Consider the following 72,089-nt stretch of genomic DNA (forward strand, 5'->3'; position numbering starts at 1 on the left):
CAAACAGGAAGTGTACCTGTGACACCAACGGCTCCGTTGAGAAATGGTCATCAGAATCAGAGATAATGCTACAGGACTGCTTTGCTAGCGCTGATTGGAATATGTTCCGATTCTCAGCCGATAACATTTACGAGCTTCTTTAGGAAATGCATTGGCGATGTTGTACCCACAGTGAAGGTTCGCTGCTTCTCCAATCAAAAGCCATGGATTAACACTGAGGTTGGCGCTAAGCTAAAGGACAGGGCTGCCGCACACGGGGCTATCGCAGACAACCTTGAGGGCTACGGCTGAGGACAGGAACAAATACAAGAAGTCCCGTTACGAACTTCGCAGAGTTATCAACCGAGCAAAAGGACAATTTAGGAATAAGGTGGAATCATATTACATAGGCTCCGACGCCCGCCAGATGTGGTAGGGGCTACAGTCCATTACGGATTACAAAGGAAGACCCAGCCGTGATCTGCCCAACGATGCCTCTCTACCAGATGAACTCAATGCATTTTATGCACACTTCGACAATAACAACACCGTGCAGTGTGTGAGGGCCCCACCAACCCAGAGGACTGGGTGATCTCGCTCTCCGAGGCTGACGTGAGTAAGGTCTTTAATCAGGTCAACACTCGCAAAGCCGCGGGGCCAGACGGTATACCAGGGCACGTTCTAGGAGCATGGAGTGAACAGCTGGCAGGCATATTCACTGTCCTTTTCAACCTCTCCTTGTCCCAGTTGGTAATCCCCACATGTCTTAAATTGACCACCATCATTCCTGTGACTACACTACCATTGAAAAGTTTGGGGTCACTTAGAAATGTCCTTGTTTTTGAAAGAAAAGCACACATTTTTTGTCCATTAAAATAACATCAAATTGATCAGAAATACAGTGTAGACATTGTTAATGTTGTAAATGAATTTCTTTTTAAAAAAACTGAAGATCTCGTACAACGCTATGTACTACGGCTGTACTACTCCCACAGAACAGCGCAAACTGGCTCTAACCAGAATAGAAAGAGGAGCGGGAGGCCCCAGTACAAAACGGAGCACGAGGACAAGTACATTAGTGTGTCTATTTTGAGAAACAGATGCCTCACAAGTCCGTAACTGGCAGCTTCTTTAAACAGTATCGACAAAACACCAGCCTCAACGTCAACAGTAAAGAGGCGACTCCGGGATGCTGGCCTTCAGTTTCTTGGCAATTTCTCGCATGGAATAGCCTTCATTTCTCAGAACAAGAATAGACTGACGAGTTTCAGAAGAAAGGTCTTTGTTTCTGGCCATTTTGAGCCTGTAATCGAACCCACAAATGCTGATGCTCCAGACTCAACTAGTCTAAAGTTTTATTGCTTCTTTAATCAGAACAACAGTTTCCAGCTGTGCTAACATAATTTCAAAAGGGTTTTCTAATGATCAATTAGGCTTTTAAAATTATAAACTTGGATTAGCTAACACAACGTGCCATTGGAACACAGGAATGATGGTTGCTGATAATGGGCCTCTGTATGCCTATGTAGATATTCCATAAAGAATCTGCCATTTCCAGCTACAATAGTTCATTTACAACATTTACAATGTCTACACTGTATTTCTGATCAATTTGATGTTATTTTAATGGACAAAAAATATACTTTTCTTTTTTTTAAATTACATTTCTAAGGGACCCCAAACTTTTGAACGGTAGTGTAATCATTTTTTTAATCCTCATCAATCTACACACAATGTCCCATAATTATTATTATAATTTTTTTTTAACTGACATATCATATTTACATAAGTATTCAGACCCTTTACAGTCTTGAGTCTTCTTGGGTATGACGCTACAAGCTTGGCACACCTGACTTTCTCCCATTCTTTTCTGCAGATCCTCTCAAGCTCTATCAGGTTGGATTGGGAGCATCGCTGCACAGCTATTTTCAGGTCTCTCCGGAGATGTTCGATCGGGTTCAAGTCCGGGGTCTGGCTTGGCCACTCAAGGACATTCAGAGACTTGTCTCGATGCCATTCCTGCATTGTCTTGGCTGTGTGCTTAGGGTTGTTGTCCTGTTGGAAGGTGAACCACTACCACATATCTACAGTACAAAATCCATATGTACTTGTGTATATAGTGCGTATGTTATCATGTGTGTGTATGCATGTGTCTATGTTTGTGTTGCTTCACAGTCCCCGCTGTTCCATAAGGTGTATTTTTATCTGTTTTTTAAAATCTAATTCTACTGCTTGCATTAGTTACTTCATGTGGAATAGAGTTCCATGTAGTCATGGCTCTATGTAGTACTGTGCGCCTCCCATAGTCTGTTTTGGCATGTCTTGTGGGGTATGCATGGGGGTCCGAGCTGTGCGCCAGTAGTTAAAACGCACAGCTCCGTGCATTCAACATGTCAATACCTCTCATAAATACAAGTAGTGATGAAGTCAATCTCTACTCCACTTTGAGCCAGAAGGGAATGACATGCATATTATTATTATTAGCTCTGTGTACATCCAAGGGCCAGCCGTGCTGCCCTGTTCTGAACCAATTGCAATTTTCGTAAGCCCCTTTTTGTGGCACCTGACCACATGACTGAACAGTAGTCCAGGTGGGACAAAACTAGGGCCTGTAGGACCTGCCTTGTTGATAGTGCTGTTAAGAAGGTAGATTATGGACAGGTGCTTTATTATGGACAGACTTCTTATTTTAGCTACTGTTGTATCAATATGTTTTGACCATGGCAGTTTACCATCAAGGGTTACTCCAAGCAGTTTAGTCACCTCGACTTGCTCAAGTTCCACATTATTTATTACAATATTTAGTTGAGGTTTAGGGTTTAGTAAAGGATTTGTCCCAAATACAATGCTTTAAGATTCAGAAATATTTAGGTTTAACTTATTCCTTGCCACCCACTCTGAAACTAACTGCAGCTCACCCTTCCATCACCAAACTTTTGGCAGAGATATGACTTCATGTCATTGCATCATTTGGTATGTCCTTCAATAGCCAGAGAAAAACGGAATAAAGCCTTTTTACACATGAGTAAAATCCTAAAATAAGGTTCTAGAAATATTATTTCATAATTTACTATTTTAATCTGCTAATACTTTGTCATAATGTATTATTATTAATAATAATAATGTATTAATAATGTCATAATATCAATGTCTTGTCATGTCATGTACAGTAATGTGTATAATGAAACTATCACATTTAACAATAACATAAAAACTAAGAAGCAAGCATGTCACATTGAAATGCAATTTGGCAGTGGTGTAAAGTACTTAAGTAAAAAATACTTTAAAGGATTACTTAAGTAGTTTTTTGGGGTATCTGTACTTTACTATTTATATGTTTGACTACTTTTACTTTTACTTCACTACATTCCTAAAGAAAATAATGTACTTTCCCTCCATACATTTTCCCTGACATCCAAAAATACTCGTTAAATTTTGAATGCTTACATTTTGAATGCTTAGCAGGACAGGAAAATTGTCCAAATTCACACTATTTATCAAGAGAACATCCCAGGTCATCCCTACTGCCTCTCATCTGGCGGACTCGCTAAATTTGTACATTTTGTCGGAGTTTTGGAGAGTGCCCCTGGCTATCCGTAAATTAAAAAAAACAAGAACATTGTGCCATCTGGTTTGCTTAATATATGGAATTTGAAATTACTTATACTTTTAGTTTTACTTTGATACTCAAGTATATTTAAAACCAAATACTTTTAGACTTTTACTCAAGTTCTATTTTACTGGGTAACTTACTTGAGTCATTTTCTACGAAGGTATCTTTTACTCAAGTATGACATTTGGGTACTTTTCCCACCACTGGTATTTGGGTAGTCAATTGTCACAGCCTTCATTGAACGGCCCTTCTAGTCTCTCGTCAACTGAAATGATTTCCATCAGGGAGGCGGGGCCAACGGGCACAGCCGAAAGGGCGGTATATGGTCATTTACAAATGGGCTGCAGCCAGCTGTTGCTGCTGGAAATGTGCGCGGTTGAAAGGAGCGCTCCTGAATCATTATCATCTAGCATCAGGTGGACATTTCTAGCCACGGCACCGCGTATTCTCTTCAACGACAACGAATAGTTCTTGAATTATTTAAAGACATTCCAAAAAATTGTAATATAGACACTGCTGTCCTATTTATCAGTCAATACCGGCTCAAACACAGAGTAACCTACAGTTAAGAACAGGGCCGAACGTGACACCGGAGAGATATCGAAGAACAGGTGAGCTGGGAGCAGTCATTGTTTTCTTCTTATCAAAACAATATACATTTTGCCTCCACTCAGAGTTTCCTTAAAATTATCTGTGCTACTCTGAGAAAACTGTAAATTATGGCATAGGCTACTAATATGCTATTACTGTTTAACTAATTTATAGTAGATACTTAGGAATGCGGAACTCTGGGACCTAAATACTATTATTAACCGAGTATTTTTGCATCAGAAATGCAGTAATTATTTGGGAGTCTTATGTATTATTAACAACGACACATGCAGGCCTCACAGCTGTATTTATAGTGCTGTTGCCCAGTTGTATAATTTACTAAAGACTGTCATGTGCCTGGTTCTGCTATATTTGACACGGTATTCCACTTGATAGTCTACATTCAAAGGGTCAATCATCGGGAGGCCTGTTTTTATTGATGGGTTCCTCTTGGTCAAAAGAGATAGGATCAATCAAAGATGTTTCTAATGTTAGCAAGAAGCTAGTTGTGTTGTTCAGGCAGATGAAACGTGAGACTTCATCCAATAGAGAAAGTAATGGGAAAAGTAAGCCTAACCCTTGCATGACAAATAATACATTTGCATTCTTTGGCTCTATCCCACTATGAGTCATCTCTAAGTCAGATCATATTTGTGTCATAATTGAAGATGAAAGGAAATGGATGGCGAGATTCTTACATATTTACAGTAGTGGATCAATAATGCCACAAGTGTACCTATCAAGACATAACACTTTCAACTAATTTATGTATCTACACATCATAGTAATGACTGACAAGTACTGTGCCTATCATAAGTATTCACCCCCTTGGAGTTCTTCACAGTTTATTGTGTTACAACGTGGGATTAAAATGTATTTAATTGTAATTTCTGCCAACAGTGTACACAGACTATTCTGTAATGCCAACGTGGAATTAATTAAATAAAATAAAACATGTAAATGTTCTAAAAATAAAACACTAATATATCTTGCTTAGACAAGTATTCACCCCCCGGAGTCAATACATGTTAGAATCACCATTGGCAGTGATTACAGCTTTGAGTCTTTTTGAGTAAGTCTCTAAGAGTTTGCACACCTAGACTGTGCAATATTTGCCAATTATTATTTTCAAAATTCTTCAAGCTCTGTCAAGTTGTTGTTGATCATTGCTAGACAGACATTTTCAAGTCTTGCCATATATTTTCAAGCAGATTTAAGTCAAAACTGTAAGTAGGCCACTCAGGAACATTCACTTCCTTCTTGGTAAGCAACTCCAGTGTACCTTTGGCCTTGTGTTTTAGGTTATTGTCTTGTTGAAAGATTAGTCTCCCTCCCGGAGTCTGATGGAAAACAGACTGAATCAGGTTTTCCTCTAGGATTTTGCCTGTGCTTAGCTCCATTACGTTTGTTTTTATCCTGAAAAGCTCACCAGTCCTTGCCGATGACAAGCATACCCATATCATGATGCAGCCCCCACCATGCTGAAAAATATGAAGAGTGGTACTCAGTGTTGTGTTGTGTTGGATTTGCCCCAAACATATTTTTTTTTATTCAGGACAAAAAGTAGATTTATTTGCCACCTTTTTGGAGCATTACTTTACTGCCTTGTTGCAAACAGGATGCATGTTATGGAATATTTTTTATTCTGTACAGGCTTCCTTCTTTTCACTCTGTCATTTATGTTAGTATTGTGGATCCTTCCTCAGTTCTCTCCTATCACAGCCATAAAACTTCATAACTGTTTTAAAATCACCATTGGCCTTATGCTGAAATCCCTGAGCGGTTTCCTTCTTCTCTGGCAACTCAGTTAGGAAGGACGTTTGTATCTTTGTGGTGACTGGGTCTATTGATTCACCATCCAAAGCCTAGTTAATTACTTCACCATGCTCAAAGGGATATGCAGTGTCTGCTTTTAATTTTTTTAAATGAACTACAGTGCATTCTGATAGTATTCAGACCTCTTGACTTTTTACACATTTTGTTACGTTACAGCCTTGTTCTAAAATTAAAAATTAAAAAATCCTGATCAATCTACACACAATACCCCATAATGACAAAGCAAAAACAGGTTTTGAAATCTTTGCAAATACATTACAAATTAACAACTGAAATATAATATTTACTCAGTACTTTGTTGAAGCACCTTTCGCAGCGATTACAGCCTTTGAGTCTTCTTGGGTATGACGCTACAAGCTTGGGACACCTGTATTTGGGGAGTTTCTCCCATTCTGCTCTGCAGATCCTCTCAAACTTTGTCAGGTTGGATAAGGAGCATTGCTGCACAGCTATTTTCAGGTCTCTCCAGAGATGTTCGATCGGGTTCAAGTCCAGGCTCTGGCTGGGCCACTGAAGGACATTCAGAGACTTGTCCCAAAGCCACTCCTGCATTGTCTTGGCTGTGTGCTTAGGGTCGTTGTCCTGTTGGAAGGTGATCCTTCGCCCCAGTCTGAGGTCCTGAGTACTCTAGAGCAGGTTTTCATCAAGGATCTCTCTGTACTTTGCTCAGTTCATCTTTCCCTCAATCCTGACTAGTCTCCCAGTCCCTGCCGCTGAAAAACATCCCCACAGCATGATGCTGCCACCACCGTGCTTCACCTTAAGGATGGTGCTAGGTTTCCTCCAGACGTGACACTTGGCATTCAGGCCAAATAGTTCAATCTTGGTTTTGTCAGACCAGAGAATCTTGTTTCTCATGGTCTGAGAGTTCTCTAGGTGACTTTGGGCAAACTCCAGCGGGCTGTCATATGCCTTTTACTGAGGAGTGGCTTCCGTCTGGCCACTCTATCATAAAGACCTGATTGGTGGAGTGCTGCAGAAATGGATGTCCTTCTGGAAGGTTCTCCCATCCCATCTCCACAGAGGAACTCTGGAGCTCTCTCAGAATGACCATCAGGTTCTTGGTCACCTCCCTGACCAAGGCCCTTCTCCCCCGATTTCTCAGTTTGGCCAGGCAGCCAGCTCTAGGAAGAGACTTTGTGGTTCCAAACTTCTTCCATTTAAGAATGATTTAGGCCACTGTGTTCTTGGGGACCTTCAATGCTGCAGACATTTTTTGGTACCCTTCCCCAGATCTGTGCTTCGACACAATCCTGTCTCAGAGCTCCACGGACAATTCCTTCGACCTCATGGCTTGGTTTTTGCTCTGACATGCATTGTTAACTGTGGGACCTTATGTAGACAGGTGTGTGCCTTTCCAAATCAGGTCCAATCATTTGAATTTACCACAGTGGACTTCAATCAAGTTGTAGAAACATCCCAAGGATGAACATTGGAAACAGGATGCACCTGAGCTCAACTTCTAGTCTCATAGCAAAGACTCTAAATAAAATACCTTATTTACATAAGTACTCAATCTTTTTTTATTATTAGCAAAAAATAAATAAAAATAAACGGATTTTGATTTGTCATTATAGGGTATTGTGTAGATTGATGAGGAAAAATATTAAATTAATCATTTTTAGAATAAGGCTGTAACGTAACAAAATGTGAAAAGGGAAGGGGTCTGAATACTTTCCAAATGCGCTGTGGCTACCAATTGGTGCCCTTCTTTTCAAGACATTGAAAAGCTTCCTGGTTTTGTGATTGAATCTGTGCTAGAAATGTACTACTGGACTGAGGGACCTTACATATAATTGTGTGTGGGGTTCAGAGATGGGGTAGTCATAAAAAAATCTTGTTAACCTCTATTATTGAACACAGAGTCCATGCAACTTATTATGTGATTTGTTTAGCAAATCTTTACCCAGGAACTTATTTAGGCTTGCCATAACAAAGGGGGTGAAGACTTATATAACCAAGAGATTCTAGTTATTTATTTTTTATTTATTTGTAAAAAAATTATATATATTTTCTCTTTGACATTATGGAATATTTTGTGTAGATAAATGACAAATAAAAATCACAATTTCTTACTCACCAACATTTGAAGAAATCCAAGGGGGTGAATACTTATGATAGGCACTGTATAGTCTTTATATGGTGGGTAAATAATGTATATTTGGGTGGTGTATTGTGTGTGTCCTTCAGGCCTATATACAGGTACAGTAGTTCATTCCCATTGCATGTACACTTCCTTTTTAAATGATGCATATTTTTATGGAGCATTTTGTAAATGCTAGAGAATATTGAAACACTATTTGTATGGACTAAATTCATTTTAGATGATGCCAGTGGCTTAGTGGGTGTACATTATACTGTCACAATAGGGACGCAGGATTTTCTATCATGAAGGAAAGATTTGCCGTGGAGCAAATATGTAAAGTGGAATCTGATCCAGCGGCTGCTTTAAATGCATTTTATTTATGCTTCCATTTTTATCCTTTCATTCAGCTCTGCAAAAATCTTAACTTGGAGCAAAGCATAGCCAACAGAGAATGTGCAAGAATCAACAGGAAGGCACAAATTATATGGTTAGGATACATAAAGAAAAACTTATTTTCAAAGTAGAATATTTAACACTCAACAATTTCCAGTAAAACACTGAAATACTGTATTTCCAATGCTTACAACAAATATTTGTTCATCGTGAACTGAAAGTTTAAATTCTTTGCATGACTTGACAACATCTGTGTTTGTTATTCTTGTTCTCAAGTTGCTTTTCCATGGACAGCAATATGTTTGTTTCTGAAAGAGAGCATCTTTGACCTTTTGGTTTTATAATAAAACCACTAAACTTGGGCACTCAGTATTGAACCTGTTGCCCCTGGTGCAGTCATGACTACATCTCTGTCTCTCTCTGTCTCTGTCTCTAAGCTGAGGCATGACACTATGGTCTTGACATGTCTCTGTGGTTCACAAAAATCCTAAAGCTCTTCCAGAAAGATCAGGTGTCCTGCCCATAGTGTGTGTCTATTCTGACTCAATCCAAAATATACAGGCAATTTAATTATCTCCTGTTAAAATTAGCCAGATATTTCCTCACCTCTGCTTTACAAATGTCCAGCCAGGGAGTCATTGCAAATAACAAAGCGCATAAACTGTCTGACCCTGCTGTGTCACATTCGAGTTTTAAATAAACATGGGGTGAAATATAGATTTTTTTAACCATAAATCAGTCTTGCAAATTGATACTGCATTGCTTTTAGAAGATTTCACACAAACCTTAATCTGTGATCAATTCAGCGATGAATGAAGTGTTAACTTTTTTTATAATAATCTGCATTTTATGTCAAGGTTTGTTGAGTCAATAAGCGTTCGTGTCGGCATGTTTGCCTTGGCTTGGGGGGGGGCTTTATGTATTGGGTTATGCAAATAGGATTCCTGCTTTCTATTTTGGGGCCTGGTTTCTCATCTTGCCATTGAACTGAAATGACTGGAGCATCAACAACTAATACTGAAAACACTCTGCTTTTATGCTTTTTCCCAGCTAATATTGTATGGTAGCATTCATATAAGAGTTTGGTTCTCTGTTCACAGTTATAGGCCTTAAAGGGGAAATGTATGCTTTCTCCTTCTGCAAGGGGTGAACATTAGCAAGTTTCCATTTAATTGATTTAATGGAATATGCAATGACACAGTTGTTATTGTCATGTACATATACAGCAATGATCCGTGTTCACGAGTAAGTTCCCATTTAACGTTTACTGGAATTGCTATAATTAAAGCCAGTGTGTTAGTGAGAAGTATCACACCTCTGTATCAAGTCCTTCACTCACTCATATGAAGTAGTGCTACAGCGTTGACTGGTAATGACAAAACTGTTTGTTGTCGGTGTTGTTCACCCTGTGGTGTCCCTGGGGACAGCCAGGGTGTCTTTGGGAGAGAGTGCCTGACTGTGCTAGAGGCCTGCTCTGTTAGTGTGTATGGTCTCGTTTCCACTGTCTGGTCTCTGGGAAGGTGTCAGAGGAAGCTGCACTCTGTCCCTAGGAGCTCGAGACCCTGGGGTAACTGTGTGTGAGTGCAATTATTGCACTATTACAGGACACAAAATACTTGTGTTATTTTCTACTCCACTTACTGTATACAGTATATCATCTATAGCTTACCACAGGCATTTTCCTGGTCTTGAATACCATGGTCTCTTGAGTGGCAAAAAGTAATTGGATTCCATCTTATAGTATGTGAACAAGATCATTGGAAATTAAAACCGTAACATTTGCTCTACCCCCCAAGGCAGCCAAATGTACATTCTCAACAACACTCCAATGGTTTTTACAGAGAGTGAAACTCAGGTACATTTCTCTCTAACTTGACTTTTATGAGACTGTTTGAGACCTCAAGTGGCGGTTGTCATATGGACTGCGTTATCCAGAATTAGCTGACATTAGGCTTGTGCAGGTTTACTGGCTTCGTCGTTGGGGGTTTGAGAAACCAACAAAACAACGGTGAGAGGGCCAAGTCCTCACTGTTTAGAGGGGAGGTAAATGCTATATTTGCCTGATGTGTGTGTGTGTGTGGGGGGGAGGTGTGGTGTGGTGTGTAATTCTGAGAGAAAGGAACTTTCTGTAAACCCCAATGTGATAAAGATCTCTCTGGCCTCTCTGTAGCTCGGGTCTTCCACTTCCCTCTACTGTCTTCATTTACATTTGAGGCGAGATGCTCTCTTCTGCAGAACTGTACATGCTAGTCATGTAGAGTTCTCCTCTCAGTTGCAGAAAACGATAGTATTTTTTATTCAGTACAATGCAAGATGATGCAATCATAATTGGTGCAGTCATTTGGTGTGTTCTTGGTGGACCTCTTGTTTGTGCAATCCAATAGCTGAGCAGTTACAACTATTTTGCCCCAGTATCTGTTACTAGTTCGCTGTACTATAGATTTAGGAGACTTGTCTACTTTCTAATTCTGTCAGTCTTAATAAAGCACAATTATTCAGAGAAGTTTCAGTAATCGAAAATGGAGTACCAATGATGGATATTTTTCTACACATTGATTGATTCTGTTCTATTTTACAGTTTGAGGTGTAAGTGTCTTGCCTTAGAGGCTGAGTCCAGTGGATACTTTATAAGGTAATGATAGGGGCACAGAGGTGGATTCCTCAGAAATGCCCTGAATGCCTGTGCCAAGCGTGGGCAAGGGGGCAGTGGGCACTCTGGGGGTCGTGGGAACACCGGCACCATATCCGCTCACTCACCATTTGGATGTGGCTTCTAAATATAGAGGTCATACGTGTCCAATATGAGAAGGGAAAACTCCTCTGGGCTTTGCATCAGTAGAGACAGTGCAGTCAGTTACTGCCAGCTGAGGACAGGGACGCAGAGAGTTGTACTAGACCTAATTTTCTGATCTCAACCATGTACTTATCTTACGTGTAAAGTTTTTTATGATATATTGTGGATACTATTGTTATGCTCAATGTCATTTATAAATGTGACGTTCTTGATCTTGATTTGTATATTGCTGTGTTTACAATGCAATCATATACAGTGCCTTCAGAAAGTATTCACACCCCTTGACTTTTTCCACATTTTAAATTTGTTAAAGCCTGAATTTAAAATGGATTAAATGGAGATGTTGTGTCACTGGCCTAAAAACAATACCCCATAATATCAAAGTGTAATTTTGTTTCTAGAAATGTTTACTTATTAATTAAAAATGAAAAGCTGAAATGTCTTGAGTCAATAAGTATTCAACCTATTGTTATGGCAAGGCAAAGTTGTTAGTTAAGGAGAACAAATGTGCTTATTAAGTCCCATAATAAGTTGCATGGACTCACTCTGTGTGCAATAATAGTGTTTAACATGATTTTTGAATGACTACCTCATCTCTCTACCCCACACATACAATTATCTGTAAGGTCCCTCAGTCAGGCAGTGAATTTCAAAGAGATTAAATCACAAAGACCAGGGAGGATTTCCAATGCCTCACAAAGAAGGGCACCTATTGGTAAATTAAGAAAAAAAAACAGACATTGAATATCCCTTTTGAACATGGTGAAGTTATTAATTACACTTTGGACGGTGTATCAATACACCCAGTCACTACAAAGATACAGGTGTCCTTCCTAACTCAGTTGCCGGAGAGGAAGGAAACCGCTCAGGGATTTCACCATGAGGCCAATGGTGATTTTGAAATGGTTACAGAGTTTAATAGTTGTGATAAGAGAAAACTGAGGATGGATCAACAACATTGTAGTTACTCCACAATTGTAGTTACAACACCATAGTGCCTTCAAAGCTCATCAATAAACTCAGGACCCTGGGACTAAACACCTCCCTCTGCAACTGGATCCTGGACTTCCTGACGGGCCGACCCCAGTTGTTCAGGGTAGGTAACAACACATCCGCCATGCTGATCCTCAACACAGGTGCACCTCAGGGGTGCGTGCTCAGCCCCCTCCTGTTCTCCCTGTTCACTCATGACTGCACGGCCAGGCACGACTCCAAAACCATCATTAAATTTGCCGATGACACAACAGTGGTAGGCCTGATCACCGACAACAACGAGACAGCCTATAGGGAGGAGGTCAGAGACCTGGCCGTGTGGTGCCAGGACAACAACCTCTCCCTAAGCGTGATCAAGACAAAGGAGATGATTGTGGACTACAGGAAAAAGAGGACCAAGCATGCCCCCATTCTCATCGACAGGGCTGCAGTGGAGCAGGTTGAGAGCTTCAAGTTCCTTGGTGTCCACATCACCAACAAACTATCATAATCCAAGCACCCCATGACAGTCGTGAAGCAGGCACGACAAACCTATTCCCCCTCAGGAGACTGAAAAGATTTGGCATGGGTCCTCAGATCCTCAAAAGGTTCTACAGCTGCACCATCGAGAGCATTCTGACTGGTTGCATCACTGCCTGGTATGGCAACTGCTCGGCCTCCGACAGCAAGGCACTAGAGAGGGTAGTGCGTATGGACTAGTACATCACTGGGGCCAAGCTTCCTGCCATCCAGGACCTCTATACCAGGCAGTGTTAGAGGAAGGCCCTGAAAATTGTCAAAGACTCCAGCCACCCTAGTCATAGACTGTTCTCTCTTCTACCACATGGCAAGCGTTACCGGAGCACCAAGTCTAGGTCCAAGAGGCTTCTAAACAGATTCTACCCCCAAGCCATAAGTCTCCTGAACATCTAGTCAAATGGCTACCCAGACTATTCACATTGTCCCCCACCTCCCCTCTCCACACCACTGCCACTCTCTCTTGTCATCTATGCATAGTCACTTTAATTAACTCTACCTACATGTACATACTACCTCAACTAACCGGTGCCCCCGCACATTGACTCTGTACCGGCACCCCCCTGTATATATTGTTATTTTTTACTGCTCCTCTTTAATTACTTGTTACTTTTATCTCTTATCCATATTTTTTGGAACTGCACTGTCGGTTAGGGGCTCGTAAGTTACCATTTCACTGTAAGGTCTACACCTGTTGTATTCTGCGCATGTGGCTAATACAATTTGATTTGATTTGATTTGACAATACTAACCTAAATGAATAGTAGGAAGCTTGTACAGAATACAAATATTCCAAAGCATGCATCCTGTTTGCAATAAGGCACAAAAGTAAAACTACAAAACCGTTGGCAAAGAAAATATCTTTATGTCCTGAATACAAAGTGTTATGTTTGGGGCATATCCAACAAAACACATCTTTGAATACCACTCTTCATATTTTCAAGCATGGGGGTGGCTGCATCATGTTATGGGTGCTTGTTATCATCAAGGACTAGGGAGTTTTTTAGGATAAAAAGAAACCGAATAGAGCTCAGCACAGGCAAAATCCAATAGGAAAACCTGACTCTTTCGAACAGACACTGGGAGACAAATTCCCCTTTCAGCAGGATAATAACCTAAAACAAAAGGCCAAATATAAACTGGAGTTGCTTACCAAGACAACACTGAATGTTCCTGAGTGACCTAGCTAGAGTTTTGACTTAAATCTGCTTTAAAAATCTATGGCAAGACTTGAAAATGGCTGTCTAGCAATGATGAACAACCAACTTGACAGAGTTTGAAGAATTACAAAAATAATAAGCAGATATTGTGCAATCCAGGTGTGTAAAGGTCTTAGAGACTTACCCAGAAAGATTCACAGCTGTAATCGCTGTCAAATGTGACTCTAAGATATATATATATTGAAGTCGGAAGTTTACATACACTTAGGTTGGAGTCATTAAAACTCATTTTTCAACCACTCCACAAATTTCTTGTCAACAAACTATAGTTTTGGCAAGTTGGTTAGGACATCTACTTTGTGCATGACACAAGTAATTTTTCCAACAATTGTTTACAGACAGATTATTTCACTTATAATTCACTGTATCACAATTCCATTGGATCAGAAGTTTACATACACTAAGTTGATTGTACCTTTAAACAGCTTGGAAAATTCCAGAAAATGACATCATGGTTTTAGAAGCTTCTGATTAGGCTAATTGACATACTTTGAGTCAATTGGAGGTGTACCTGTGGATGTATTTCAAGGCCTGCCTTCAAACTCAGTGCCTCTTTGTTTGACATCATGGGAAAATTAAAAGAAATCAGCCAAGACCTCAGAAAAATAACTGTAGACCTCCACGAGTCTGGTTCATCCTTGGGAGCAATTTCCAAATGCCTGAAGGTACCACATTCATCTGTACAAACAATAGTACGCAAGTATAAACACCATGGGACCACGCAGCCGTCATACCGCTCAGGAAGGAGACGCGTTCTGTCTCCTAGAGATGAATGTATTTTGGTGCGAAAAGTTCAAATCAATCCCAGAACAGCAGCAAAGGACCTTGTGAAGATGCTGGAGGAAACAGGTACAAAAGTTTCTATATCCACAGTAAAACGAGTCCTATATCGACATAACCTGAAAGGCCGCTCACCAAGGAGAAGCCACTGCTCCAAAACCGCATAAAAAAGTCAGACTACGGTTTGCAACTGCACATGGGGACAAAGATCGTACTTTTTGGAGAAATGTTGTCTGGTCTGATGAAACAAAAATAGAACTGTTTGGCCATAATGACCATCATTATGTTAGGAGGAAAAAGGGGGATGCTTGCAAGCCGAAGAACACCATCCCAACCATGAAGCACGGGGGTGGCAGCATCATGTTGTGGGGGTGCATTGCTGCAGGAGAGACTGGTGCACTTCACAAAATAGATGGCATCATGAGGCAGGAAAATGATGTGGATATATTGAAGCAACATCTCAAGACATCAGTCAAGAAGTTTTAGCTTGGTTGCAAATGGGTCTTCCAAATGGACAATGACCCCAAGCATACTTCCAAAGTTGTGGTAAAGTGGCTTAAGAACAACAAAGTCAAGTTATTGGTGTGGCCATCACAAAGCTCTGACCTCAATCCCATAGAAAATTTGTGGGCAGAACTGAAAAAACGTGTGCGAGCAAGGAGGCCTACAAATCTGACTCAGTTACACCAGCTCTGTCAGGAGGAATGGGACAAAATTTACCCAACTTATTGTGGGAAGCTTGTGGAAGGCTACCCGGAACGTTTGACCCAAGTTAAACAATTTAAAGGCAATGCTACCAAATACTAATTGAGTGTATGTATACTTCTGACCCACTGGGAATGTGATGAAAGAAATATTTAATTTCACATTCTTAAAATAAAGTGGTGATCCTAACTGACCTAAGACATGACCAGGCCTGCCCGTATGTCTCTACCATCTTTTTTTCTGAACCTGAACATGGGAGAAGAGGGGGTGGTGTAGAACTTTCCCTTTTCGAAAACACACTGTTTTTCTTCCGCTGGTTTCACCAGGGCCTGTTGTACCTTACAAGCTGACTGGTTTATATTTGTAACCCTGCTAGCTCTGGTCCCGGGTTAACCCAGACCGAGGGGGTGTCAGACTGCTCTAACTTTATCCCCCATCGCCTCATCAGAGTATAAATAAACAGGCTGCATGACAAGGGGGAAGGGTGGGACTTACGTCGCTTAAACAAAACACATGCCATTTTCCCATCAGAATTGTCTGAAGGTTAAGACCCATACTGTATGGTGGTTGGTGCTCTTATTTCGATAAGGTTGAGTGGCACCACTGTGTATGAGCCTACCTGTAACCCTTTATGAAGCGGCCCGAGGTCTCAACCATATGGTTTGCATTTTGAAAGTTAGCTAGGTTTGATTGTGTAATGGGCTGTTGATGTTGCCTTGAGATCTACAAAAGACTATATATCTCAATGGCATATCCTGATGAAATAAAGTTAACTTAAATCAACTTTTTTGTTACTAGGATGACATTTACATGCTGTGCTGAACAGGGGATGAGTTAAAATGACTGATTTTTTTATATATATCTATTTTCACAGTGTTAAGCCATCTGTCAGACACGCAGACCGTAAACACAATGGGAAGGAAAAAAATACAAATCTCTCGTATCCTGGACCAGCGGAATCGACAGGTACAACTCTTTAATTATTCTATCACTTTTGATTGATTATTACATTTAACATGGTATAGTTAAACAGCCACAGACCAAATAATACATGGACCAATATATTTCTGTTCCCAGGTGACATTCACCAAGCGTAAGTTTGGCCTGATGAAGAAGGCGTATGAGCTGAGTGTACTGTGTGACTGTGAGATCGCCCTCATCATCTTCAACAGCACCAACCGTCTGTTCCAGTACGCCAGCACTGACATGGACAAGGTCCTGCTCAAGTACACAGAGTACAGCGAGCCTCACGAGAGCAGGACCAACACAGACATACTGGAGGTATAAATACATTACAGCTCCGCACATTACTCAACATGTTCTCCTATACGTATAGTAATCTGTTGCATAATTACATGCAAGGTTACAATTACATTAATTCCCAATAAAGACACACTGTTGAGAGTGCATTGACGTTGGAATGCATAGGTTAATGAAATGCTTACTTGGGCTCCCCCACAAAGCATTGAAAAAACAATGTTGGTACAGTCCACTTCTGTATTGTTAGGACATCCCCAAGAATCAATAGTATAAATCGTGCTGTAGTATCCTTGAGGTAATGTCTGTGTGCTGCTCTTCCCTCTGTCCTGCTACTGTAGACTCTGCGGAGGAAGGGCCTGGGTCTGGACGGGACAGAGCTGCTGGACACGGAGGAACCTATGCAGCTGGCAGCAGAGAAGTATGGCCCACACAGCGAGGGCATGGACCTCTCCCTGGCCCGCCAGCGCTACTACGTTAGTACTCACACTGGTCTTATCAGACAGATGCTGCCTGAGCCAAAGGATGTACATTAACTAAAGTTGTTTCATTGATTGCTTTTATTCTGTGAAGAATGGCTAAATTTGAGAAAATGATTCTATTGAACAGTCAAACCATTCATTTGACTCAGTGCGCACATGTTGTACTCATAGAGACACTTTAGCTCTGCAATGCAGCTGCAATAAACCTAACTTTGAAATCTTAACTCAAACAGACACTCTCTCATATTTCTCCTCAGGCCCCCTCCTTGCACTCACCAGAGGCCCAGTTCCTGGTGTCTACTGGCTGTGAGAATGGATACCCCAACTCCTCCAACCCCAGCCCGAGCTCCCACAGACCCCCGGCCTTCAAGCCCCTGGGCCCCAGACCAGGCTCAGCCAGCCCTGCAGGGCCGCACTGCCATGCTGCCTTCATGTCCCCACACTCAGGTGACCTGGCCCCCTAGTTCCTCTTTGACACATTCCTAGAGGTTTAGAGGTACCATTCTTGACATGATTTGTCTACAGAATGGCTGGCATGGATGAGTGTCCATGAGTGTGAGTCCACCTCAGTGCTGTGCAGCCAGCTGTGCACACAGGAAGTGTGTGTGTGTGTGTGTGTGTGTGTGTGTGTGTGTGTGTGTGTGTGTGTGTGTGTGTGTGTGTGTGTGTGTGTGTGTGTGTGTGTGTGCTGTCTGAAACAGTCCCCACAAGTGAAACAGCGTCTGGAGGCTGATCTGTGGTTTCTGAGCAGTGAGTGTGTTGCACCTGCTGGTCAGCTCAGCTCAACCCCTCACTCTCCACACCCTATAGTTATTAGTAGACATGCGTAGGGATGCCACTCGATGGTGTGTGACCGCAACCAAGCTTTGTAGTCAATTAAATCAGCATTTTGAAAGACTACACTACTGTACGATGCTTGTAATATGCCCTTTTTATCAATACAGATCAGAGCTAAATGTATGGTAAAAATACGTATTATGCTTACTAAGTTAATGTGTGAAATCATTTTTTGTTATCAGGTTGACATTAATAATGTACGTTTTGATAATCTGAAGTAATCTGAAGTGGCAGACAAAATGTAATCCTAAAAAATTACTTTTACAGGCAGAGGGAGTGAGAGAGATTGAGAGAGAGTGATTGAGGGTTCTGTCGGTGAGTGAAACATCTTGTTCTCACTTCCTATTTGTGTTCTCTCTGTTCAGGTATTGGCAACTCTATGTTCTCCCATGGCAACCTGAGCCGGGCCTTGGAGATGAAGACTCCTCCCCCTTTGAATCTGGGCAGTGAGAACCGGCGGACTGAGAGCCACCCTGGCATGGGTGGCACACGCGCGAACTTTAGCAGTTCTGTAAGGATCTCTTAAATCCTACTTGTCAGTCATAACGCGAGGTTAGCATGAGGTACTGCAGTACTGCAGGCTACATAGTTCCACTACCACTCTTGGTGATTATGAAGGACCAATCAGAGAGCAGGGTTATGACGATGTCCTTATGAAGGGACCAATCAGAGAGCAGAGTTATGAGAATGTTATTACGATGGGACCAATCAGAGAGCAGGTTTAAGATTATGTAATTACGAATCGACCGATAAGAGAGCAGGGTTATGATGATGTCATTATGATGAACCAATCAGAGAGCATGGTTATGACGATGATATTACAAAGGGACCAATCAGAGATTAGGGTTAGGACAATGTTATTATGAAGTGCCCAATTAGAGAGCAGGGCTATGACGATGTCATTATGATGTGTCAATCAGAGAGCAGTGTCATAACAATGTCATTATGATGTAATTATGAAGGACCAATCAGAGGACAGGGTTATGATGATCTCATTATGAAGGGATCAATCCGAGCGCAGGGTTATGATGATATCCTTATGAAGGACTAATCGGAAAGCAGGGTTATGACGATGCCATTACGAAAGGACAATCAGAGGACCAACCACACTCACATGGCCTGTATTGTTTTGTAGATAGCTTTTTAAAAGTAATTAATGAATAGATTAGGCATATTTACTTTGGATGGTACCCACATTGACCGTGTCCACTCTTATAAATATCTGGGCAATTGGACTGATGAAAAGCTACCTTTTAAAAAGCATATTGATGAGTTAGTTAAGAAGTTGAGAATTAAAATGGGCTTCTTCTACAGAAATAGGTCCTGCCTCTCGTTAAATAGCAGAAAGCAGATTATTCAGTCAATGTTCCTACCGGTTTTAGACTATGGCGACATCATCTATATGAATGCAGCTGACACTACATTAAAGCCGTTAGATGCAGTTTTTCATAGCACATTGTGCTTTATTATGGTCGACAGGTTCAGTACACATCAACGCATTCTTTAACAAAAAGTAGGCCGGCCCTCTTTGAAGTTGTGGAGGTCGATTTATTGCTTTCTTTTTATTTATAAAGCTCTCTCGCAAAAACTTCCCCCGTACCTGACATCATTACTAACTTTTAGACGTATGAGTTAGCAGACCCGGTCTCAGGGATGCTAACTCTGGAGATCCCTTCAGTCTCTTTGGCATTTCAAATGGTTAATTGGGGACCTCTTTGCTGAGGAATGTGATTGTTTCTCTTGAGTGTGTTTTTTGGGGTAATCTTGTATATTTGTATTATGTGGTATTTGTAAAGTGTGTATTTGCATGGCTCCCTTGTGAAAGAGACCTTAGTCTCAATGGGACTCCCTGCTAAGACAAAGAAAAAATATCTCTCTCCATGTGATGTTCAGAGAGGACTACTGTACCCGGGCATGCACCCAGGGAATCACATGCTGGCAATGGGGAAGACAGGTCTGCTGAGCCATGGTCTGGGGGGCTACAGCCTCTCCTCTGCTGGACCATCTGGTAAGGCTGCAGCTCTGCTCCTCTTAAATCTTCACCGGCTTCTTAGTTAGTGATTTACAATAATTCTCCTCTTCCCTCCCAGACTACAGTCACCCAGGTTTCTCCCATGCTGTGAGTCTACAGCGTGGGACAGTGAACCCATGGCAGACAGCACAACCACAGGAGCAGCATGTACCTCACCTCAGCCCAGCGTAAGACCACTGATACTTTATTTAACTAGGCAAGTCAGTTAAGAACACATTCTTATTTTCAATGACGGCCTAGGAACAGAGGGTTAACTTCTTGTTCAGGGGCAGAACGACAGATTTTTACCTTGTCAGCTCAGGGATTCAATCTAGCAACCTTTCAGTTACTGGCCCAACGCTCTAACCACTATATTGCCGCCCAATATACACCTTACTCAATTACTCAGTGTTGAACTTCGCACAGTGAGGGACCTGATAGTGTTGTGTGTCTACTAGTGACCTCTATATGAAAAATGGCAAGTGAGGATTCATTTCATACTATATCATGCATGCATATACCGTTCTCTTTTCTCTGTCCGCTTGCTGTGTACCAGGATGTCCAGTGGAGGGTGCTCTTTTCCTTCTCAGTCCTCAACCCCCACCCCTCCTCCTCACCCCTCCCTCAACCTCAGCATCAAATCGGAGCGCTCCTCCCCGGAGCACATCTGCTCCCCGACCTCTCCGCCCGTGCGCCACTTGAGGCAGCACTCTCCAATGAGCACCTCCAATTCTGCTCACCACACCCCCCAGGAGCCCTACCCAGCCAATGAGAGAGAGGATTTCCCCAAAGGAGGTGTTCCCTACCTGGCTCAGCACGGGGCAGAGGAGAAAGGAGGGCTGCCCTTGAGGCAATTAGAAATCAGCGATGGGTGGCAGAGATAGCTGGCAGCGACTACCACACACAAAAATCCTGCCACATGGCTTCCAACACACAGAGAGAGGAGAATGGGGAGATGGGGTTCACTCGTTCACATCATCCCAGAGGAAAGAAATACCCCCCTTAGAGCTGGGCTGGACTCTCCATTGTGGGCAATGAACATGTGGCACTGGCTCTCTGATCTTGATACAGTGAGGAGATACAGTGGGTGTGTTGTTGTTGGGTTTGGTTGGTTTGTCTCTGTGTTGGTTCAGAGGGGTGTCAAATCACACATCAATGCGGTTCTCTCCTCCTGCTTGTGCTACAGCACAGAGCAGAGCAGGGGTGAGAGCATCAGTCATTTAGCCACGTAACTTAGAGCACAGTGTTTCAGATTAATACTTTACATTCAGGTCCCCAGTTAATGTACATATGTAACTTTAATGCTTAGTTTATCCTTCAGCCCAAAATCAATGAAGTGGTCAGCTCACAGGAGACCAATTAGGGAGCAGCAAGGTTCTATTCATCTATCATGGTCTCAATGGGCATGGCCTCGTGATAGTGAGTAGGAAGTTGGTCTGGATAGGAATTGATCACAGACAAACAAAAATTTAATCTGCATTTATGGATTATTCTATTTAAAATCTGTGCATTTTTAAGTCTCTCAGGGATTTAGATCATTGGTTCCATTATAAAGGTTTAGTGTTGCTTTTTAAGACTAAAATAATACTGAGCAAAGCTGTTTGTTTTTACACCATATCCTGCATAGTTTAATGATTTCTTTTTGGACACTGGCCTTAATCATGTAAAATTATGACATCAATTTAAGACCAAAGGATATGTAATGGGTTTATTTTCTTAAATATGAATATTCGCTATAAACCAAAGTTTAGCATCTAATGTATTTCTAGAAATATCTAAAGGCATGTAAGAATCATCCATCAGTAGTAATCATTATACGTCTTCAATCTATTCCCCCTTGTGAACAGTTAAGGTCCATATTCAGTATAACCATTTTATAAAGTTGAGCTTAATTTTGTTTAAATAAATTAAAAAGCTCAGGGCTGGACTACCGCATTTGGGGTCACTGGGGAACCGACCTCCAGGTCCCCTGCTTTTCAACATATTTTGTATTGAAAAAATGTGCAGTTTTAAATCAAAATCAAATCAAATGTTATTTGTCACATGCGCTGAATACAACAGGTGTAGACCTTACAGTGAAATGCTTACTTACAAGCCCTTAACCAACAATGCAGTTTTAAGTAAGAGATTTTAAAGAAAGTAAGAGATAAGAACAACAAATAATTAAAGAGCAGCAGTAAATAACAATAGTGGGGCTATATACAGGGGGTACCGGTACAGAGTCAATGTGTCAATGTGCGGGGGCACCGGTGTTGAGGTATTGAGATAATTGTGTACATGCAGGTAGGGTTGTCAAAGTGGCTATGCATAGATAATAACAGAGTTGCAGCAGTGCAAATAGTCTGGGTAGCCATTTGATTAGCTGTTCAGGAGTCTTATGGCTTGGGGTTAGACGCTGTTTAGGAGCCTCTTGGACCTAGACTTGGCGCTCCGGTACCGCTTGCTGTGCGGTAGCAGAGTGAACAGTCTATGACTAGGGTGGCTGGAGTCTTTGACAATTTTTAGGGCCTTCCTCTGCACCACCTGGTATAGACGTCCTGGATGGCAGGAAGCTTGGTCCCAGTGATGTACTGGGCTGTACGCACTACCCTCTGTAGTGCCTTGCAGTCGGAGGCCGAGCAAAAACCTTTTGAGGATCTGAGGACCCATACCAAATCTTATATTACAATTCTACATTTTGTCATGAGGCTAAGAGAAAATGTTACATTTTTAAAGCACATTTTCTGCAATTCTACACTTTTTGGTATGGGTCATAGAGAAAAATGTACCATTTTGTAGCTCATCTCATGCTATTGTTCACATTTTGCCAAGAGGTTGAGAGAAATTTTTGCAGTTGTAAAGCAAATTTCCTGCAATTCTACACATTAAAGTATCATATGATATCTGGGGGGGGGGCCTGACCTCCAGGTGGCCCCCAACCCCTGCGTGCCCGTTTGGTAATCCAGCCCTGCAGTGGGGCAATGGGAATACTTCTACACCTGCATTGCTTGCTGTTTGGGATTTTAGGCTGGGTTTCTGTACAGCACTTTGAGATATCAGCTGATGTAAGAAGGGCTATATAAATACATTTGATTTGATTTGATTTGAATAAGGTATGTCGAGAATCAGACACCTATCAAAGAAGCTGCATAAGTTAACTTTTGTCTATGAAAAAAACAAGACACTTTTTATTGCTTGTGTGAGTTTGTGTTTTTGATTATTCTTTTTTTAATGATGTTTGTGTATTATGCACTGGATTTTTGGTGTGTTATTGTTTCATTTATCCATTTTGTGTTTAAAAAGTCTGCAAAAAAGTATAGTGTAAAATGATCTTGTATCCATTTTGTTTCTCATTGTGGGTTTGTGTGTACATTGAAGTTAACTATTTTGTCCACAAGAGGGCAACATATTTCACACTATCCCTCTGGAGGCAAGACATAATGCAGGACAGAATCAGCCATTACTAGTGGTTGTTAATTATCTGACAAAAGTGACAGATTCAAGCAGTGGACTGTGATGGTATTAAGATAAAACTGCATCATTAGTGTATTGAAGACATACACATAGAGGGTATATGAGCACTTCGAGTTCTGGTTGACAACATGAAATTCTTTTGTATATATGTGTCCATATTGACACAAATTACACTGAACAAAAATATAAACACAACATGTAAAGTGTTGGCCCCATGTTTTATGAGCTGAAATAAAATATCCCAGAAATGTCTCATACACACAAAAAGCTTATTTCTCTCAAATTTGTTTACATTCCTGTTCGTGAGCATTTCTCCTTTGCCAAGATAATCCATCCACATGACAGGTGTGGCAGATCACGAAGCAGATCATTACGCAGGTGCACCTTGTGCTGGGGACAATAAAAGGCAGTTTTGTTACAGAACGTGTGCTCTTCACGGTTTCAACTGTACCGGGCAGATGGCAGACAGCGTGTATAGCGCTGTGTGGGCAAGCGGTTTGCTGATGTCAACGTTGAGAACAGAGTGCCCCATGGTGGCAGTGGGGTTATGGTATGGGCAGGCATAAGCTACAGACAACGAACACAATTGCATTTTATCGATGGCAATTTGAATGCACAAAGATAATGTGACGAGATCCTGAGGCCCATTGTCATGCCATTCATCCGCCGCCATCACCTCATGTTTCAGCATGATAATACATGGCCCCATGTCACAAGGATCTGTAAACAATTACTGGAAGCTGAAAATGTCCCAGTTCTTCCATGGCATGCATTCTCACCAGACATGTCACCCATTGAGGATGTTTGGGATGCTCTGGATCAACGTGTACGACAACGTGTTCCAGTTCCCGCCAATATCCAGCAACTTCGCACAGCCATTGAAGAGGAGTGAGACAACATTCCACAATCAACAGCCTGATCAACTATATGCAAAGGAGATGCATGAGGGAAGTGGTGGTCCCACCAGATACTGACTGGTTTTCTGATCCACGCCCCTACCTTTTTTAAGGCATCTCTGTAACTAACAGATGCATATCTGTATTCCCAGTCATATAAAATCCATAGAATAGGACCTAATTAATTAATTTCAATTGACTGATTTCCTTCTATGAACTGTAACTCAGCAAAATCTTTGAAATTGTTGCATATTCCGTTTATATTTTTGTTCAGTATATTTCAACTGTGGATAAATGTAGAACGTGAAAAACATTATTCTTGCATACATTCACATATGACATATTTTCTAAACACAGGTTATTGCAGCACATCAATAGTATCAGTGATGGCTGTATTTATCAAAACAGCCCATAACGTCATACTTATTTTAATGATGTGGCTATCTTTTAATAAACATGATTTGACATGTATGTTATGTTGACCACCTGAGGGCTGTACATCTAATTGACTGATATTTAAAAAAAAGAAAAAAGTGATTTAGAAGTCACAGCATTTCCTTTGATGTAAATTAATCTGAAGACAGATACAATTATATTTGCCATGTGTATCTATCTTTCATGTGTCCATTGAAAACATCTGGTCACTCATTATAATGTCAGACCACTCTGTCAAACCACCAGGTTCCAGCTGAGGGGAGAACAAGAATGGAGGAACACTTAAAAAGCCAAAAAGCTTTCAACATTAAAAGACAGTGTGCATACAGTACACAATGCCTTACAATCACAGCTGGACATCACATACAGTGAATACACTTCTATATTCCTCCCTATAGAGCATTTCCCTGCAATTTAGACTAACTAGGAGGAAATTGGCTAGAATTATCCCTTTCCCACACTGTGTCAGCACACCCTCTCTGCTCCCCAAATGAAAAGAGTGTCACAGGGGTCGTGTCTGGGCAGCTCCCTTGAGGATAGGGCCAGTCTGCAGGCCATGTCTGAAGTCTCCTCTGCCTGGTTGCTGCCTGGTCCCTATAGCAACAGCCATGGTGGCTGCAGGCAGCAGACATGGGGCCTCCAAACACATGCACATAATTAATGTGATTATATAGATATGTCAACCCTGTCACCTTCCAGTTCATTAAGCTGGACACTCTCCCAGACCTGTCAGAGGCTAGTAGAGGCCTGGGCCTGCCTGGCCATATACAACGCTTTGCATTTGCCTTTTACCTGGAGGGACAATCAGAGCCAGCTTAATGCAGGGGCTTACTGGGGCTGAAGCCCCTGGGCCCCGGCCCGTGGGGGGCCCAAGAGGCAGCAAATAGTAAAAAATAAATAGCCTGCTGCTAATCTGCTAATCATCAGATGGGAGGAGGTAGGGGGCCCATGTGGGTAACTGGGGGGCCCTGCCTTGATTGGGTAACTGATTTTTTTATATATTTTTTTTATATAATAAACTGCATAATAAATAAATGTGACTAGTCAATTGTGTGAGTCAGAGGCTACATTTTTTATAAATGATTTAACCTAGCCCCTGACTCACACAATCTCTCGATGTTCAAAATAAACCAGAGAGCAGAATTTATCCACAGAGGATCAATAGTTCATAAAAAAATAACTGTGGAATAAGTTTTATCACAAGTGCATACAGGTATACGCCAAAATTAAGGAAAAGTATTTGCCCCATTTTCATATTTTTGATACTGAATGTTATCAGAGCTTTAACCAAAACCTAATATTAGATAAAGAACCTGATATTAGATAAAGAACCTGATTTTAGATAAAGAACCTGATATTAGATAAAGAACCTGATATTAGATAAAGGGATCCTGATATTAGATAACCTGATATTAGATAAAGAACCTGATATTAGATAAAGAACCTGATATAAGATAAAGAACCTAATATTAGATAAAGAACCTGATATTAGATAAAGAACCTAATATTAGATAAAGAACCTGATATTAGATAAAGAACCTGATATTAGATAAAGAACCTGATATTAGATAAATAACCTGATATTAGATAAATAACCTAATATTAGATAAAGAACCTAATATTAGATAAAGAACCTGATATTAGATGAAGAACCTGATATTAGATAAAGAACCTGATATTAGATAAATAACCTGATATTAGATAAAGAACCTAATATTAGATAAATAACCTAATATTAGATAAAGAACCTGATATTAGATAAAGAACCTAATATTAGATAAAGAACCTGATATTAGATAAAGAACCTGATATTAGATAAATAACCTGATATTAGATAAATAACCTAATATTAGATAAAGAACCTGATATTAGATAAAGAACCTGATATTAGATAAATAACCTGATATTAGATAAAGAACCTAATATTAGATAAAGAACCTGATATTAGATAAAGAACCTAATATTAGATAAAGAACCTGATATTAGATAAAGAACCTGATATTAGATAAATAACCTGATATTAGATAAAGAACCTGATATTAGATAAAGAACCTAATATTAGATAAAGAACCTGATATTAGATAAATAACCTGATATTAGATAAAGAACCTGATATTAGATAAAGAACCTGATATTAGATAAATAACCTGATATTAGATAAAGAACCTGATATTAGATAAAGAACCTAATATTAGATAAAGAACCTGATATTAGATAAAGAACCTGATATTAGATAAAGAACCTGATATTAGATAAAGAACCTGATATTAGATAAAGAACCTGATATTAGATAAATAACCTGATATTAGATAAAGAACCTAATATTAGATAAATAACCTAATATTAGATAAAGAACCTGATATTAGATAAAGAACCTAATATTAGATAAAGAACCTGATATTAGATAAAGAACCTGATATTAGATAAATAACCTGATATTAGATAAATAACCTAATATTAGATAAAGAACCTGATATTAGATAAAGAACCTGATATTAGATAAATAACCTGATATTAGATAAAGAACCTAATATTAGATAAAGAACCTGATATTAGATAAAGAACCTAATATTAGATAAAGAACCTGATATTAGATAAAGAACCTGATATTAGATAAATAACCTGATATTAGATAAAGAACCTGATATTAGATAAAGAACCTAATATTAGATAAAGAACCTGATATTAGATAAATAACCTGATATTAGATAAAGAACCTGATATTAGATAAAGAACCTGATATTAGATAAATAACCTGATATTAGATAAAGAACCTGATATTAGATAAAGAACCTAATATTAGATAAAGAACCTGATATTAGATAAAGAACCTGATATTAGATAAAGAACCTGATATTAGATAAAGAACCTAATATTAGATAAAGAACCTAATATTAGATAAAGAACCTGATATTAGATGAAGAACCTGATATTAGATAAAGAACCTAATATTAGATAAAGAACCTAATATTAGATAAAGAACCTGATATTAGATAAAGAACCTGAGTTTACAAATAACACAAAAATGAATACTTTATTTATTTATTTAATTAACAAAGTTATTCAACATCCAATATTCCTGTGTGAAAAAGTAATTGCCCTCTTACACTCAATAACTGGTTGTGCCACCTTTAGCTGCAATTCCTGCAACCAAACACTTCCTGGAGTTTTTGTTCAGTCTCTCACATCGCTGTGGATGAATTTTGTCCCATTTTGGCTTTATTATAAAGGGGCTTTTTCTTCAACAGTAAATTTACCCCAGCATCAAATTGCATCTTGGTGCACAGATTTGTTTACAGAAAATGATGGTGTACTGGGAATTGGGGGCTATAACAACAAAGCCCCAGGGCCTATGATTTCTTAATCCGGCAATGGAGGGTTTGGTGTGAATGTCAGAGACAAAAATTCTCCCAATGAAGTCAAAGTACTGTTTTGCCATCATTGTAAAAGGCTCCATGATTTCAAAAGCATCACAAAGGCAAATGAATGATGAGATAAAACAGGGGGGGAACATTTGTTAAACATTTCACTCAAAGTTTTCCAGCACATCATATAAAAATCTATTGTTAAACAGTCAAACTATTCTGTTATTGCAAGAGACATTTAGGATCAGAATCTCAGCCATCCATAATACACAAGGTTCCAAGGTGTTAACTGGTCCCCTCTCTGGTAAGTTTTCTCAGTGTTTGAGCACAATTTCCTCCATTGAAGCATATCCCAACTCACCAGCACATAAAGGCTCAGACAAGGGGCCGTCCCTCTCTAAATTGGGCATCTTTATGGGTTTTGACTGGATGTGGAAGTCAAATAATATCTACAATAAATCATGTCAGCTCTGATTAACACCCTGCAGGCTGCAGTCTGGCTGTGACACATCTGAGGGAAGGCTTTGTTACTTATTGCCAGGGATATCTGACAGAAGTTTGCTGTACAATATCAAGCTGTTTTTAACAATATTATTCCACAGTAGGAGTGATATCCAGAAAAAATATCCAATTTGAGATGCAGAATAATGTTACATTGTGACACTACATCACATTGCTAAAAAGCTAAATGAAATTGATCACACTAAAATCAAAATATATTTCATGCAAATATATCAGATTGTTGGAGGAATAAGTGCAGTGAAATTATCAACGATTAAAATATTATCCACTCTGGAGGTTAAGGTCAGAGATGAAGGTCAAGTCAGCAGCTAGACACTATTGTCATGCATGATGTATTTTGTCAAATGGTGAATTAACTTTGAGAAAGCCCTTTCTTTTATCTTCCTTATCTCCCACACTATATGATATACAAGACATAAGTCAGTGGGAGAAATGAAAAGCTGAAATGTAAAAATAAAACATTTTGCTGGGATAATTAAAACATGTGGTATTGGAATGACTAAGGTGTGATTAATCATCGATAATAAAAAATTAAAAAAGACAAGATTTAAAACAAGAGTTTAATAATTTCATAAGCCAGTAACATTTGCCACACAGACAACAGAATAAAACACATTTTGAATACAACTAAAAGTTCAAACCATGCATTCATAAGTCTTTTGTTGTAAAAAACATTTTCATACAAACCACACAACGTAAAATGATTAGCAAACATTCAATCATTCAGATTTTTTTATTTTTTTTAAAAGCAGAAATCACTTTCCAAAAACAAAACGACCCAAAAGTCCAACAGCACGACACCTGTACCTTTCCAACATGATCAGTGGCAATAGAGTAGAAATAAGTTTATTAAAAAACAAACCGTTGACACTACAAATCATTTCTGACCCAGGTTTAAGTTTTAGGCAAGATTTGTTCTAAGCCTACATCCTAAAAAGGGGCAATCTGCAGTTGCTACATAAAATGTTTTACTTATAAATTGTACCCACTGATTGTTAAAAGATATAACTTATTAATGCCTCATGAGCTGAGTTCAACTGTCGTACCCCATCAGAACCAAAATAAGCTTGTTTTACTCCAATGTTTGTTAACAAAGTGTATAGAAAAACTATATATATATATATCCTCAAAACATGGTTAAAACTATAATTTTGATATCATGGATGGTCAGTCCTTGCATCCATCGCTGTCTATACATTTGAGAGTGGTTACATTTCTCCCTCCCCATCCCTCAGCTTTTACCGAAACAGGGGCGGGGAAGGTCGCTTTGTTATTCTTTCAACTGCTGATTGACGCTTTAAGTGTAAATGATTGTTTGGCAGCAAAACAAATCACAGAAAATACTTTCTTCAAACAAATTCAACTGACAAACTTTGTTGGGACTGAAAGATGGATGCTAATACAGGTAAGATTTACCAAATCCAGGCTGGGCTGGAGTGTTACTCAATGCTACAGATAGACCGCTGTTATCACCAGTCTACTATTTTGCAGAAGAAATAGATATCTTATCATTGACTCAAAATCCCTGAGTTTCCAGGCACTTAGAATTCTTCACGGAATACATCCATTAAACACAGTAAAATATCCTCAGTGCTTTGTTTTAAAAGGTGGGTAACTAACGATTAAGGAGAATGGACGGTCGAGTGGTGATGACTGCTGATCAGTACGGTACAGCAGAACTAAAGGACGAAAATAAATAAAGCATCAAGCACTTCTGAAATCAGCCTCTACTAGCAAACTAGGCTGAAGTAGTGGTACCTTTTCCTACTAGAAACAGCTCATTTGCAACATTTCCTGATACTATGTGATAAAATAAAATAAAAAAAAGGAACACTGGCTTCAAATGCATTTGTTAAAACAGAGAAATGTCATACATAGCAGTTGGATAGAATCCAGTCCACATTATACAGCATTTCATCATAGTCCAGGTCTAAGGGTCTGACTGGGCCCACAGGACAACAAGGTGTCAGCATGTCAGAAACCATCACATCCCTTTTGATATCGGTGACACCTTTGTTACAGTAACAGACAGGAGCACCCATCCTGTCCATATGTTGTATTGAGTTTGACCTTCCTGGAACACTGGGATGGTGTTAGCTAGAGATTGTGGGTAGTGTAGTCCTCTTCAGTTCTGCATGAGGTACTGGTGGAAGTAAATTCCAAACAGGCTGCTGATGACTTGGCAGGCGGCCACCCACCAGGTGAGGAAGGCAAAGAGGCCTCTGAAGAAGAGGGGGGTGAGGACGGAGCGCAGGGCCGAGAAGCCCTCGGTCAGACGGGCCACCGTGGCCTGGATGTCCTCCTCGATATCCTCCATCCCCTCCTCGTCGTCCTCCAGCCCTGGCAGGACGGGAGAGACCGTGGGCATTACCAGGGCAGGGGTCACCCCCGGAGCCTGCTCTGCGCCACTCCACGAGAAGTCACCTAAGATACAAAAAAAACAACAGTAGGAACAAATGAGTGTTACAACAAGACATTTGAAAGGCACAACTGAAATACATTACATTTCCATGGATCAAGCATTGTGATGAAACTGTTGGTATATTATCATAACTCCATATTGTTAAATTGTAGAATGCAGATTCTCAGCATTTACGGAGGGACACCTAAGGCCTCACTAAAAATCAAACGAGAATCTGTTGTTCGCGTACAGTTTAGCAGCTGTTATAGCAGTGTACCAAAATTCTTACGCTACTAGCTCCTAACAACGCAGTCAAATGTCAAGCAGCTAAAATGGAAAGAAAAATACAACAAAAAAAGGCAAGAAATCAAGAACGGCAGGATGAATCCAATTAACAACCCTAATAGCACTGAAGCAGTATCAAAATGCAATCTATGCAAATGTACATCAGTGGAATTTACACAACAGCTAAGAATGATATGCACAGCAGTAGATATATTAGAGTGAGATATGTGAAGAATCCAGTATATAAATAAATATGCAGTGTGTATAAATAATGAAAGTATTATTTGAATATAAGAAAAAGCGATGAATAAAAAATGTTCCCTCAAAGCTAGTTGTTGCCATGCTAGGTGCTGTACATGTCTTACCAAGGGCCTTCAGAGCCAGGGTAGAGAAGAGGATGAGTAGAACAGGGACCATGTACTGCAGGGTGACTATGGTCAGGTAGCAGAACACACGGGTCACCTGGAAGGACAACAACGTCAAAAGACTCATGGGTTTAAGGTCTCATCTGGTTCTCCAAACAACTCAAAATAATTCCTTTAACATGAAAACGTTGCGATTTAGATGTGTTGTCGGACCTTCCTCTGGATGTCGATGGCGGCAATGCGCCCCGCCTCCTTCTTCATCTGGTCCACCCACTTCTGGGACAGGTTGAGGTAGGCTTGCATGTGGTAGCGGGTGAGGGCCAGCCTCAGGCAGCACAGCACCACCACTGTCCACAGACGAACACTGTCAAACACCGCGCTTGACATACTGGGATATCAGACACACACAGAGACACACACAGAGACACACACAGGAGATCTGTTAACACTTTGAGAAGGAATCAGCACAAGGGTGCCAAATGGTCACATTTGTAATATTGGAGTCTAGGAAACAAACACACTTACAGGGTGACTGAGGTCTTCCCCATTGGAGCGTTCCCCAGGAAATCCCTAGCAATGGGTTTGATCCACAACACGATCACCATCACTGGGGCCAGGAAGCTCATGTGCAACAGCATTCTAAGGGAAGCCGAAAACAGCACAATACCCAAACAGTAAGACACTACAAGTGAATGGAACCAGTTGGTTATTTGGTTTCACAGTTAAATAAGTGTTTGTGTTCTTACTGGATGAATGGGCGGTCTGAGTTCATCTGAACTGCGTCCAGGTGGGTCTGGGCTAGACGGAGGCCAGGGAAGGCCAGCAAAGCACCAATAAAAGCACAGATGGCAGCCAGACCCAACTTCACAGTCAGCTTGGTCACTGGGACTCTGATGGGAGTCCAAATATAATAGCAAACATTAAAAGGCGCACATTTGCCAACGCAGATCACTAAAAGCATATTGTCAGTCAATGAATGACTGGCTACTATTCTATGGACCCAAGTTGTGATTTTCATTTTTGAAAAAAAAAAAATTCAACTGTCCAACTAAAAGATACTTACGACCACTCAGCAAAGCCTTGATGTTTTGCGAAAACCTCAAGGTTGTCAAAAAGACTGTTAAAACCTGCAATACAAAAGCATGAAAAAGCCCAAACTGAAATGATCAAATTAACTAAATAAATGTGTTATACATAGCCCAATGGGGCGTGCCATAGTAGGGGTTAATGTAGTGGACATACCAGGCTCCAGGCCAAACTCCAGGTAGTCCTCTCTGACCACCAGCACCAGCATGGCCACCAGCAGAGACAGGAATCCAAAGGCCAGGCACACCGAGCGCTCGCCTCCCTCGTCAGACCTAAAGTAGTGGCCCATCAGGGAGTGGAGGGTTTTCCTGTGAGAGTTAAGGGAAACACAGGGACAACCGGACAGTCCTTTGGAAACAAAACAGCTCCAATCAAGGAGCAGCACAATATTGATGCATCTGAGTATTTTTCTGGCACAGTACATGTTTGGGTTATTCATTTACCAGGGTCCCACTTTGTAGAAAGTGACACGAACACAGTTTTTACATAATAACATTGGCAAGTACAGTGAGTACAACTTCAGTTAGTCTAAGTTGACATTGTAACACAGTACTTAGAGCTGTTTTCTTTAGAATAGTTCATAATTACTTTTTCAAAATTGTAATACAATTTTGGGCTTCCAGCACGAGGGTGAACTGAAGGATACAGGCAGCAGAGAACGGTCAGCACACACCAGATGGCCCCAATGTGGACCTCCTTGGCGGGGTCCACTACACAAAAGTAGCCCTCAGTGAAAAGGTAGATGCCCATGGCATACACTGCAAAGTCAATCAACCACTGGTACTCCAGGAAGAATCGCAGTACTGAGAATGGGAAAGGAGAGGCAAAGCAGAAACATTGTAAGGAAAAGACAAGGCCTAAAATACAAAGCCAGCTAAGGCTTGGAGGGCTTTTCAGTTTGCAGTAGTGGTTAAAAAACAGCTAGATGGAGTTCGTCTAAGCGGTCGGCCACGCTCAGACGAGCTACAGCTAAGCTAGCCGTTTTTTCATGGTCCTTCGAATCGTTGAGATTCTGACCTGGCTACAGTGATGGCGTACCAGTGAGCTGCGAGGCCTTACACACCTCTCACATCCTACAGTCGACCAACCCAGCTCCAGGCCTTCTCAGCGGTCAGGGAGTGACCACACTAGGGTTGGGCAATACCCAGACTTTTACGAGGACCTGCGTCATACGCAGGAAGAGATCAGGATGGTGTACTCACCACCGCGGGAGCACCATTACTGCCGCTACTCTCCTGACCGTCACCACTATAGGCCCCCCAGTTAAAGCCATCGTTCCCACCTTGGGAGTGCCAACACAGCCTATACTCCCCGAGTCAGCCAGGCTTACTACTCAGCCAGGCTCACTACTCCATGAGACGCACTACTCCAGGCCTCTCCAGCCAGAGCACTTGCCACCTCCACGGGACCATTGGGACTTCCACTAGGTCCAGAGGTGACCCAGTTATTTACCAGATCGTCGTCACTCAGGCCCCCCGGCAGGAGGCGTATCTACAGTTGATGTCGGAACTTTACATACACCTAGGTTGGAATCATTAAAACTCGTTTTTCAACCACTCCACAAATTTCTTGTTAACAAACTATAGTTTTGGCAAGTCGTTTAGGACATCTACTTTGTGCATCACACAAGTAATTTTTCCAACAATTGTTAACAGACAGTTTATTTCACTTAAAATTCACTGTATCACAATTCCAGTGGGTCAAAAGTTTACATACGCTAAGTTGACTGTGCCTTTAAACAGCTTGGGAAATTCCAGAAAATTATGGCATGGCTTGTGATTAGGCTAATTGACATAAATTAGTCAATTGGAGGTGTACCTGTGGATGTATTTCAAGGCCTACCTTCAAACTCAGTGCCTCTTTGCTTGACATCATGGGAAAATCTAAAGCAATCAGCCAAGACCTCAGAAAAAAAATTGTAGACCTCAACAAGTCTGGTTCATCCTTGGGAGAAATTTCCAAAACGCCTGAAGGTACCACGTTCATCTGTACAAACAATAGTATGCAAGTATAAACACCATGGGACCACGCAGCCGTCAGAACGCGTCTCCTTCCTGAGCGGTATGTCTCCTAGAGATAAACGTACTTTGGTGCGAAAAGTGCAAATCAATTCCAGAACAGCAGCAAAGGACCTTGTGAAGATGCTGGAGGAAACAGGTACAAAAGTATCTATATCCACAGTAAAACGACTCCTATATCGACATAACCTGAAAGGCCGCTCAGCAAGGAAGAAGCCACTGCTCCAAAACCGCCATAAAAAAGCCAGACTACGGTTTGTAACTGCACATGGGTACAAAGATCGTACTTTTTGGAGAAATGTCCTCTGGTCTGATGAAACAAAAATAGAACTGTTCAGCCATAATGACCATCGTTATGTTTGAAGGAAAAAGGGGGAGGCTGGCAAGCTGAAGAACACCATCCCAACCGTGAAGCACGGGGGTGGCAGCATCATGTTGTGGAGTGCTTTGCTGCAGGAGAGACTGGTGCACTTCACAAAATAGATGGCATCATGAGGAAAGAAAATTACGTGGATATATTGAAGCAACATCAAGACATCAGTCAGGAAGTTAAAGCTTGGTTGCAAATGGGTCTTCCAAATGGACAAAGACCCCAAGCATACTTCCAAAGTTGTGGCAAAATGGCTTAAGGACAACAAAGTCAAGATATTGGAGTGGCCATCACAAAGCCCTGACCTCAATCCTATAGAAAATGTGTGGGCAGAACTGAAAAAGCGTGTGCGAGCAAGGAGGCCTACAAACCTGACTCAGTTACAACAGCTCTGACAGGAGGAATGGGCCAAAATTCACCCAACTTATTGTGGGAAGCTTGTGGAAGGCTACCTGAAACATTTGACCCAAGTTAAACAATTAAAAGCCAATGCTACCAAATATTAACTGAGTGTATGTAAACTTCTGACCCACTGGGAATGTGATAAAATAAATAAAAGCTGAAATAAATCATTCGCTCTACTATTATTCTGACATTTCACATTCTTATAATAAAGTGGTGATACTAATTGTCCTAAGACAGAGAATTTTTACTAGGATTAAATGTCAGGAATTGTGAAAAACTGAGTTTAAATGCATTTGGCTAAGTTGTATGTAAACTCCCGTCTTCAACTGTACCAGTGTCGGGATCGCCACTTCCCCACAGAGGTGGCCCAGCTGCTCCCCCGACCAACGTCTCACTAGGTCCCCCGACCAAAGCCACCGGAGTGCCGGGTCCGCTTCTGCTCTTCAGAGCGGCCTAGCTCCACATCAGATCAACTGAACTCCGGAGTGGACAGTCCACGACACCAAGGTCTGCACCCCCCTCAGCCATAGCCTCAACTAGCCATAGTTGAAGAGACTCCTGCTCCAGTAGTGCTGCCATGCGGCCGTTCTGACTGCCGTTTCAGAGTAGTCCTCTACTCGCAGTGGGGACCCCCTGGTGGTCGAGGCAGACGCTTGGGTGTCCGAGGTTCGACTGTCTGCTGCCCTGAAACCTTCAGCCACAAAGTCACCAACCCCCTCCTGCACCTGACACGGAGCCCAAGCTAGCGGTGGATTATTCATCCACGCCTAGGATGGAGAAACAGCCTGCAGTTCAAATGTTGGGGCCTCTCCCAACATGGCCTGGTGGGATCAGCCCCATCCGGTCTTCGAAGTTCAGCCTGTGCTGTCAAGGCCCAGGACTCAGCCCACTCCTGCTGGCCCACTACGTCAGCCCATGGCTGGTGGGTGCTAGCTGGCCCCACCTGCTGGCACCAGCCTCAAGGACCCCAATACCTCGCCTCAAGGGACCCTCCAGTCCTCTCCATGGGGGACTCGCCAACCATTACCCTTGGTGACCCACCAGAAGTCACCCCTGATATCCCCCGACCTAGACATCCAGTGTCCTTTGTTCCCGGTAGGTTCAGATTTCTCTTCCTTCCTAGCAGTATCCTGCCCCTCAGGTAGGCTTTGAGTATCATGCCCCTTTGGTATGTCAAACGTACCCTTACACACACACACACACACACACACACACACACACACACACACACACACACACACACACCCACCCACCTCCCCCCCCGGTAGTGTCTCAGTTTACAGCCCTACCCGGCCTTCAGTCTCTGACCTTAGTTGCAGGTTCACACTGTTCTGACTTAGGTTCCGGGACTTCTGCCTTAGAATGGAATAGGACTGGGGGCCTAGCACTATGATCCCTGCACTAATAGCCCCTAAGTTTGCTGCTCTGCCAAGCCCTTAGCAACTTACCCAGATATGTCCCATGTTTGCTCCACCGTCAGGTCGGGAGCCCTTGCGGCTCCCTAGCCAACCAGGCTTAGAGCCCCTGTAAGAGCTAGGCCCTAAGTTAGCTGCCCCGTTTGCAGGTCTGCAGTCTCCTGCCTTAGTTGGTCGGCAGATGCCCAAGTTAGTTGGCAGAGGCCTAGACTGCTAGGTTTACAGCCTCCTGCCCTACTAGGCCCAAAGTTAACTGCACTGGGCTTGTTGTCTCCAAACCTATTCAGCCTGCAGATCCCTAGCTGGCCAGGCTTTCAGCCTCCTGACCTGCTAGGCCACAAGTTTCCTGTGCTAGGCCCTCAGCCCTCTGACCTGTGGGACCCACCATTCCCTGACCCAGGGTGGCTGCTGTCTCCAGTTCTGGAGGGCCGCTAACCTCCTGCACTGGATGACCCTCCATTCGTCGCAACTCGGAGAGCACCTGACAGTCTCTGGGGCCTAGCCTGCACCTGCCTCCGGATCGTCTAATGTTGGTACAGCCGATCTAACAACTTCTGTCTGTAACGTCTGAACCGTTTGGGCTACACACTAATATACAGTACTAGTCAAAAGTTTGGACACACTCATTCAAGGGTTTTTCTTAATTTTTACATTTTAGAATATGTGAGGACATCAAAACTATGAAATAACATGGAATCGTGTAGTAACCAAAAAAAAGTGTTAAACAAATCAAAATATATTTGAGATGAGATTCTTCAAAGTTGCCATCCTTTACCTTGATGACAGCTTTTCACACTCTTGGCATTCTCTCAACCAGCTTCATGAGGTAGTCACCGGGAATGCATTTGAATTAACAGGTGTGCCTTGTTAAAAGTTATTTTGTGGAACTTCTTTCCTTAATGTGTTTGAGACAATCAGTTGTTTTGTGACAATCAGTTGTTTTGTGACAAGGGGCTAAATTGGGCTAAGTCCATATTATGGCAAGAACAGCTCAAACAAGCAAAGACAAATGTACACAAATGTCATATACAGTCCATCATTACTTTAGGACATAAAGGTTAGTCAATCCGTAAAATTTCAAGAACTTTGAACGTTTCTTCAAGTGCAGTCACAAAAACCATCAAGCGCTATGATGAAACTGGCTCTCATGAGGACCGCCAAAGGAAAGGAAGACCCAGAGTTACCTCTGCTGCAGAGGGTAAGTTCATTAGAGTTACCAGCCTCAGAAATTGCAGCCCAAATAAATGCTTCACAGAGTTCAAGTAACAGACACATCTCAACATCAACTGTTCAGAGGAGACTGTGTGAATCAGACGTACATGGTTGAGTTGCTGCAAAGAAACCACTAAAGGACACCAATAAGAAGAAGAGACTTGCTTTGGCCAAGAAACACGAGCAATGGACATTAGACCAGTGGAAATCTGTCCTTTGGTCTGATGAGTCCAAAATTGAGATTTTTGGATCCAACCGCCGCGTCTTTTAGAGACGCAGAGTAGCTGAACAGATGATCTCCGCATGTGTGGTTCCCACCGTGAAGCATGGAGGTGGTGGTGTGCTTTGCTGGTGACACTGTGATTTATTGTGAATTCAAGGCACACAACAAACATGGCTACCACAGCATTCTGCAGCGATACGCCATCCCATCTGGTTTGCGCTTAGTGGGACTATCATTTGTTTTTCAACAGGACAATGACGCAACACACCTCCAGGCTGTGTAAGGGCTATTTGACCAAGGAGAGCGATGGAGTGCTGCATCAGATGACCTGGCCTCCACAATCACCTGACTTCAACCCAATTGAGATGGTTTGGGATGAGTTAGACAAAAGAGTGAAGGAAAAGCAGCCAGCAAGTGCTCAGCATATGTGGGAACTCCTTCAAGACTGTTGGAAAACCATTTCTCATGAAGCTGTTTGAGAGAATACCAAGAGTGTGCAAAGCTGTCAAGGCAAAGGGTGGCTACTTTGAAGAATCTAAAACATATTTTGATTTGTTTAACAGTTTTTGGGTTTTCTACATGATTCCATGTGTTATTTCATAGTTGAGGTCTTCACCATTATTATACAATGTAGAAAATAGTAAAAGTAAGGAAAAACCCTTGAATGAGTAGGTGTCCAAACTTCTGACTGGTACTATATATGGAGACTGTTTAATGCCAAAAATATGGGGTTAAATACATGTAAAAAATAATAATGTTTCCTGATCTTTCTTATCTCTCTCAGATATAGGAGAGACACTTCAGAACAAAACTTCCTTTTGATATCTTTGGGGGACTATCTGTTATTCAATGTGCTTCTATGTGCTAATAGCAGTAAGACCCAAAATAATGTATCAAATAATTGTTTAATATTTCTTTATAGTTAAAGGGGTTTTAAACTCAAAAAGCTAAATGATCCTTGATATGACCTTAAAACAATTCCATTTAGCTTAGTAGAACCCCCCCTCCCATGGATTACACAGGGCTAAGACTCTGACGGGTTAAAGACTAAGCCCCCCAGTGCAACCTTTTTCAAGTTTTTTGGATTTCTTTAAGAAATCCAAGGGCAGCTGTAAAAAAGGCCATGCCTGTGCACGGGACTTTCCCCACAGTCCCTTAAGGGTGGATCTCTCTCCATCACAGCTGTCCATCACAGCCCTTCGTTTTCAGCCAATCAGTGGGCTTGGACACGCATGTGGACACTGCACCTGCCCGTTCTAGCTGACACAAGAAGAGGACACAGGCTTTGGTGACCAAGTTTACTCTTTACTCTTGGAACTTTGTGCGTGCATCCAAGATAGTAACTTACTATTTTGGATGCACGCACTCTCTAATACTGGGAGTTTTATGCTGTTTAGAGATGCTTAGTTATTTATATAGTTGCTTATAGTTACTTTCCTACATTTGTATTTGTAGTAATGCTGTAATTCTGCACCTAATTCTCTTGTATATTTAGGATGGCCTACAGCTGGTGCAAATTGTGTATATCATTATTGCATTGCTTGCATGAGTATTTATGCACAATATGTTAGTTTAGAAATTGTTATTTTATAGCTTGTAATGTTTGCACATTCTACCACTGCGCATTCTTATTTCGCACTAGTGCTATACCATGGTGAGTTTCTAGAATTTTCAGACGGTCCTCGAAGTTCAGTCTGATGTACGACTCTGTGGGACCAGAGACAGACCAGATAAGATCTACATCAGGCCAGAGAGAGGGCTATAAATCGTGCCTGTCCGAGTTATTAGTTCTCTCTCTGCTATGTGTGTATGTAATGCCATTATGTAAAGATCCTGTTGTATTGCTACATTATTATAGTAGATCGTATCTGGTCTGTCTCTGGTCCCAGAGTCGTACATCAGACTGTGCATGTGCGAGCTTCCAGGACCGTCTCTGAAACTTCTATCAGGTTCTAGAAACTTGCCATGGCATAGGACTAGCGCAAACTATGAATGCGCAGTGGTAGAATGTGCATACACTACAAGCTATACTATAATAATTTCTAAACAAACATTGTGCATAAATACTTATGCAAGCGATGTAATAATGATATACAGTGGCAAGAAAAAGTATGTGAACCATTTGGAATTTCTGCATAAATTGGTCATAAAATTTGATCCGATCTTCATCTAAGTCACAACAATAGACAGTCTGCTTAAACTAATATCACACAAACAATTATACGTTTTCAAGTCTTGATTGAACACACCGTGTAAACATTCACAGTGTAGGGTGGGAAAAGTATGTGAACCCTTGGATTTAATAACTGGTTGACCCTCCTTTGGCAGCAATAACCTCAACCAAACGTTTTCTGTAGTTGCAGATCAGACCTGCACAACAGTCAGGAGAAATTTTGGACCATTCATCTTTACAAAACTGTTTCAGTTCAGCAATATTCTTAGGATGTCTGGTGTGAACCGCTCTCGAGGTCATGCCACAGCATGTTAAAATCGGGTTGAGGTCAGGACTCCAAATGGGCCACTCCAGAAGGCGTACTTTCTTCTGTTGAAGCCATTCTGTTGTTTGATTTACTTCTGTGTTTTGGGTCATTGTCTTGTTGCGTCACCCAACTTCTGTTGAGCTTCAATTGGTGGACAGATAGCCTTACATTCTCCTACAAAATGTCTTCATAAACTTGGGAATTCATTTTCCCGCAGATGATAGCAAGCTGTCCAGGCCCTGAGGCAGCAAAGCAGCCCCAAACCATGATGCTCCCTCCACCATTCTTTACAATTGGAATGAGGTTAATGTGCTGTGCATTTTTTTCTCCACACACAGTGTTGTGTGTTCCTTCCAAACTAAACTTCCGTTTAATCTGTCCACAGAATATTTTTTCAGAAGGGCTGTGGAACATCCAGGTGGTCTTTTGCGAACTTCAGACGTGCAGCAATGGTTTTTTTGGACAGCAATGGCTTCATCCGTGGTGTCCTCCCATTAATACCATTCTTGTTTAGTGTTTTACATATCGTAGACTCATCAACAGAGATGTTATCATGTTCCAGAGATTTCTGTAAGTCTTTAGCTGACACTCTAGGATTCTTCTTAACCTCATTGAGCATTCTGCACTGTGCTCTTGCAGTCATCTTTGCAGGACGGCCACTCCTAGAGAGACAGTGCGGAACTTTCTCAATTTATAGACAATTTGTCTTACCGTGGACTGATGAACATCAAGGCTTTTAGAGATACTTCTGCAACCCTTTCCAACTTCATGCAAGTCAACAATTCTTAATGTTAGGTCTTCTGAGATCTCTTTTGTTTGAGGCATGGTTCACATCAGGCAATGCTTCTTGTGAATAGCAAACTCAAATTTTGTGAGTGTTTTTTATAGGGCAGGGCAGCTCTAACCAACATCTCCAATCTCGTCTCATTGATTGGACACCAGGATAGCTGACTCCTGACTCCAATTAGCTTTTGGAGAAGTCATTAGCCTAGGGGTTCACATATGTTTTCCAACTTACACTGTGAATGTTTAAATGATGTATTCAATATAGACAATACAAATACAATAATTTGTTTGTTATTAGTTTAAGCAAACTGTGTTTGTCTATTGTTGTGACTAAGATGAAGACCAGATCAAATTTTATGACAAATTTATGCAAAACTCCAGGTAATTCCAAAGGGTTCACATACTTTTTCTTGCCACTGTACACAATATGCACCAGCAGTAGGCCATCTGAAATATTCAAGGGAATTAGGTGCAGGATAACAGTAGAGCTACAATACAGACTTATAAACTAAACAGCTAAGCATTACTAAACAGCATAAAATCCCCAGTAGTAGACCCCACAACTTACTTTCTTGGATGCACACACAATGTTCCTTGAGTAAACAGTAAACTTGATCACCAGCCAAAACTTGTGTATTCTTGTTGCGACGTCGATAAAACTCTGAGCTACAATGGGCAGGTGCCAGGTCAACACGCGTGTCCAAGAACACTGATTTAAAAAATAAATAATAATAATAATAATGTAATGGCACCGTAGGGGATGGCTGCCGTTTTATGGGCTCCTAACCAACTGTGCTATTTTGTGTGTTTTTTCACATTGTTTGTAACTTATTTTGTACATAATGTTGCTGCTACTGACTCTTATAACCGAAAAGAGCTTCTGGATAACAGAACAGCGATCACTCACCTCAAACTGGACAAAGATTTTTTTCTTTAAATCAGTCCGACGTGAAGGATATACTGCCCAAATCTCTGTCATTCGCGTGAAGAACAGATGGAAATACAGGGGGCGGAGATCGGGGAGCCTTGTGAGAATTTGTTGGCGAGTGGGTAACCCACCTCTACCATAAGTTCAATTAGCCAACGTGCAATCACTGGAAAATAAACTGAATGATCTTCAGTCGAGACTTTCTTACCAACGGGACATTAAAAACTAATATCTTACGTTTCACCAAGCCGTGGCTGAACGACGACACATAATATACCACTGGCTGGGTTTTCCGTGCACCGGCAGGACAGAACAGCTACGTCTGGTAAGACAAGGGGTGGAGGAGTGTGTCTATTTGTCATAACAGCTAGTGCCCAATGTCTAATATTAAGGTAGTCTCGAGGTATTGCTCGCATGAGGTAGAGTACCTCATGATAAGCTGTAGACCACACTATCTACCAAGAGTTTTCATCTATATATTTCGTAGCTGTCTATTTACCACCACAAACCGATGCAGGCACTGAGTCCGCACTCAACGAGCTGTACAAGGCCATAAGCAAACAAGAAAATGCTATTCAGAACCAACGCTACTAGTGGCCGGGGACTTTAACCTCTTATGGCTAGGGGGCAGTATTTTCACGGCTGGATAAAAAAACGTACCCGATTTAATCTGATTATTAGTCCTGCCCAGAAACTAGAATATGCATATAATCATTAGCTTTGGATAGAAAACACTCCAAAGTTTCTAAAACTGTTTGAATGGTGTCTGTGAGTATAACAGAACTCCTATGGCAGGCAAAAACCTGAGAAGGTTCTGTTCAGGAACTACCCTGTCTGAACATTTCTTGCCCTTGTTGATTCTCTCTATCTATTACAAGGGATCTCTGCTGTTACGTGACACTTCCCACGTCTCCAATGGGCTCTCAGAGCCCGGGAAAAACAGGAATGACGTAATTCAAAGCCCTGGCTGAAACACACGAGAGCAAAAGCTAAGTGCTCTATCAGAGGAGAAATGCTTAGGCTTTTCTATGAGATAAATTGCATAAAAATTGGTTTTAAACAGCGGTTGACATGCTTCGAAGTACGGTAATGGAATATTTAGAAATGTTTTGTCACGTTCTGCGTCATGCGCACGACCGTGATTTACCATTGGGATAGTGTCTAGAACGCACGAACAAAACGTTGTTGATGGAACATAACGATGGATTATTTGGGACCAAACCAACATTTGTTATTGAAGTAGAAGTCCTGGGAGTGCATTCTGACGAAGAACAGGAAAGGTAAGACCATTTTTCTTATAGGAAATGTGATTTTAGTGAAGGCTACACTAAATATGAACTTGATTGAACAGACATGCATGTATTGTATAACATAATGTCCTAGGAGTGTCATCTGATGAAGATCATCAAAGGTTTGTGCTGCATTTAGCTGTGGTTTTGTTTTTTGTGACATATATGCATGCTTTGAAAATGGCTGTGTGATTATTTTTAGCAGGGTACTCTCCTGACATAATCTAATGTTTATCTTTCGCTGTAAAGCCTTTTGAAATCGGACAGTGTGGTTAGATTAACGAGAGTCTTGTCTTTAAAATGGTGTAAAATAGTCATATGTTTGATAAATTGAAGTTATAGCATTTATGAGGTATTTGTATTTCGCGCCACGCGATTCCACTGGCGTCCCACCTTGCCCAGGGAGGTTAACATACAACACTAACTTGACTGTGCCTTTAAACAGCTTGGAAAAATTGCAGAAAAGAATGTCATGGCTTTAGAAGCTTCTGATAAGCTAATTGACATAATCTGAGTCAATTGGAGGTGTACCTGTGGATGTATTTCAAGCCCTACCTTCAAACTCAGTGCCTCTTTGCTTGACATCATGGGAAAATCAAAAGAAATCAGCCAAGAAAAACATTGTAGACCTCCACAAGTCTGGTTCATCCTTGGGAGCAATTTCCAAAACGCCTGAAGGTACCACGTTCATCTGTACAAACAATAGTACGCAAGTATAAACACCATGGGACCACGCAGCCGTCATACCGCTCAGGAAGGAGACGCGTTCTGTCTCCTAGAGATGAACGTAATTTGGTGCGAAAAGTGCAAATCAATCCCAGAACAACAGCAAAGGACCTTGTGAAGATGCTGGAGGAAACAGGTACAAAAGTATCTATATCCACAGTAAAACGAATCCAATATCGACATAACCTGAAAGGCCGCTCAGCAAGGAAGAAGCCACTGCTCCAAAACCGCAATAAAAAAGCCAAACTACAGTTTGCAACTGCACATGGGGACAAAGATCGTACTTTTTGGAGAAATGTCCTCTGGTCTGATGAAACAAAAATAGAACTGTTTGGCCATAATGACCATCGTTATGTTTGGAGGAAAGAGGGGGAGGCTTGCAAGCCGAAGAACACCATCCCAACCGTGAAGCACGGGGGTGTCAGCATCATGTTGTGGGGGTGTTTTGCTGCAGGAGGGACTGGTGCACTTCACAAAATAGATGGCAACATGAGGAAAGAACATTATATGGACATATTGACGCAACATCTCAAGACATCAGTCAGGAAGTTAAAGCTTGGTCACAACTGGATCCTGGACTTTCTGACGGCCTCCACAGGTGGTAAGGGTAGGCAACAACACATTTGACATGCTGATCATCAACACGGGGGCCCCTCAGGGGTGCGTGCTTAGTCCCCTCCTGTACTCCCTGTTCACCCACAACTGGAAGGTCTGATCACCGACAACAATGAGACAGCCTATAGGGAGGAGGTCAGAGACTTGGCAGTGTGGTGCCAGGACAACAACCTCTCCCTCAACGTGAGCAAGACAAAAGGAGCTTATCGTAGACTAGAGGAAAAGGAGGGTCTAACATGCCCCCATTCACATCGATGGGGCTGTAGTGGAGCGGGTCGAGAGTTTCAAATAACTTGGTGTCCACATCACCAACAAAGTATAATGGTCCAAACACACCATGACAGTCGTGAAGAGGGCACGACCGGTTGCATCACCGCCTGGTATGGCAACTGCTTGGCATCCGACTGTAAGGCACTACAGACGGTTGTGCGTACGGCCTAGTACATCACTGGGGCCAGGCTTCCTGTCATCCTGGACCTATATACTAGGCGGTGTCAGAGGAAGGCCCAAAAAATTGTCAAAGACTCCAGTCACCCAAGTCATAGACTGTTCTCGCTGCTACCGCACAGCAAGCTGTACCGGAGCGCCAAGTCTAGGTCCAAAAGACTCCTTAACAGCTTCTACCCCCAAGCCATAAGACTGCTGAACAATTAATCAAATGGCCACCCGGAAGATTTACATTGACACCCCCCCTTTCTTTTTACACTGCTGCTACTCGTTGTTTATTATCTATGCATAGTCACTTTACCCCTACCTACATGTACAAATGACCTCGACTAACCGCACATTGACTCTGTACAGGTACCTGCTGTATATAGCCTCCTTTTTGTTATTTCATTGTGTTATTTTATTACTTAAGTGTATTTAGTAAATATTTTCTTAACTCTATTTCTTGAATTGTTGGTTAAGGGCTTGTAAGTAAGCATTTCACAGTAAGGTCTACAAAATATGTATTCGGCGCATGTGACAAATACAATTTGATTTGATCTTTGATTGTCCGAAAATGATGGGCTATGATTGACAGCTAAGATGGAGAGATATCCACTCTAAAAGGACTGTTGGGAAAGTCCCGTGCACAGGCATGGCCTTTTTTTTTTACAAGTGGTGCTTTTGTTTATTTACCAAGGGCATCAAGGACGCCGACTGGGGCTTTTTCTAAGTGAAGGTCGATGTCCTTGGGAACTGTGAGAGGCTTGCTGTCCCCATTCTGTCTCCTACAAAACAGAAGTAGTCAGCAAACGTTTCCTTTAACAGCCAGTCTACCACCATAACAGTGATACAAAGGCAGCAGACACCAGTTGTACTGTATCATCATGCCCCTCCCACCTGTCCCCAGCTCACACCTGTCTCTCTTGTTGGGCTTGCTGGGCATCTGTTTTCCAGCTAGGGCACACAGTTCTCCCTCAGAGGGGTGTTTGAACCGGAAAAGACTGAAAGGATAAAGTTAGATTTGTTAAAAAAATATATATACACACCCCAAGTAAGTTATTAGCTAGTAGTAGGGTCACAGTTGTTCTTTCAAATCAATTTCCCCTGATAAAGGCTAAGAGTTTATCATGGCCTTATGATCATACCAGGAATGTCAGACCCTTACCATGAAGTCAACATTACCAAGACATAGCTACACCCCATCTCCAAAGCCACTTCTGTATATGACATTGGTGTACATGACTTTACCTGCCATTGCACAGGAGCCAGCGGGCAAATGAACAGTGTGGAGCCATTCTCTGCATGATGCTAGCAGCCAGCAAGCTGACCACCAGCTGCACTCCAATCAGCGCCTGGTCAGTGAGAGAACACACACACACACACACACACACACACACACACATACACACACACACACACACACACACACACACACACACACACACACACACACACACTTGGTTAATCAAACTAAAGTACAAAAATGTGTTAACCCAACTTTAATAGACAGCCAACATGGAGTTTCCAGATTAATTTGTCATCTGACACATCAGCTGTTATTCATTTCAAAGGAGTCGCTACTGACGTTACATCTGCCAGAGGGTGGGGGGCGCCCTCCCTACGTTGTCAGTCATTCAACTTTTCAACGAAGAAACCAAATCCTCTACAGCCAATGAAATAAATTGCCCAAGATAGCCACGACATGGGGAAAAATGGCTGTGAAGGTTTAAGTTAACCAGCCACGATAGCAGCCCAGCAAGCTAGCTGACTTATTGTGCGACGTGTACATAACTAGTAAAATGAATGGAAAGAGCAAGTTATGCTGCTAGCTAACTTCATACTGACACCCAGCCAGCTATCAACTTGCAGGGAACCTATAACTAGCTAACTACGTTACTTTACAAGTAGTTGATCATGCTAAGCTAGCTAGCTAGGCTAACTATTTTGTAGTCAAATACGTGTAACAGTGGCTACAAGCATTAGCTAGCGAAGCTTTACATGCTGGGTACAAGTGGCTACAGCAAAAGATTTAGCTACTCACCATCTCTTCAATTATCCGAAATGTATTTTCGTAGTGTTAGCTACACACGCGTGTAGGTAGCTTCAGTGTCTTGACAGCTGATGACATGTGAAACTCGGGCTGCATTCATTACATTAGAACGTTTCAATTCAACCGAACGGGGCTGTACACCAGGAGCGCCCACGTATCTCAAAGTCTGTTCAAGAACGTAAAATAACGTTTTGGGAAAACGTGCGTTCAATACAAACTGTTCCGCAACGTAGCAAGTGGTCATGCTAATTGAATGCATCCCCGGATTTGGGTTCCACGAACCTCAGAAAAACAAGCGTTTCCATTGGATCGAGAAGCCTGTTGACGATTTAATTGTATACCCTTATAAAATATTCAAAAATGTTGGAAGATTTCCAGTAAAAATATTTTTCGGTCACAATGGCTGTGTTCGAGAGCATCAAAACCGTGATGTATCTTGGGTGAATTGTGACTGACTGATCTACAAATAATATTGAGTAGTTATTGAGTAGTTAATTTCGAACGCACCCAATAACAATAATAATGTATTTTATCATGGAGAAAATCAATTGTTTCACCTGCTTAGCAATAAAAAGCAGTGGAGGGAAAAGTACCCAATAGTCATACTTGAGTAAAAGTAAAGATACCTTAATAGAAAATGACTCAAGTGAAAGTCACCCAGCAAATTACTACTTGAGTAAAAGTCCAAGGTATTTGGTTTTAAATATACTTCAATATCAAAAGTTGCTAAAATATACTTAAGTATCAAAGTATAAATTATTTCAAATATATACAGAAGATAGTCCTATTTGGTAAAAGACCAAGTCCATATTATGGCAAGAACAGCTCAAATAAGCAAAGAGAAACAACAGTCCAACATTACTTTAAGACTTCAGTCTTAAAAGGTCGGTCAATACGGAAAATTTCAAGTGCAGTCGCAAAACCATCAAGTGCTATGATGAAACTGGCTCTCATGAGGACCGCCACAGGAATGGAAGACCCAGAGTTACCTCTGCTGCAGAGGATAAGTTAATTAGAGTTACCATCCTCAGAAATTGCAGCCCAAATAAACGCTTCACAGAGTTCAAGTAACAGACACATCTCAACATCAGCTATTCAGAGGAGACTGTGTGAATCAGACCTACATGGTCGAATTGCTGCAAAAAAAACACTACTAAAGGACACCAACAAGAAGAAGAGATTTGCTTGGGCCAAGAAATACAAGCAATGACATTAGACTGGTGGAAATTTGTCCTTTGGTCTGGAGTTCAAAATTTAGATTTTTGGTTCCAACCTCCATGTCTTTGTGAGATGCAGTGTGAGTGAGCGGATAATCTCTGTGTGTGTATTTCCCACCGTAGGGCATGGAGGAGGAGGTGTTATAGTGTGGGAGTGCTTTGCTGGTGACACTGTCTGTGATTTATTTAGAATTCATGGCACACTTAACCAGCATGGCTACCACAGCATTCTGCAGCAATACGCCATCCCATCTGGTTTGGGTTTAGTGGGACTATCATTTGGTTTTCAACTGGACAATGACCCAACACACCTCCAGGCTGTGTAAGGGCTATTTGACCAAGAAGGAGAGTGATGGAGTGCTGCATCAGATGACCTGGCCTCCACAATCCCCCAACCCCAACCAAATTGAGATGGTATGGGATGAGTCGGACTGCAGAGTGAAGGAAAAGCAGCCAACAAGTGCTCAGCATATGTGGGAACTCCTTCAAGATTATTGAAAAGCATTCCAGGTGAAGCTGGTTGAGAGAATGCCAAGAGTGTGCAAAGTTGTCATCAAGGCAAAGGGTGGCTATTTGAAGAATCTCAAGTATAAAATATATTTTGATTTGTTTAACACTTTTTTGGTTACTACATGATTCCATGTGTATTATTTCATAGTTTGAATGTCTTCACTATTATTCTACAATGTAGAAAATAACAAAAAATAAAGAAATCCATCTCCTTTTATCTTCTCCAACTGCCGGCCACTGGGCTTCCTCTCATTACCATATTTGGTAGTGAGTGGAAACGCCAACCGTATGCTTCACATTTATACTTCTGGTGAAATATCTGTCTCTTTGTTCCATCTGTTCCTTAGCTACTGTAAAGTGTTTCAAGGAAATTCAACTAACCTGTTCTTGCCGATATTTTCCTCATTCTTAATTCAGGAAAAAAGTGTATTTGAAAAATGTCCGTGTCCAGTTGCATGTTTGTTGAAAAATTCCTTGCTACACTTTACAGTAAGGTGTAACAGCTGTATGGAAGCATTCCCATATTACCATTACAAAGTGTAGCTAGAGAACACCCTGTATACTGCAGCTTGCCCATGTTTTGTACAGTTTACAGATTTACAAGGAAACCAAAACTATTATATATTTTAAATACATTTTAATAGTTATTTTTATATCTGCCTCTCGACTGTTTGTCTATCAATGGGCCTAGAACCTGTAGTTTTATTAGATGTTACATTTGGATGATGGGTGGTAAATCATGTTGAATAATAACACTGTCTGATTCTTGAGTTCTGTCGGTCTGTCTTTCTGCCTATGTGTCTTTCTATCTGTCTGTCCATGGCTAATTATCACGTTCTTTGTCTGTGCAGTTTTATCCCTGACTTAGTTCCACCCCATGTCTCCTTAAAACCCTGAATGCCTCGCTTATAGGATCTCCCTAATGATAATCTCCCTGTTGCATGCTTTGAACACGGTGGGTCTTACGTCTGGAGATAAATATTATGGGCAATTCCATGGTAACATAAAGATGCTGAGACTCCGATTTTTTTCACTTTAAAAGTATGCCCAATAAAGACCGTTCATTGCAAAGTTAAACAAACCGTGAACCTCTATGCACAAGGACTACTAACAATTTCCACAGAAAATTTTACAAAAACACATTTACTTGAAGAATAATGCAGATTTAAAGTTTGATAACAGAATGAGGTAAAATCGCCCTCAGTCTTTTATGTGACCACGTTTTCCAATATCTTAAATATTTCTTAAATATATACTCCGAATTAAGATTCAAAGATGTCTGCAGAAAGAATGGAGTGTCAAATATGATACAGTATGTCACATTGAGTTAGATTTTTTTTTTCTATTTTTGTTATTGAACTAAAGTAAGGGAAGTGGATTAACATCCGGGGTAAAAATTGATGGTAACATGATCATGGATCCCCGATCTGTACAAACAAGACCACATTTGGTTGTACCAATCATAGATGTCTATGTTTCATAAGTTTGGACATCACAGTACACCAACGTAGAGTAGAGTAGAGTTCAGTAGAGTAGAGTTCAGTAGAGTAGAGTTCAGTAGAGTAGAGTTCAGTAGAGTAGAGTATAGTTCAATTCAGTATAGTTCAGTCGAATAGAGAATAGTTCAATCGAGTAGAGTATAGTTCAGTTCAATAAAGTAGAGTATAGTTCAGTTCAGTTGAGTAGAATATAGTTCAGTTGAGTAGAGTATAGTTCAGTAGATAAAGTATAGTTCAGTAGAGTATAGTTTAGTACAGTAAATTATAATATACTCTAGTGTGCTCTACTGTACTTTACTGTACTAAACTAATCTAATGATAATAAAGCCGAAGGAGATGGCCGCCATTTTACGATCTCTTAACCAATTGTGCTATTGTGTATGTTTTTTCGCGTTATTTGTAACTTATTGTTTCTGCCACCATGTCTTATTACTGAAAAGAGCTTCTTGATATCAGGGTAGCGATTACTCACCCCGTACTGGAGGAATTCTTCTTCTTCAACGAGTTGGATGGGAAGGATTTACTCCAGACACTGACAAGGCCCTCATCCCTGTCATTCGCAGGAGGAAAAGACGGAGGTATCGTGGACGACGGTCCGGGTGGTTTGTTACTATCCGTCGCCGAGAGGGTAATCTACCTTTACCATCGGTCCTGTTAGCAAACGTACAATCAATCGATAAAAAAATAGACGAACTACAAGCACGTATATCCTACCAACAGGATATCAAAAACTGTAATATCTTATGTTTCACCGAGTCGTGGTTGAACGACGACATGATTAACATACAGCTGGCGGATATTAAGCTTTATCGGCAGGATAGAACAGCGGCCTCTGGTAAGACAAGGAGCGGTGGCCTGTGCAACAGCTGGTGCATGAAATCTAAGGAAGTCTGGAGGTTATGCTCGCCTGAGGTAAAGTATCTCATGATAAGCTGTAGACTACACTATTTACCAAGAGAGTTTACATCTATATTTTTCGTAGCTGTCTATATACCACCGCAGACCAATGTTGGTACTAAGACCACACTCAATGAGCTGTATACGGCCATAAGCAAACAGGAAAACGCTCATCCAGAGGCGGCACTTCTAGTGGCTGGGGACTTTAATGCAGGGAAACTCAAATCAGTTTTACCTCATTTCCATCAGCATGTTAAATGTGCAACCAGAGGGGAAAAAAACTCTAGACCACCTTTGCTCCACACACGCGTACAAAGCTCTCCCTCGCCCTCCATTTGGCAAATCTGACCATAATTCTATCCTCCTGATTCCTGCTCACAAGAAAAAACTAAAGCAGGAAGCACCAGTAACTCGGTCAATAGGAAAGTGGTCAGATGAAGCAGATGCTAAGCTACAGGACTGTTTTGCTAGCACAGACTGGAATATGTTCCAGGATTCTTTCCGATGGCATTGAGGAGTACGCCACATTAGTCACTGGCTTCATCACTAAGTGCATTGATGACGTCGTCCCCACATGACCGTACGTACAGTGCCTTGCAAAAGTATTCATCCCCCTTGGCGTTTTTCCTATTTTGTTGTATTACAACCTGTAAATAAATAGATTTTTATTTGGATTTCATGTAATGGACATACACAAAAAAGTCCAAATTGGTGAAGTGAAAAAAATATCTTGTTTCAAAAAAAATAAAAACAGAAAAGTGGTGCATGCATATGTATTCACCCCCTTTGCTATGAAGCCCCTAAATAAGATCTGGTGCAACCAATTACCTCCAGAAGTCACATAATTAGTTAAATAAAGTCCACCTGTGTGTGTCCACCTGTGTGCAATCTAAGTGTCACATGATCTGTCACATGATCTCAGTATATATACACCTGTTCTGAATGGCCTGGCATCTGCAACACCACCAAGCAAGTGGCACCATGAAGACCAAGGAGCTCTCCAAACAGATCAGGGACAAAGTTGTGGAGAAGTACAGATCAGGGTTGAGTTATAAAAAAATATCCAAAACTTTGAACATCCCACGGAGAACCATTAAATCCATTATTAAAACATGGAAAGAATATGGCACCACAACAAACCTGCCACCTAAACTCACAGACCAGGCAAGGAGGGAATTAATCAGAGAGGCAACAAAGAGGCCAATGATAACCCTGAAGGAGCTGCAAAGCGCCACGGGGGAGATTGGAGTTTCTGTCCATAGGACTACTTTAAGCCGTACACTCCACAGAGCTGGGCTTTACGGAAGGGTTGCCAGAAAAAAAGTAATTGCTTAAAGAAACAAATAAGCAAACACATTTGGTGTTCGCCAAAAGGCATGTGGGAGACTCCCCAAACATATGGAAGAGGGTACTCTGGTCAGATGAGACATAAATTGAGCTTTCTGGCCATCAAGGAAAATGCTATGTCTGGCGCAAACCCAACACCTCTCATCACCCTGAGAACCCCATCCCCATAGTGAAGCGTGGTGGTGGCAGCATAATGCTGTGGGGATGCTTTTCATCGGCAGGGACTGGGAAACTGGTCAGAATTGAAGGAATGATGGATGGCACTAAATACAGGGAAATTCTTGAGGGAAACCTGTTTCAGTCAACCAGAGATTTGAGACTGGGACAGAGGTTCACCTTCCAGCAGGACAATGACCCTAAGCATACTGCTAAATCAACACTCGAGTGGTTTAAGGTGAAACATTTAATTGTCTTGGAATGGCCTAGTCAAAGCGCAGACCTCAATCCAGTTGAGAATATGTGGTATGACTTAAAGACGAACTATCAAACAGGCAAAGCGTCAATACAGGACTAAGATTGAATCACACTACATTGGCCCCAACGCTCGTTGGATGTGACTGGGCTTGCAAACCTATGACAGACTACAAAGGGAAGCACAGCCACGAACTGCCCAGTGACACAAACCTACCAGACGAGCTAAATTACTTCTATGCTTGCTTCGAGGCAAGTCACACTGAAACATACATCAGAGCACCAGCTGTTCCGGACGACTGTGTGATCACACTCTCCATAGCCGATGTGAGCAAGACCTTTAAACAGGTCAACATTCACAAGGCCGCAGGGCCAGGCGAATTACCAGGACGTGTACTCTGAGCATGCGCTGACCAACTGGCAAGTGTCTTCACTGACATTTTCAACCTGTCCCTGACTGGGTCTGTAATACCGATATGTTTCAAGCAGAGCACCATAGTCCCTGTGCCCAAGAACACTAAGGTAACCTGCCTAAATAACTACCGACCCGTAGCGCTCACATCTGTAGCCATGAACTGCTTTGAAAGGCTGGTCATGTCTCACATCAACACCATTATCTCAGAAACACTAGACCCACTCCAATTTGCATACCGCCCCAACATATCCACAGATGATGCAATCTGTATTGCACTCAACACTGCCCTTTCCCACCTGGACAAAAGGAACACCTATGTGAGAATGTTATTCATTGACTGCAGCTCAGCGTTCAACACCATAGTGTCCTCAAAGCTCATCACTAAGCTAAGGACCCTGGTACTAAACACCTCCCTCTGCAACTGGATCTTGGACTTCCAGACGGGCAGCCCCCAGGTGATAAGGGTAGGGAACAACACATCCGCCACACTGATCCTCAACACGGGGGCCCCTCAGAGGTGTGTGCTCAGTCCCCTCCTGTACTCCCTGTTCACTCATGACTGCATGGCCAGGCATGACTCCAACACCATCATCAAGTTTGCAGATGACACAACAGTGGTTGGCCTGACCACCGACAACGATGAGACAGCCTATAGGGAGGAGGTCAGAGACCTTGACGTGTGGTGCCAGGACAACAACCTCTCCTTCAACGTGATCACGACAAAGGAGATGATTGTGGACTACAGGAAAAGGAGGACCAAGCACGCCCCCATTCTCATCGACGGGGCTGTAGTGGAACAGGTTGAGAGCTTCAAGTTCCTTGGTGTCCACATCACCAACAAACTATCATGGTCCAAACACGCTAAGACAGTTGTGAAGAGGGCACGACAAAACCTATTCCACCACAGGAGACTGAAAGGATTTGGCATGGGTTCTCAGATCCCCAAAAGGTTCTACACCTGCAACATCAAGCGCATAGCCCAGTACATCACTGGGGCCAAGCTTCCTGCCATCCGAGATCTCTATACCAGGCGGTTTCAGAGGAACCATACACTGTTCTCTCTGCTACCGCACGGCAAGTGGTACTGGAGCGCCAAGTCGAGGTCCAAAAGTCTTCTTAACAGCTTCTACTTCCAAGCCATAAGACTCCTGAATAGCTAATCAAAGGATTACCCAGACCCCTCTTTTACGCTGCTGCTGCTCTCTGTTTATAATCTATGCATAGTCACTTTAACTCTACCTACATGTACATATTAACTCTATCTACATGTACATATTACCTCAATTACCAGGGGGTACCGGTACATTGACTCTGTACCGGTACCCCCTGTATCTAGCCTCGCTTGTTATTTTACTGCTGCTGTTTAATTATTTGTTACTTTTATTTTCTATTTTCAATTTTTTACTTATCTATTTTTTACTTAACACTGAATTGTATTTTTTTAACTTCTTAAAGCATTGTTAAGGGCTTGTAAGTAAGCATTTCACTGTAAGGTCTACACCTGTTGTATTCGGCGCATATGACAATTTGAATTTATTTTATTTTATTTAAACTCTACTGTACAGTACTGTACTGTATTGTATTGACCTATACTCCTATACTGCACTGCGCTGTCCAAGCTTTTGAAACAGACATCTATGATTGGTTCAGATTTGGACTGACCAAATTTAAACTACTGTCAACATCCATGGACGTCCAGTGTCGGTCGGTGTTCAGTGGGTGAGAGGGCTGATTACAGTAAATCAAAAGAGAGGGGGCTCATGGGTAGGTGTCAGTAAGAGCCGGGAGCGGTGACATTGAAAGGAGAGAGAGAGAGAAGAGAGACGGGGAGAGAGAAAGACTGTTTTCATATCTCTTTTTTTTACCACCACACTACAGAAAGAGAAAGAAAGCAGTTATGAGCTGAACATACAGTACCAGTATGCCGGTGGAAGGGAGGACAGTAGCAGGTGACCCAACTGTGGTTTGTAATTACAATGAATTCCCATTGTAGCCAGTTCAGTTGCAGTCATTCTGTTTTTGGTTTTAGATTTTTGGTTCATTCTGTTACCGATTTGGTAACAGAATGACATGTTTTAATCACTTAATAAATCATATACCAAATTGTTATCATTGAAAACACCACTCACTAATTGGCTGGTCTACATTTACTTGTTACTTCTGTGAACTTTTATTATCCTCCCTCCTCATGAGGGAGAGAAATGATACAGTCAGGTCCATAATTATTGGAACCCTTGATAAAGACGAACAAAAAATACTGTATAAAATAAATAATACAAATACTGAGGTGTATTGCATGCTAAAAAATGTATAATAATACAATTGCTCAGAGAAATAGATTTTGTTTAACAAGTAATCAAAATTATTAGCACCCATGTTTTCAGTTTGCCTGGCTACCCAAACTCTTTGCTCCGACCAAACGCTACGCCACGCCAACGGACGTTAGTTTCTTCTGCACAATGAGTCTGGATCTGAGTACCCTACCCAAAGAGTTTTTAAACGCAAACACATTCTAACCGTTCTGATTGGTCCCAGCAACCGATGGGTGGGGCCAGAGCCAGAACACACGTGGGTAAAGTGCCGTTTTGAGCATTGGCTTTGATACTCTGATTGGTTAGAGATGAGCCAATCACTGATTACTTTGTTTTGTACAGCACCCCTCATTTTGAAGTCACCACAAACAACTTCAACAATGGCGGTCTTAGACTGAAGTATGTAGCGAATTAGAGCAGCGGAATAATTCAGTTTGTCACGACCTGACCATAGAAAGCAGAGCAGCCACCAATACTAGACACACCCCAACCCTCCTTTTTTTGTTTCAGGTTTTGCGGTCGGAGTCCGCACCTTTGGGGGGGGGTACTGTCGTGTCTTTTCAGGCGAAGGCAGCGAAGGAGGATCAACGACGACTCCGGGGTTCGCAACCACGACGGAAGCCCGAGAGACAGCCCGAAAATGTTTTTTGGAGTGGTCGGCGAGGCTGAGGGGCGAGTCGGAGAGTGAAGAGGAATATTGGGAGAGACTGAGCCAGGAGTATTGTGAGATAGTTGAGGGGAGTGATGAGGTAGAGTGGATGGTTTGGTGTCTGGAGCAAGACAGTCGCCGTGAGGAGCGTGGGACTAGTCAGGCACCATGTTTTGCGGAGATACGCAATGTGTCTCCAGTGCGCATCCACAGCCCGGTGCGTTCTGTGCCAGCTCCTCGCACTTGCTGTGCGAAAGTGAGCATCCAGCCAGGACGGGTTGTGCCAGCTCTACGCTCCAGACCTCCAGTGCGCCTCCACGGTCCAGTATATCCTGCGCCAGCTCTATGCACTGTGTCACCAGTGCGCCTTCACACCCCAGTGCGTCCTGTGCCAGCGCCCCGCACTTGCTGTGCGAAAGTGAGCATCCAGCCAGGACAGGTTGTGCCAGCTCTATGCTCCAGACCTCCAGGGCGCCTCCACGATCCAGTATATCCTGTACCGGTTTTACCCACCAGGTCTCCAGTGCGCCTCCACAGCCCAGTACGTCCTGTGCCTGCTCCTCGCACTCTCCCAGAAGTGTGTGTTCCCAGTCAGGTACATCCTGTGCCTGCGCCCCGCACTCGCCCTGAAGTGCGTGTCACCAGTCTGGGGCCACCTGTCCCGGCTCCACGCACCAGGCCTCCAGAGCTTCCCAGTCCAGAGCTTCCGGCGACAGTTCCCAGTCCAGAGCTTCCGGCAACAGTTCCCAGTCCAGAGCTTCCGGCGACAGTTCCCCGACCAGAGCTTCCGGCGACAGTTTCCCGTCCAGAGCTTCCGGCGACGGTCCACGGTCCAGAACCTCCTGAGACGGCCCACGGTCCGGAACCTCCTGAGACGGCCCACAGTCCGGAACCTCCTGAGACGGCCCACGGTCCGGAACCTCCAGCTCCAAGGCCAGAGTTTTCTTCTGCGTTGGTGCCCAGTCTAGGCACAGTGTCCAGTCTGGGTCCAGGGCTGGATCCGCAGGATGAGCGGGTTCTTCGGCCCGCACCAGAGCCGCCACCAAAGCTGGCGAATCCGCGGGATGAGCGGGTTCTTCGGCCCGCACCAGAGCCGCCTCCGATGCTAGCGGATCCGCAGGATGAGAGGGTTCTTCATCCTGCACCAGAGCCGCCTCCGATGCTGGCGGATCCGCAGGATGAGAGGGTTCTTCGTCCTAAACCAGAGCCGCCTCCAATGCTGGCGGATCCACAGGATGAGAGGGTTCTTCGTCCTAAACCAGAGCCGCCACCGATACTAGACACACCCCAACCCTCCCTTTTTTGTTTCAGGTTTTGCGGTTGGAGTCCGCACCTTTGGGGGGGGTACTGTCACGTCTTTTATTTTCTATGGTAGAGTAGGTCAGGGCGTGACTGGGGGGTTAATCTAGTTTATTATTTCTATGTGGGGTTCTAGGTTTGTTTTTCTATGTTGGTGATTGTGTATGATTCCCAATTAGAGGCAGCTGGTAATCGTTGTCTCTAATTGGGGATCATACTTAAGTAGCATGTTTTCCACCTGTGGGTTATGGGATATTGTATTGTGTTTATGTGTAGTTTCATTATCGTCACGTTTCGTTTATTCTTTATTGTTTATGTATGTTGCTTAGTTTCACTTTATATTAAATTATGAGGAACAATACTCACGCTGCGCCTTGGTCCGATCATTATTACAACGAACGTGACACAGTTTGAGTCGTCAGGCAAGTTTTTAGTACTCCAGTACCACAGCACCCTACCTTTGCGATGATAACGACACTGAGCCTTTTTCTAAAATGTTTTATGAGATTGGAGAACACTTTGGGAGGGATCTTAGATCATTCCTCCATACAGAATCTTTACAGATCCTTGATATCCTTCGTCTGCTCTTATGGACGGCCCTCTTCAATTCAAACCACAGGTTTTCAATGGGGTTCAAGTCTGGAGACTGAGATGGCCATTGCAAAATATAGATTTTGTGGTCAATTAACCATTTCTTTGTGGATTTTAATGTGTGTTTGGGTTATCGTCTTGCTGGAAGATCCACTTGTGGCCAAGTGTCAGCCTCCTGGCAGAGGCAAGCAGGTTTTGGGCTAAATGTCATAGTACTTGGTAAAGTTCATGATGCAGTTGACCTTAACAAGGGTCACAAGACCAGTGAAAGCAAAATGGCCCCATAACATCAAAGATGCACCATCATATTTTACCCTAGGTATGAGGTATTTTTCTGCATATGCTTCCGTTTTTCGATGCCAAACTCACCACTGGTATGTGACCAAAGAGCTCTATTTTCATGTTATCTGACCATGGGAGTGTTTGCAGATGACAACACATCATACATTATTTTACATGAGAAATAATGCGCCTAAAATCTCCTCTGCAAAAATGTAATAATTAATTACAGATTTCTTGAGTTATCTTAGATTCATTCTGACTATTTTGAGGAAGTTATACTAACTTTGTTCCAATGGTGTCTCATGGGGGATAAACATCAGTAACTACCACACCCCCCAGAAAAACACATGCTGGATCGGCGCTTCCAGACGCTCTTTAAGGTGATTGTCTTGCAGCTGTCTTTTGTATTGCAATTAATGTTTGATTGCAGTTGCTAACTGTTCTTTTTTTCAATCAGAAGTTTTTGTTTGTCACTGGTTTTGGTCGTTTTTGTGAACTCAGTCAATAAAGTTAGGTCTCTGTGAAAGCACTGTAGCGCTGGAGCCATCCTGTGAAAAAGAATGTTTCATCGCAGCAGTTGCATTCACACCCAGGGCCTCCTAAGCCCTGGGCTAAGGGAGATTTTAGCCCTGGGAAAAGCAAGTGTTCACACTTGCACATTCTAAAGTGGGCTAACACCAACGTTAGCCCAGGGCTAGCTGGCCCTGCTCCGGAGCAGGAGGCAGACAGAGATTTGGAATCCTTGGGACGTCACCACATTGAAGTTGAAAAGTAAAATGGTTAAGGTAAGTGTTAAGGTTAGGGTTACAGTTAGGCTAAAATATATTTATTTATATTTGTCACATACACCACATACGCCCCTTGCACAAATTAGGGTTTAAGTGCCTTGCTCAACGGCACATGAACAGTTTTTATACCTTGTCGGCTAGGTTATTCGAACCAGCAACCTTTCGGTTACTGGCCCAACGCTCTAACCAGGTTAGGGTAAGGTTATGGGTTAGGGTAGGGACGTCCCAAGTATCCAGGGATTGCACAAACCCATTTTCTAACTAACGGATTTCAGTTCGAGCAGGGCCTGAACACCATTTGTATGGGTAGGGCTTAAATCTAATGCCCATGCAGGACTCTACATAGAATGTAACATTGGCCGTGTATTGGGTTTGTCCATTAGCCCTGGGTTAACAAATGCTTGTGTGAACACAGGCTAAGCTAGCCCAGGGTCAGTCTTAGCCTGGAGCTTAGAACAATGCAGTATTTTTTACCTTTATTTAACTAGGCAAGTCAGTTAAGAACAAATTCTTATTTTCAATGACAGCCTAGGAACAGTGGGTTAACTGCCTTGTTCAGGGGCAGAACGACAGATTAGTACCTTGTTAGCTCGGGGATTCGAACTAGCAACCTTTACGGTTACTAGTCCAACGCTCTAACCACTAGCTCTAACCACTAGGCTACGTAGCCTGTTTCAGGAAAACCTTAATTCATTTAATTTGTGTTTTTATTTTATTTTACATAGAAATATAGTGGTATAGAATGTGTGATTTGATCAGATGTTACAGATTTTAAAGATAATGTCTGAGCCTGAGCTTGTCTAGCTAAGCCACTGCTGGGGGAATAGTTTGGCAACAAGGACGTTTGTACGTGCCTCTAACCGTCCGCAGTGATCGCGCTGATAAAGCATGGCCCACCACACACACACACACACACACACACACACACACACACACACACACACACACACACACACACACACACACACACACACACACACACACACACACACACACACACACACACACACACACAGGTCCAGGCCATGCATAGAAATGACAGATCATCCGCTATAAAGCAGTCTCCTGTATTCCTCCACTGGAGCATACAGAGCAAAACCTCCCAGATCTTTTGCGAAGAAGCCATTCATGGCATTCAAATCTGAGTTTAGCATGTGTGTCCACTTGTTTGTGAGGATCTTTTAAAAAGCTGATACAATTTCCACTTTTTGCTAATTGGCAACACCCGTCTTGCTGAATTTGTGTTGGATGTTTTGCCCACAGAGCTTGTGCACAAGAGCATGTGATTTCTATCAGAATGGTGAACCACAACAAAAGAAGCATTGTGGAAGATGGTAACATCTCGCTTAAGCAAGTATGCACCACCAGGCCTACATCTTTGCCTGTAAATCATGACGAAAGGGCTACCCAGTGAAAATGCAAACAATTTCCTCTTGAAAATGTGGTGCAAAATTGCGTGACTGTTGACTGTAGTGTTGTACAATCAGTGGAGAAAGCGGGTATCTGGTCTACAGACCTGTATATGTGTGCTGCTGTATAAAGAACTGTATTGTCCATACTGTGTAAGTAAAATCTTAATCTGCAATGTAGGCCTATGTGTTTCAAAGATTTGAGCAGGAGGTTGATGTGTCTTTGAATTGTGTCCCAATGTCTTCTATGGACACCCGTTGTATGGTTGGATCTTGAACATCGTTCTAATAGACACATTTCAGTATGCAAGAAAAATGGCACCTTGAAAAACACCTTCACTATCATCTTTGATACAAATTGTAATTTCTCAGACATATTAACCATCTGTGTCCAGACATTACTGGGAAATGGGCACAAATTGAATGCTAATATTCTGGGGGCCACAAGTGTCTCACTCCTGCACCACTCAGGGGCCACTCTGCTCTCACACCACTTCCCTGTCTCCGTCCCAAGGTGCTGCTGTGAATACAGTGGGCTTGTGGGCTGGCGGGAAAGAGGCCTTCTCATTGGCCCGTCTTTGTTTGCTGCATGCATGTTATTCATTCTTTATTTGAATACATGCAAATGTGGCAGCGGTGGCCCTGTCAGTGGACCCTCCCACCTCCTGCACCTTTCTCTCCACTCACAGGCTGCCTCATCCGCTCTGCATGTGCATGGCGCAGGGATAGCTATGGCAACTGAGGAGACTGGGACTGATTTGTCAGAGGGATTTAAAAGAGGTGTGAGATTCATGACTATGACATTTCAGACACCGCCATATCTCAGGGGGGAGTCTTTGGCAGGGAGGGAGGGAGGGACAGGGTAGTAGGCTACAATGCAGAAAAAGTAGAGACACTGCGGACAGTGCACAGCCCATCCCTATAACACTGCCATTCATCGTCTGTACTGTACTGAATTGAACAGAATCAAAATGCTCTGAGGTGGCAGATATGGTGGTGCCACAATATATGGCTTTTCAAAGAGGATTGATTAACCAGTTGGCATCTGACTAGCACAGCGAGGGTGACATGTGGCAAGCAGCACATGAAAGTGTTTGCCTCCAAATCAAGCCTGTCCTATCATATCACACTTTAACAGATCATAGATTCTCTCTTTCCTGTTGGTGCCTTCTTCACTCATTGGCAGACTGGTGTCTTCAGTGATTTAGTCAATAGGAAAATACAAATGTATAATTCCGCTTAACATGCAATTGAAGAGAGGAAGTCAAGCTACAGTCTCAGTTATGATAGCATTGTGTGTCTAACTGATGTGGGCCACCCTCAGTCTAACTAGGCCTAATAACATTGGAATGTATTGACATTTCTGCATGTTCAGGCAATTATTCCTATTCAAATGGAGGTATATAAGCTTTGGTTATCCTGGATGACCATCCATCCACTTCATTTGATTCAGACTGGTTGGAAGAAAGGAATAACATCAGCGTTGTGTATATGTGAGTGTTACCCTGCTCTTTCTCCCTTCTTTATTACACAACAACGAGGTCCAAAGGGCCACATCTGCAATAGGATGCAAGTATTTCAGAATCCTGAACAGTGAGAAATTAAATTAAACCATCAAATGACCACGTATATTCACTTATTCCCATATTCCCATAGTGTCCCTGATTAGGGATTTAGGCAACATAAATGCAGCTAATTCGGCTGAACCAAGCCAAATTGGATTGGCATGACTCTGTGGCACGTTTGCTATAGCTTGTCCTCATACTGATTCGGGATTTTGACTACATGAATGAGTGCACATGTACACGCATAATTACTTAAATGTACAGCGGTAATTATGTTGTGCTGAGTGCTTCTCGGTGTTCATCGCATCTGGTAGGTAATCTTTTGTCGCGCACGCGTGTTTGTGTGTGTCGCAACATGAACGGCTGTGTTCTGAGTAATAGGAACTACTGTACATAGAACTATGATATTTTATCGGGAGCTACGTGTATATACATAGTTTGTTTTTATGTAAAGGAACATTTAGACATGATTCATTTTTTTAAAGTCGTTTTTTTAATGTTATTTCCAAGCCATTTTCTGTCCAAGTATACATGCTACATCTTCTTGTGCGTCATACATCTCTGATACTCTTCTCTGCTGTTACCCTACCGTTCCCTTTGCTGACGATATAATAGGCCTACTGTATGTTGACACAGTGAAACTAAATGGGAATTTTAGAGGTACAATATGGTGCTTGTTTTTGTTTTGCTGTACCTCGACAAAACATGAAATTGAGCTAGATTGGCCAGATGTATGGACTTTGAATGATGTGCACTTATTATTTTCAAGAGGGAATGTGATGAGAATAAATAATACATTGAGAAAGTGAAGCAGTTTAATTGAATTGTATTTCCTAACACTTATCTACTCTAAATGTTCGCAACATGTTATCAGAATGTAGGCCTCCCTCTGAATTAAAATGTTCACTGATCATTAGAAAAAGAAATTGAGCAAAATCTGTTCATTGTAATGTTTAGGCTATTTCATTCACTTTGTGGTTTTAAATCTGGCTATTGATTTCATCTTCATATTCCACAAGGGGGGTAGGTAATTATAGCAAAATGGCTGGCTCTAACAAAATGCCTAAATGGTAAAGAAACATTTTGAGGACTGCCTCCCCCAACGAATTTTGGACATAGGCTATGTTCCTATACACATACGTGTTTTGAATGATAATTGTCTGCGCAAGTCTCTGCGCTTGAACTTGACCGTCGGAATTGCATGGGAAAGGAGAGGCGAATGTGGCCCTTGCTCCCTTCCTTTATGCTGCGCAAGTTGTTCTCATTAGCATAAAATTCAGCCCGCTTGTAATTAAAGAGGGGAGACAGAGGGAGCCCAGTCTTTTTTCTCATGGCAGGGAACGAATAAGCATCTCCCTCTCTGCAGGAACTCCACAGGACGTAAGTTTATCAACTGTGTTCTTCTTCTTACGGATATAGGCCTCGACGCAGACTACTTTACATCCTTCATTTTACAGACATTTTTTGTTCTATTATTCATTATGCATCGACTACCATCTGTGGATTATTGCTTGTCATTTCAGAGTAAACATTTTGCAATTTAACAATGTACGCTAAATGAATTACCTTCAATGGGTATAATGTTGAGTCTTGCGTAGTGCTACTATCTAGATAATGTAATTATTCTGAATTCACATTTCCTTCACAGATGTTATGTTATGCATATATAATGAATTCCATATTTTATATGTATCATTGCTGTGGGGAGACAAACGTAGAGGTTATACCTTACCTATCAAGTTAGGATTATTAGCCTATTCCCATTTGTCATCATTCACATGGAATTCTTGTGAAATGGTAGGCCAACTCAAGTTCAGAGCTGCGCAAGTTGAGGCAGTTTATTACTTTACACGTATTTATTGATGTGTCATTGATATATTCACATTGACATATGCCATGTATTTTCATCTCATGATTTATTGTTTCTGATGTCAGAAACAGACAGAATCCAGAATTTGCCCAAAGTGAATATGCTTGCTCCCGTATCAAACTGGCCTCTAAATCTCCCTCCGTTGATGATATTGATGATATATTTATTGATGATACAGGTGGGCGTTATCCCTCTGAGAGCCTCTGCGTTAAGTCAATTAGCAGTCTGCTGATAGTATACTGTACATTGCAGGTCATAAGGCATGGCATCGGTGCAATACCTGCTCCCCTGGCTCACTTGTGTTGCTGGCATAATGAGTGTTGATGTTAGATTTGGCTCAGGTTCTCCTTACTCAACGGTTTAGGTGGAGGGTGGTAGTAGCTGCGTCGGGGTAGAGAAGGGTGAATGGTAAAGGTTACTAGGCCTAGACCCTGGCAGTAGTAGTCATGGGTGTTATCTACGCTGGTATTTTTTTTCTGGTTTATAGGACATTGCATAACAATGATTTTGGTATAAATCAAACTTAGCTACATCTCATATATGTATGTATCTTAAGTGGATTGAAGAGGCACGTGCTGTTCCCTCTGCATGCCATGCTCTGTAGATTGTTTGGCTGATGTTACACTCTTGAACTCTGGCATTTCTCTGGGAATACCTTCAAAATGTCTCCTCCCTGAATAGCATGCAGGGATATTTTCAGTTGATAATGGCTGATTCTATAGGTCATGCATTTGTGAGCATAGCAATGAGGCGGTTTCCTAGACTCATTTCACCCAGCAGTTAATCTTTTCATAATATTCTGAAGCTAATTTAGATTTTAAACTGAGCCCTGTCATCAAAATAGGTCTTTATAGGCTATAGGCAGTTAGTACTAATTGGTGTAGGGTTAGCGGGCTAGGATGGGATCCTCCCACCCGGGATCCTCCCACCCGGGAACCCACCCGGGATCCCACCCTCAAATATTTGGTCTCTCTTTGACTTGATGCATGACCCATGAGACTCCTTAATGCCCTTATGTGAGGTCAAGCCCTTTGAAGTATGGCTATTGTAATTCTCAAAAGTGGGACCCTTGATTTGGTCACTTGTAAACCATTGAACCTGACTCTAGTGATTCAGTGGCGTTATGCGGTTATATCTGGTAGTATACATTAAAAAAAAAGTGATTTATGGATTATGTTACATGCAGAATATTATGGCAATTTTGTAATTCTGTGTCTATAATTAAGTCATTCTGTGTCTAATGATTTGGGGGTTGATTTGAAAATCTGTCTATCATTGACTGATCAGCTCACCTCCGAGATGGGACTGATAGACACAAATGTATGGGACTAATTAAAATGGGATGTTTGTCTTTTTATAACTCACTAGGTTAGGTTGGGCGATATTGCATTGATTCTACTATTATGCATTCAATTATAACATTTACATATAGCAGTTTATATGCTGAAATTATAAGATAATTGAAACATGCATATATGATGGAAGGAAATGAATATGATTATAGTCATTTATAGTCTAATACTGCAGTGTGGCAGTTCTATGGTGTTTTGTCGTTCTCTTTCTCCTCATCAGAGGGAGACAAGATAAAATCATTGTTTATTAAATTTAACTCCAAGTAGCCCTTTCCTGCAGTCAAATGACCTAGTGGCCTCATGGGTGGAATGTTATTCATATTTTCCATAATTTCATAATTATGAACCTTTTTTTTTTTAAACAGAAAATCTATTGTTTCTATGTCAAACGGTTTTGTTATATTTCAGTATTCTGTGATGTATATAAAGTTTAATATTGAGATCCAAACTCAAATGTAATACATTTCAACTCTATATCTGAGATGGTACAGGTGTCTTCTTTTTTAAAGCCCATAACCATGTGTGTGAGGTGTAAACTTTAGTTTCAAAGTAGATTTGTTTAAGACTACCGAGAAACACTGTGTATGACCCTGATTTGGCCCACTGCAGTAATTCATTAAAGGACTCTCTGTCATAATAATATGCTGAAATACACATAGTGTACATTTGGGATATTTATAGCAAACCATATACAGACCATTCATCTGCAGTCGGTTAAGGTACACCAGAGGAATTCCACCAATATCATCATCCAACAGAAATCCAGTTACTCCAAAGGAATTGTTGCAGTTACAGATATATTACAGATATATGAGTTTAATACTGTATAATAAGTCATATATTTCTAAACTCCAAACTGTCATGTAATGGTTATTGAATCACGGGGGTGGTAGGATAAGGAGGAAATAGCCCGATACTGTAAGAAGATGCCATTAGACTGGTCCAATGAATGTCCTTTCAACACGTGATAACCAAGATGTTTTGACTTTGTTTACATAGACAACATATGACTCTTTCAAAAGCGTAGAGATGTATAGTGCATAAAGACACTGCAACTAGCACAATCACATTCTCCCTGAGGCACAAATACATTATATACACACTGCAATATGTTACATTGTCCAATCAGGCATTAGGGATTTTTATTACTATTTTTTTCAAAATTATCTTAGTGAATCTTGCTCCTCTGTCCAATCAATCCTAAGAATTGTATGCACATAAGCAAGATTCCTTGGAGTTTAGCCCTGAAGGAACTTTTGCTGTGAGATTATATGTCCCATTGATAGATTATTGATAGATTATTGATAGTTCAGATAATTATAAATATCTTATATTAGATTGATCATATGTATGTTTCACTTAATTGGAAAAGCAGTAACTTGAGAGTGTTCTTTGATAAATAGAAAGGCTATTACTGGATAAGGTGTTCAACACAGATCCCATTTAAAACGGAGTCTCACTCTAAATGCACCTTTCATTTGAATGGCAAAAGTGAACCTCTCTTTCTGTAGTTGGGCAGCACGTGTCATATGTATGTGGCTCTCATAGGTTTTACCACACCCTTTTTCAGCGAAAAGTAATATTGCTCTGCTCTTATGCCCAGTTTGAAACATGAAAAATTCTGAAAATGACTTTTCAATAGAGGAATGTAACAATAACGCTTTATAAGCATATTAATAATAAAAGCCCTCAGATTTTAAATTTATGTTAGCATGAAATTTATGAAATTGTTCAAATTATTTTTCACTATGTTAAATAAAAGTCAATGCAGAATCATATAGTTTATGTAAGGTTACCACAATTTCCAATTTCCAAGATTGACATTCAATGATCGGTTGTTAGCTTTGTTTGATTTACTTTCGGTAAATACATAGATCTCGTCACCAACTATCTTGATAGAATTTGATTGTGGTCGCTTCCAGTAGGCTACAGATTTTTCAGGCGTTGTGATCTTCTAGCTGTATATGTTCTTATGGGGATTTTTCAACAACACAGCATGACTCCAGTTTAATTTTCTTTATATTTAAAACACCGAGGATTATCAAATTACGTTTTAATTGTTGTCTGGGTTATTAACATCATGTCACCTGGAGTCTTCTTCCAGAATACTTTTTTAACTTTTCATTTATGATTATTCTTGTATCTATTTTATATCATCCACATTATTATTTAAGAAAACGTTTAATTGAGTGCAATTAAAGAAATTACCAAATGTGATTAGGCCTATATCTCATAAAAATTTGCAAAGTGATGTGTCTCGTCTGTTTATAGACGGCTACAAACATACTACGAATTGCTACGACTAATAATGATACTTTCCTTACAGTGTAATGAAAGTGTGACCAATAGCTATTTCATTTTGTATAATAGGTTATTCATAAATGTTAATCAGATTTCGTGCATTCCATGGACAAGTGCTTTCGTCCGATGGGCGTCGCTGTTTCTGCAGTTGCTTCAGTCCTTGCTTGAATCTTTTCTCTTGGGGTGGTTTAGGATTTAAACAAAATTGCCAGTTTCGAGATAGCCTACTCAGATACATGCTGCAATTCACGAGTCTCAACAACGGTCATGTAGGCTTATTTTATAGGCTTGTATTCACACTCATTTATCAATGTCTAGTAGTCAATAGGAGCGATTAAAGCCAAATATCTGCCTTTGCAAGGCATAGATAGGCTTGTAACTGGTTTTACACTGAGATAAATTAAATCTGCCACCACGCGATGCCATGAAATAGGTGAAATGCTGCATTTTCAGTTTGAATAAATGAACAGTTCATATCAGGTTTATACTAAATATTACACCTATAATTCAATAAAAATAAGTTGTTAAAATTATAATAGTAATAATAGACCCTAATATGTTTGATATGTAGGCTATTTAGGTTATTTCAAGCGTTGCATTGTGTGAAGTGTAGGCTGTCTGGTATTCGTGACTAACAAAAAAACGAGTTATTCAATATCCTTCATGGATAAACTACAGATTACATTAATGAGTTCTCTTTTGCCTCCAAGTTATAGCTTGCTGATAATTAGCAAAATTAATCTGTGGATTTACGTCTGTTAATAAAAGTAGCCTATATTCTTTGTCCAATTGGTTCCTTGTATAGAATAAAGCACCGTTACAAAATGTAGAGGCCCAAGTTAGGGGCCAGCTCATTCAAACGAGTTCTGCTGCCCTTGACGTTGATCGTTAAAGATTATGGTTGTTATCAAAATCAAATTGTTTCTCAAAGGGACGTTGAGTTGCAGCAAAGATTTAAGTTTTTAATTCAGATTTAATCGAAAGATGTAAGCTATGACATTATTATTATTATTATTATTATACTTTTACCACTTTTCTTTGCGTCGTTAAAACTATATCTGGTCAGATGAGCTGTGAAAAAGACTGTAAAGACAGTCAATCAAACGAAACGCTTAGATATGTATTTTAATATTATGTAAATAAATTCATGCTAAACATAGGCAATGCTAAACTACTCTCGTGCAGGTGTCTATAGGCCTATTCAGTAATTCATTTCACCAGAAGTTTTTTTTTTGTCTGATGCCTTCAAAACTTGCAAAGGTTGTAATTTGTTATTACCATGGCCTAATTTGATCAATGTGATGCCTATTATATTCAGATATTCAACAGAGATCAATTAAGAGACATTTCAGAACCACAATAGGATGTAGTCTTCTTACGTCAATTTAAATCATGATCAATGCCATGATCAAATATGAGGAGAACCCAATCAAATATGTAGAGGAAAGCTGATCAACGTGTTGCTCGTTGTAGTTCTGAACAAAAACATCTGAGCAGCAATACAAATGCCATTGTATTACACACACACACACACACACACACACACACACACACACACACACACACACACACACACACACACACACACACACACACACACACACACACACATACATACATTATACACACACCTTGCATGTTGAAGAAACTGAACTAATCACATGCTACATGTGTATAAGCCTATCATAGTTTGTAGTGTAAATAAATGTAGGGGCACATTAAGTGAAACAGACATCTCGCTCTCAAAATGTTTTACGTTTACAGTTTAGCAGACGCTCTGATCCTGAGGGACTTACAGTAGTGAGTTACATATATCTTCATGTGTTTTCGTACTGGTCCCCCGTGGGAATCGAACCCACAACCTTGGCGTTGCAAGTGCCATGCTCTACCAACTAAGACACATTGTTATTTGCCAAAATATCAACCATAGCTATATACTCAAATGCACAAAACGTTGTTTTTGCTAATAACCTACTGAAACCTTTCACGATACCATTGAAACGTCTAAGGAGGGTAAAGATCCCGGTTCCTGACGTAAGCACGTATTCGCTCACGTAGTAAAATACGAGGCGCTTGGACTAGTACGTATCTTTCAACTCAACGCGGAATCCACCTGCAATCAGGCTATCCGTCGTGTTTTCGAATGAAGTACCTGCTCATTTGTTACAAGCGTTAACTCTGTGGTCGCATGAGAAAACACTCTTCAACAGCACACGGTTGTGCGCGGTCTGAGGATGGAGACGTAGCCACCGAGACCCACGTAAGGCAACGTGACCCAGAACCCATACAGAACCCAGAGGAAATCATCCTTTCTCCTAGTGGTCCTCGACAAGAGGAGGCTGCAGTCAGTGCTTCGCTCATTTGCTCGGCTGAAACGGTGTCTTATCCACCTCTAATAATTGCGCTCGCAATGTTCCTTGTTATTTCTGAACGGGACTAAAGGCTTGGTGCGTATTCACTCTCTCGCGTTTGGACTCAGTGACTAGGCAAGCAGTGTTACTTCAAGCAACAAGGCGCAGCACGGGGACCCGTGGTTGCAGTGACGGGTCCCTCTCCGCTGATGCGATGGTGCCGAAATGTAGGCCAGCAATTTCTAGAACTGTTCCATCCCGCCTTTCTGCGAGTCGACTTAAAATAACGTGGAGTTGGATGATGGAGTTGTAATTGTAGCCTATGTTAAGTGGAAAAAAAGGAAACATTTGAAGGGTAAAAGTTAAGATTCACTTTGAGATGTAGCTGGCTGGCGTTTGTGGTGTATTGCGTCTTGGCGAGTGATGGGAAAAGGCTTTCAAGCATTCTATTTCTCTGCTCATGGATCTAAGTCGTGTTGGATCCGTTCTATAGATCTCTCTACTTCTGCCTCCACACTGGTCTACATCTATCTCTGTCTCTTGTCTAGCGAATGATTCAGAAAAAGATTATGGGCGTAACTAAAAAGGGTAAAGGAGAATTCACCCAGATTTGGAACAATAGACATCAATTCACAATGGACAATGAATAGAGGAGCAGAACTGTTTGGGGTTCTGGACACGTCCACGCCAGGCGGGCTCGTGACGAGGCCAACGACATGTGGTGCGGGACTGACTGGCAGTCTGGACACTTGCACAAATTAGAGAGTCGTTTGGCCAGTTTTCTTGTCTCAGGCCACTCAAGCAAAAGTAGACTAATGCCAGTGTTTGTAGTAAACTGCTCCAGATTGGATTGACTCATTACATACCTTTGCTCTCTTTCAAAGTGTATCTATGCCAGATAGCTCCGGGTTTATTTCTCGCTGGCTCAGTTTAAACTCGTATAGCAGTAGCAAACTCTACACTGCTGCTGCAGAGCTCGAGTTTTTCTATCATCAAAAATTCTATAGCCTAACTGAAATTCAATGTGGACATCAGTAACGCCTATTTTATTGGATTTACGGTATGTAAGTATGCATGAGATTTATTATAGCAACGGGTGTCAATTCTACTTGAGTTGGTTATAAGATAAAAAAAATTCAACTTTGGTGGTACTTTGGAAATGCTTAGGTAGGCCTAC

General features: G+C 41.6%; 2 protein-coding genes and 1 long non-coding RNA gene across 5 annotated transcripts in view; 2 read left to right on the forward strand and 1 right to left on the reverse strand.

Annotated features, from left to right (window-relative positions):
• Positions 1–3,933: 3,933 nt before the first annotated feature.
• Positions 3,934–21,076, forward strand: LOC115158203 (myocyte-specific enhancer factor 2B). The gene is made up of 9 exons (XM_029706861.1): positions 3,934–4,203; positions 16,381–16,472; positions 16,584–16,787; positions 17,105–17,239; positions 17,503–17,692; positions 18,448–18,593; positions 19,976–20,090; positions 20,173–20,281; positions 20,650–21,076. The coding sequence occupies exons 2-9, from the start codon at positions 16,419–16,421 to the stop codon at positions 20,975–20,977; spliced, it is 1,281 nt and encodes a 426-aa protein (XP_029562721.1). The 5' UTR covers positions 3,934–4,203; positions 16,381–16,418; the 3' UTR covers positions 20,978–21,076.
• An 8,234-nt stretch (positions 21,077–29,310) lies between these two features.
• Positions 29,311–47,981, reverse strand: LOC115158204 (transmembrane protein 161A). The gene is made up of 12 exons (XM_029706863.1): positions 47,839–47,981; positions 47,046–47,149; positions 46,712–46,798; positions 46,491–46,582; positions 33,548–33,704; positions 33,058–33,209; positions 32,879–32,942; positions 32,562–32,705; positions 32,341–32,454; positions 32,029–32,203; positions 31,816–31,912; positions 29,311–31,188 (listed from the first exon to the last, which is right to left on the reverse strand). The coding sequence occupies exons 1-12, from the start codon at positions 47,839–47,841 to the stop codon at positions 30,890–30,892; spliced, it is 1,488 nt and encodes a 495-aa protein (XP_029562723.1). The 5' UTR covers positions 47,842–47,981; the 3' UTR covers positions 29,311–30,889.
• Positions 47,982–70,586: 22,605 nt separating this feature from the next.
• The window catches only part of LOC115158205 (uncharacterized), a 45,010-nt gene continuing 43,507 nt past the window's right edge, over positions 70,587–72,089 (forward strand). The window contains exon 1 of one of the 3 annotated variants that reach the window (XR_003868640.1): positions 70,587–71,976. This is a non-coding gene — a long non-coding RNA (uncharacterized LOC115158205). The remainder of the gene's footprint in view (positions 71,977–72,089) is intronic. The other 2 variants (XR_003868639.1, XR_003868641.1) reach the window with 2 other exon arrangements.

The sequence above is a fragment of the Salmo trutta genome, chromosome 22 (assembly GCF_901001165.1).
Source record: "Salmo trutta chromosome 22, fSalTru1.1, whole genome shotgun sequence".
Taxonomy (NCBI): Eukaryota; Metazoa; Chordata; class Actinopteri; order Salmoniformes; family Salmonidae; genus Salmo; species Salmo trutta.

Excerpts from the sequence above, each read along its gene's own strand:
- LOC115158204 (XM_029706863.1), bottom strand. Across the intron at positions 33,210-33,547 it reads CTGACCGTTCTCTGCTGCCT|GAAAACCCTCCACTCCCTGA; the intron begins GTATCCTTCAGT and ends TAACTCTCACAG. Across the intron at positions 31,913-32,028 it reads CCATCGACATCCAGAGGAAG|GTGACCCGTGTGTTCTGCTA; the intron begins GTCCGACAACAC and ends TTGTCCTTCCAG.
- LOC115158203 (XM_029706861.1), top strand. The coding sequence starts at position 16,419 with ATGGGAAGGAAAAAAATACAAATCTCTCGTATCCTGGACCAGCGGAAT. Across the intron at positions 16,788-17,104 it reads CCAACACAGACATACTGGAG|ACTCTGCGGAGGAAGGGCCT; the intron begins GTATAAATACAT and ends CTGCTACTGTAG. Across the intron at positions 18,594-19,975 it reads GCGCGAACTTTAGCAGTTCT|AGAGGACTACTGTACCCGGG; the intron begins GTAAGGATCTCT and ends TGTGATGTTCAG.